We start from the raw sequence: 72089 nt of genomic DNA, 5'->3' as shown, positions 1-72089 counted from the left end.
CTTGCTGTCCGTTGGCAAGATCTGTGATCTCGGGTATCGTGTTGTTTTCGAGAAAGATGCTTGTCGAGTCCTACGTAAACAGGAAGCTGTACTGGTGGGCGAGAGAAGCGGAGGTTTATATAGCTTGAAGCAATTTTCCGAGCAGGCAATGGTGAGCACCGTGGAGCATCCTGAGTTGTGCGAGCATTTGTAGGTTCGGACACCGTGATCCGGAGGCGATTTCGAAGATTGTGCGAAACGATTTGGGATTCGGCCTGAAATTACAGAGGTGTGATGTAGAAACGTTTTGTGGTATTTGTTTGGAAGGCAAGATGAGTCGAATAACGTTTCCCAAGCGTTCCGAGAGTAAATCGTTTGCGGTTGGTGATCTGGTCCATTCGGACGTTGGTGGCCCGATGGAAGTTTCGACACCCAGTGGAAACCGGTTCTACCTGAACTACCTGCAAAATCGCCTACCTTCGTCTGTTCTTGAGAAGACGCCCTACGAGTTGTGACACGGTAAGAAACCTTCGTACGTTCATCTGCGCATTTTCGGCTCTGAGGCGTATGTGCACGTTCCAAAGGAGAAACGGAGAAAGCTAGACGCCAAAGCAATCAAGCTCGTGTTCGTGGGATATGCTGAGGGAAGGAAAGCATATCGTTTTCTGGATATTAAGGATGATACCATCGTAATAAGTCGAGACGCGAAATTCGTCGAGTCGACTGGATCGAGGAAGTCTGTCTGTGGAAGTGGCAGTTTCACCCCAAATAAAAAATTCTGGTGAGGTCATAATATCTCTAGGAGATACGAACGTCGAAGAGACTAAGGAAAACCCCGATATAGCACCAGAAGAGGCAGCGCAATCGGATTTGGATGAATCTCTGTACGAGAATGCGACTGAAGCAAACTCGTCGTTTTCCGATTCTCTCATAGCAGCAAGAAAATCTTTGAGGCCTACGAAGGGTATAGCTCCACGTCGCTTGATCGAAGAACTTTTCGTGGCAAGCACTCTTCTCCCAGAGGAGGAGATGGAACCGAGAACGTTTCAAGAAGCTTTGGACTGCGAAAAGAGTGCTGAGTGGAGAACCGCTTTGGTAGAAGAGCTGAAAACGCACATGGACAACGGTACCTGGGAGCTGGTAGACCTTCCTGCTGGAAGACAGTGGGATGTAAGTGGGTCTACAAAATCAAACACAATGCTGTTGGAGAAGCCGTGAAATACAAAGCTCGTTTAGTGGCACAAGGATTTTGTCAAAAGTATGGAGAAGACTACGATGAAGTTTTCGCGCCTGTAACCAAGCTGGCTACGTTGAGAGTTTTGTTAGCGATCGCAGCTAAACGGAAGCTGAAACTGAAGCACTTCGACGTAAAGACGGCATATCTATACGGAGTGCTAGAAGAGGAGATCTACATGCGTCAACCGACTGGCTTCGTGATCAAAGGAAAAGAAAATAGTGTTTGTAGATTGAAGAAGAGCATCTACGGACTTAAACAGTCTGCTCGTTGCTGGAACAATCGTCTGCACTCCGTGTTCATGGGCCTGAAGTTTGAACAGAGTCGAGCTGATCCGTGTCTTTACACGAAGGTGGTCAACGGGAAGCGTATTTATTTATTGGTCTACGTCGACGACATTTTGATTGGCTGTGAAAGCGAGGAGGAGATCGAAAAGATCTACACAGCGCTGAGTCAGGAGTTTGAAATGACCAACCTGGGAGATGCGAATTATTTCCTGGGCATGGAAATCAAAAACAGGTGCAGCGACTGGCAACTCGCTTGATAGAGCTGTGCTGTCAAAGTGAAAATTTTCTCGCGTGCTGACAACACCGCCTACCTTGTTCGTTTTTTCGGCGCGCTTACTTCGCGTCCATTTTTTTATCCATTCGAGCTACGTTTTTCATACGGTTAACATCGTTTTAATAAAAGTTATTTTATTTATTACTGTAATCCTCAAATACTGATTCCACTGTAGTTTGATGACGGTCCAATAAAAACATCATATTAACAAGATACCCAGCTCTCACATTTCCAGAATAAATCATTGACAACATCCTTTTTTGCGAGCATGGTGCCCTCGGGTGAGTCCGCATCGAATCTCGTACATAGAAGTAGGGAAGAGAAATGTCAAATTCTTGCGCGCCAAAATAGCATTACTGCGCACCCACACAATTGACATGATATGTTGAATGTGATGCCGTGCGATGGCGTTCCTATACTGAAGATTGATTTCGCTCCAAGCTGACAGGGTCTGGCATTGGTGAACCATTACCTGGAGGCGCAACTCGAATGATGGTATCTGGGCCCGTAGATTTTTCAAAGAATATAACACAGTAGCGCAAATCATCGAGTTAAATGGAAATATTCTTGAACGGTTTTTTATAATCTTAACGTTGATAAACAACAATGTGAAGATTTCGGTACCTGCTTTCCAGGAGTTTGCTGAACAAACAAGAATTCGTTTTGTGGAACTGTATGGATGGTATGCCCTGTCGCCAACCGTGCATAAACTTCTAGTGCATGGGACTGCAATTATAAAACATGCTTTGCTTCCTATTGGTATGTACAGTAAGGTATAGGCAGTTCCATCCGCAGAAATTCAATCGTTTAGTGAATCTAGAGGATGTATTCAAACGATTTCTTTTAACGTCTGATCCCGTAATAGCATTATCGAATAGAGTAATAACCAAAGTGAGTGTACTCCATCTTCCCGATTATGCAGCTGAATTAGTTTAAACACGCTAGAAGACAGCAATACATTATTTTAATATATATAGCTAATAAATGTCTTACATGAAAGAGCATTTTTCAATTAAAAACCCAATGTTTGAACACAATTTAGAAAATTTAAAAAAATATCTCCTCCGCCATTTTTTTTTTGTAAACATGCTCGAAAGTATTTTCTATCAAATGAAAGAAACCGATTTCTTTTTCATTTGCTCCAATGTTAGATATAGCAGTTTGAAAATGATCTGTTTTTGAACTAGTTTTGCTCATAACTTCGGTTCAGAAAACGCTACCTGAATTCGCTAGTCATGAAAGAATTGGTTTCAACAAAGTCTAAAAGATATTCAAAGACACCAAAATCGAGAAGTGAAAATTAAGAAAGCTAGAGCAAAAAATCTGATTATTTTAGGAACAACCTAAGTTGCTCCATTAAAATAGCTGTAACACTAAAACCGTTAGAGATACTACAATAATGTTTTTGGCAAAATTGCTTGATATAAGTTTTCCTACAATTTTGCTGAAGCATGCAGTTCTCTATCTCAACACATACGGAAAATAATTTTTTAATCACCCTAATAATTAAAACCACCCTAATACCATATGCTTCAAAATATGGCTTATCTTTCACTGATCATTTGTTCCGAAGACATCCTAGCTCTAAAGTATAAGGCTAAGCCACAAATGTTTTTGTCCCCCTAAATTGTGGATCCGGACCACTGTGCACTATATTCAGGGAGTGAATTCTTGATATTAGAATTGGAATAGAACTCTAAACCTGAACCAAATGAATTGAAATGGTTAGGATGTACTTGCATCACTCCCTGCCCAGTCAACTGCACATGCAAGAATGAACGGAATATATCAAGGGTTAACTTTTCATAACTACCTAACGCAGAAATAAAATGTCGCTTACTACATCAAAGCCATCGTCAGGGAGTTTTCCTCTTTGATGTTTCATGATACCAATTAATTTTCATTCAACTGATATGCCATGCAACTCTGAGCCGTAGTGAGCATTTCTGGCGCCCGAGGCAACCTCAAAATTAGTCGCCCGCAACTCCACAAAAGCCTTCTGATAACCATAATAAGATCATATTGCAGCCAAGTGAACAGTCGTCATAAGGTTTATTAATCGAAATGAAGTACCAGCATATCATGAAAGTTTTAAAACCGTCTTTACGATCAACATTTGAATTACTTGGGTGAATTCCATAGTAAGAATGACAAAAATAAGAATTAGTAAGTAAGTAAGTAAGTAAGAATCCTCCTTTTTTTGGATTCTGAAATTTATTTGATGTCAATAAATGCACCGGTAGAACATCAAAATGGCGAGCATGAAATTTTCTATAATGCAAATTACACTTAACCTAAAAAGTAATAAATCCTATAGCTAACAACAAATGAGTCATAGATAACATATACTTTAAATCAGGGGTGGAAATAAACAAATTTTTTGATTCACAGTAAATAAAAATAGTCAATGTTATCTTTTCATAACACATATGTGTTGTAGATATTATGAATTTTGAAACATAGTTCAAATGGCTGTCACTCCGGTGATATAATGGTATAAGTGACGTAAACGTCAAAGTTGATTATCACTCAATTTTATTGGATATGGATTATCCGATATCAACAGTTTTGGGCTCGTTGCGTGAGTTCATTTCGTCGGTCGCATCGTTCCATTCGCCGCACAGTGGTTCGAATCAATAAAAACGTGGACATAAATCAGTAGCTGCCAAACCGTTCTTTTAATGCATATAGTTGCTTTGAAGAAATTATTTACAAATATATACCGCGTAATTTGATCCTATCATTAATTGTTCATGGCCCACTTTGACAAAAAATGTAACCATAATTTTTTTTCTGAAGAGATAGAAATTTTTTTCTTCTACAAAGTTTTGGAACTATTAAAAATAATTTACTTTGTCAAATATACCAAAAGTCTAGGTCGCACCGTTTCGGATATACAAAGCGTTTTTATGAAAACCCCCTTTAAAATCAGTTTTTTATTCATAAAATGTTTCGAGTTTTTTTGTTTTGAATACTTCGTTTGGAATAATTGTAGAATTTATAAAACCGCATATTTTTGTTGAAGATAGTGCATAGGTTTGTTCTTTCCTGGCAAAGTTATGCAACATTTTACCTTTTTTTTACTTAGGATAAAACCTTGCACCAAAGCGAAATATGTAACTTTATGCAGCTGATTTTTACCAAATTTGTAGGGAAATATGTTCCCAATATCATAAAAAAAAAATCTAAGTGGAACTCGGTGGAACTTTTTTTAGGTATCTTCAAAGTTAGTTTTAATTACTGAATTATGGCAACCCCCTTAAAACTAGTTTTCTAGTCATAACTTGTTTCGTGTTATTTTTTCATGGATACTTCGTTTGGAATAATTGTAGAAAATATATAATTTCATAATTTTGTAGAAGCTAATGCATAAGTTTATTCTTTTCTGGAAAATTTATGCATATTTTACCTTTTTTTACCTAGGAAACCTTGTGCCGAAGCGAAATATGCAACTTAATGCAGCAAACTTTAATAATACTTAAAAGGAGAACATGTACCTTATCCAATTTATTTTCCAATGAGAATATCTTGAGTACTCTTCGTGTGACTCATTTTCACTATGGCCATGCTGGAACCATGAATGGTTAAGAAACAGAGGGCGTCACGCGTCTGCTATTTCTGTAACTCACTTTTGCAGTGAGCGTCGCCCGATCAACATCTCGTCTTAAAAATCGTGTTGTTTCGCGATAACTCAATTTATTTACACGTTTAAACGTGAAATCTCTTCGTAAAGGTTTGTACTTTAACAATACTTTATCATATTTTGTCTAGAAAACATTTTTCCATTTTTTAAATATACGTTGAAGTTTTGATAATTTTTCGGATTTTCAATAATTAAAACTAAATTTGAAAAGGCCTAAAATTGCATCTAGTTCCACTTAGATTTATTCTAATATTGTCAATTGTAAAAAGTAACAAAATAAAAATTAAAATTAGATTTGTTCTAATATTGTCAATTGTAAAAAGTAACAAAATAAAAATCGCAACAATTTGCTTAAGTTGCGCGTGCAAGCATAAACTTGTTTATGCGTGTTTACGGGCGTCCAGACCGGTAGTCGGAAATAGGATAGAAATATTTTTCATATATTTGCATACGTGCACAGCATGTATAGTAATAATCCATGGGGTATTTCACACAAAGCCTTTTTTCAACAGTCTGTAAAATATAACAAAGATACGAAAATTCGTCCAAGGCATGAATGTACGGTTTTTTCTTAGGTTTCAAATAAACGATTCCATAAAACAACCTTTATAGTTTATTGAATGAAAAAAGTTAAAAATTAATAAACATATAAAAAAAATCCAAACTTGGGCACGAGGAAAAACAGCCGTGAAAAAACGATGACAGATGTTTTTTTAGACTCCTAGTTGCGTCTGACCCACTGATTTCGAATATTTATTACAATCCTATCAAAACTGGAAAGAAATTGTCACTGGAAGCAATTGATATGCTAGAACTTACAACAGAACAAGAAATTAGCGATACGGAAAACTCGGACGATAGCGTGACTGATACTGATTGATCGAATGCAATGCGACTAAGTGACATATTGTAATGATTTATTAGGTAACATTAACTACCTAGTTGATTGATTAGGTTGTGAAAAGTATTGGGAAAAGTTACTCATTTAAATGCTAACTTTGTAGTAGATACTTAGGTAATAGAGATAAATTCTACGTAGGTAAATCCAAAAAACTGTTTTTAAAATAAAGCGAATATCTCAAAAAATATTTTTTTTTACATTATTCATATCTGCAGAAAAAATACTTGAAATGTTTTTTTCTTTGAAATGAGATAGAAAAAAAAAATTTCATCGAAAACAAAATTATTTTTTTTCGAAATCGGTACTACCCCCTTAACAAAAATTAAGGTGCCACTTTAAAAAAAAGCGTTATATAATTTTGTAAAACTTCTTCGAAGACACGTTAGCTCTTAAAAATCAGTGAAAGTCTGTACAGACTTGTGACCGTCTTTTTCCAGTATTGGACCATTGTGCGCCCTCTGTTTCTTAACCATTCATGGTTTCATCATGGCCATAGTGAAAATGAGTCACACGAATATTACTCAAGATATTCTCATTGGAAAATAAATTTGATAAGGTACATGTTCTCCTATAAGTATTATAAAATTTTGCTGCATTAAGTTGCATATTTCGCTTCGGCACAAGGTTTTCTAGGTAAGAAGTAAAATTATGTATAAATTTTCCAGAAAAGAGTAAATTTATGCATTAGCTTCTACAAAATTATGAAATTATATATTTTCTACAATTATTCCAAACGAAGTATGCATAAAAAAATAACTCGAAACAAGTTATGACTAGAAAACTAGTTTTAAGGGGGTTGCCATAATTCAGTAATTAAAACTAACTTTGAAGATACCTAGAAAAAAAGTTCCACCGAGTTCCACTTAGATTTTTTTTTATGATATTGGGTACATCTTTTCCTACAAATTTTGTAAAAATCAGCTGTATAAAGTTGCATATTTCGCTTCGGTGCAAGGTTTTATCCTAAAAAAAAGGTAAAATGTTGCATAACTTTGCCAGGAAAGAACAAACCTATGCACTATCTTCAACAAAAATATGCGATTTTATAAATTCTACAATTATTCCAAAAAAAGTATGCATAACAAAATAACTCGAAACAATTTATGAATAAAAAACTGATTTTAAGGGAGTTGCCATAAAAACGCTTTGTATATCCGAAACGGTGCGACCTAGACTTTTGGTATATTTGACAAAGTAAATTATTTTTAATAGTTCTAAAACTTTGTAGAAGAAAAAAAAATTCTATCTCTTCAGAAAAAAGTTATGGTTACATTTTTTGTCAAAGTAGGCCATGAACAATTAATGATAGGATCAAATTACGCGGTATATATTTGTAAATAATTTCTTCAAAGCAACTATATGCATTAAAAGAACGGTTTGGCAGCTACTGATTTATGTCCACGTTTTTATTGATTCGAACCGCTGTGCGCCGTGATGTATTTGAAATTTATTTACCAATACAGTCGAGGTGGAGTAATATCATCAATAGAAACAGCTAATACATGCTGCGATGAATAATAATTTTAATAATAAGAAAACCTGTTTTAATCCACCTAGCACTGTAATGATGCCTTTCTCATATTACTCATCACATCATAAATATAATCGTGAAATTCGCAAAAACAATTGTTTTTTTTAAATAGAAATAGGATAATTTGTTCGGATCTAATCTCACAAACTCTATAAAACCTGTTTACCCTGTAGTTCCGGAACCAAAAGTAGTATCCACAACAAATTAAAGAATTCCGTATGAAACTGTAAGACTTTTCTTTTGAACCTATAAGTTTGTGAAAATCGATTTGGCCATCTCCAAGACAAGTAAGTGAGATCCTTTTTGCAGTTTTTGATCACTATTTCCAATTCTTCCGAAACCGGACTCAGATAAACGGAATAGCCGAAGTTGGTTCGTTTACTACCAACAAATATGACCTACAAATTGGAAAAGTTTTGAACGTAGTTAAGCCTATACTTACTATCTCATGCTCTTTTTCGATTAAACCAGTTAATCAAGCTAAACAGCATAAAACATGTAATAGGATTATTATTTTTATTATTATTATTATTATTATTATTGAGAGATAATTGAGTGTAAACTTTTTCTCATATTTTCACATATTACCATATAACTCCGGAACCGGAAGTCACATTCAAATGAATTTCAATAGCAAGCTATGGGACCATAATACCTTTTATTTGAATCTTAGTTTGTGGAAATCGGTTCAGCCATCTCTGGAATAAGTGAGTGCATATTTTTTCACTTTTTTGTTACATATCATCCTATATCTCTGGTACCGGAAGTCGGATCGGAATGAAATTCAATAGCAGGCTATGGGATTATGAGACCTTTCATTTGAATTTTTGTTTGTGAAAATCGGTTTAGCCATCTCTGAGAAAAGTGAGTGCATATTTTTGTTACATACATACACACACATACACACACACGGACACATACACACACACACACAGACATTTGCTCAGTTCGTCGAGCTGAGTCGAATGGTATATGACATTCGGCCCTCCGGGCCTCGGTTAAAAAGTCGATTTTCACAGTGATTGCATAGCCTTTCTATATGAGAAAGGCAAAAACATGTTCAATCTTTGTGCGTGCTATGCCGCTGAATCATATTACCCTATTTAGCTTGAACATCATACACAGAAATAGCAGGAGTATAGGATTTTGCTACACCAATTCAAACGCACCATTCAAACTTTGAATCCAAGCTCGTGAAAATCGACTGGTACCAGTTTCATTTTGGAGGTATAGACCAATATGATTTTACAATTTTTACATCGTGATTCAAATGAGCGACAGCAACAAAAAAGTTTTCTGTGGCCTAATACACATATTCAAATTAACATGAATAGACATGAATGAAACATTCATTAAAGCTTTTTATCTAAAAATCCATGTGTGTGATAATGTTTGAAACATAGCAAATTTCAAAAAGTGATTGAGCGTTAATCGAAATATTCTTCTATGGCAAATGTTTTAGAACGGCCTTGAACTTCAAGATCTATTGACATATAAATGGAACTCAGAAATCGAATATTTAATAAAATTTCAAATGTCTTAAAATTGCATAAAATGTCGAGATCTGGGGTTTATTTAAGGCAATTTTAAGATATTTGACTTTAAAAATAAATTTACGACGTAGGAAATCTCAAAATAAAAATATTTGCTCCCTAATTTACATAGTACGAATGACTACAATCCGGTAAGGATTCTTAGTCAAGCAATGATTCTGAATCCTAGGAAGCGGCGGCGAAGCCTGTTGAATCAAGAAGACCAAATTCCACAAAAGAAATATGATTCCATGACTTTGTCTTGCTTCTACTTGAATCCATAATGCAATCATCCAGCACTCGATGATTAGGGTCGTTCAGCATCTCGAATGGGAAAAAGCATCGTCTCTCATGCAACGCGAACGGCGTGTAAAAATGCACAGAAAGCTAATGAACATAGAATCGTTTTCCACGGCACAAACGAACCGCACAGAATTCAAGTCTATTCAGTACTAATTTCGATTGTGTGATTAGGCTTAGTTTAAAAGGTCGCGTCCATTCTATGCAAAATGCAACGAAATTTAATTTAAACGAAATTGTCGTCTCTGTTAGGGAAGGCTATCAGTACGGCTTGTTAAACATGGAAAATTATGCATTGTTCGTAATTTATTAAAGTTTCGACCACCAACTATCTCAAATATATAGTTTTATCTATTCAATGCGACCTGACCACTGTTTGCACGTTTTCTTTTCGTATTTTTAATTCGCATTCCTATATAGAATTCAAAGAGTAGTCCTACGTCAAAACTTGCAATATCAGTGCAGTGAATAGTAGAAAAGATATTTACGCACTTTTGCTGAATTTGGATCTGCCAATAGCCAATTTTCAGGAATGGAAATCCCTTTCAGGGAGGAAGGAAACCTTCCAAATGGCTTTTATAAAATCCAATTTTTGCTCTTTGAAAGGATTGCAGGTTTGCTCTCTGAGAATTAGATCTTTGGTAGGTCCAAGTGTACATCCACAATCGAGAAGAGAACGTTCGTTACTTATGAAAAATAATTGTTGCGGTTGCGCTGAATGGCGGTTCTGTATTCTAAATAACTGTCGAATTGAATTTTCTTGTATATCAATGATAATGATTACGGCGGTATCTCATCGTATTTTGAAAGCAGAATAATATTAATCTGAAACTTTATCAAATTTAAATAGTTTTCCCGAAAAGAAACACCAGAAAATAATCTTTTCATAAACTATTTGTACAACAAATTTTTACCAGGTCCATCATGTTTTGGCGCCCGAGGTGGTCGCCTCACTCACCTCACCCTCACTACGACACTGATGCAACTGAAAATTTGATCATAACTTTATGGCCATATTTCCGATAACATGTGGCCAAACTGTAACGTTTATAAAGCACTCGCGTGTCACTTTTGATTCTTTTATTTAGGTTAGATTAGGCTTCACTTTCTTACCTTTTGTCGTAAATACGACTTACTTTACTATGGGGTGCCTTTTCAAAATTAGCCATATGGTAGAATGGGCAGAACTTAATCGTGAATATCTCGACTTGTATTAATGGTAGCAACATAATTCTTTCACCATATCATCAAAAATATGATCAGGAATTTAGGATAATATTTTGAACAGTGTGAGATAACCACAAACAACTCAAAAATTAGGTTTTCTCAAAATTTCAAAATAATGCGGAAAACTCTTTACTTTCGCTTGGGTTTTTCGCGCAAGGACGACGAATTGAATTTATAAAGTTTTTATTTTGACCCGGTTTAACACAAGGACGACGATTTTGAGGTAGTCAGGCATATATCTTCAACTGAATGCGTATAAAAGGGGAACCGTGGTGAAAATCGATCATTTCTTTTCGTGCGTTCGATGGAAGCAGACGTCGTGGGAGTTAAACCTTCAACCAGCAGTGACGGAAAGTGCACCTTCTGCGTGGTTAAAACACCAAACGCTCAGGTCGCAACTCTCATTCGCTTGCTGGCCATCAAGGCGAGCAGACTGTCATCGCGGGAGTTAAACCATCAACCAGCAGCGACGGAGAGAGCACCTTCTGCGTGGTTAAAACCTCAAACGCTCAGGTAGCAACTTTCATTCGCTTGCTGGCCATCAAGATGAGAAGACTGCCATCACGGGAGTTAAACCAGCAGCGACGGAGAGAGCGCCTTCTGCGTGGTTAAAACCTCAAACGCTCAGGTCGCAACTTTCATTTGCTTGCTGGCCTTCAAGGCGAGAAGACTGCCATCGCGAGAGTTAAACCAGCAGCGACGGAGAGAGCGCCTTCTGCGTGGTTAAAACCTCAAACGCTCAGGTAGCAACTTTCATTCGCTTGCTGGCCTTCAAGGCGAGAAGACTGCCATCACGGGAGTTAAACCATCAACCAGCAGCGACGGAGGTCCAAGTGAACATCCACAATGGTAGGTCCAAGTGTACATCCACAATCGAGAAGAGAACGTTCGTTACTTATGAAAAATAATTGTTGCGGTTACGCTGAATGGCGGTTATGTATTCTAAATAACTGTCGAATTGAATTTTCTTGTATATCAATGATAATGATTAAGGCGGTATCTCATCGTATTTTGAAAGCAGAATAATATTAATCTGAAACTTTATCAAATTTAAGGCCATCGTCCAAGTACCATGCGCGCGGGTGGTTTTAGGAAATTTTTAATGGAAATTTCGAAAAATTCGACAAAACCAAAAACATACAGACCTTCGAAATACTTTTATCTATCTACAGGGTGAAAATGACTGGAAAATTCGGAGGATTTTACGAGTCTTATCAAAAATAGCGCTGAAAAAATGAGCTTTTTTTGTAATTTTTCACAATTATTTGAAAAAATAATTCGATGGAATGAATTTTTTTTTTTCAAAAAAACCTCATGCTGGCAACAAGGATCACATTCGAAAACATTTTTGGAAAACCTTTTCACGCTTTTCATGGAAAATCAACGAATTTCATATAACCGATTTCGTGGCAATTTTTGAAATTCGTGGATTTTCTATGAAAAGCGTGAAAAGGTTTTCCAAAAATGTGTCCGAATGTAATCTGTGTATCCATAATAAAGTTTATTTGATAAAAAAAGTTTATGTCATCGCTTTATTTTTCCAGATAATTGTGAAAAATCACAAAAAAACTCATTTTTCAGAGCTATTTTTTATAAGACTCGGAAAATCCTCCGAATTTTCCAGCCATTTTCACCCCGTGAGATAGATAAATGTATTTCAAAGGTCTGTATGTTTTTGGTTTTGGCAAATTTTTCAAAATTTCCATCGAAAATTTCCTAAAACCACCCGCGCGCATGGTACTTGGACGATGGCCTTAAATAGTTTTCCCGAAAAGAAACACCAGAAAATAATCTTTTCATAAACTATTTGTACAACAAATTTTTACCAGGTCCATCATGTTTTGGCGCCCGAGGTGGTCGCCTCACTCACCTCACCCTCACTACGACACTGATGCAACTGAAAATTTGATCATAACTTTATGGCCATATTTCCGATAACATGTGGCCAAACTGTAACGTTTATAAAGCACGCGCGTGTCTTTTTTGATTCTTTTATTTAGGTTAGATTAGGCTTCACTTTCTTACCTTTTGTCGTGAATACGACTTTCTTTACTATGGGGTGCCTTTTCAAAATTAGCCATATGGTAGAATGGGCAGAACTTAATCGTGAATATCTCGACTTGTATTAATGGTAGCAACATAATTCTTTCACCATTTCATCAAAAATATGATCAGGAATTTAGGATAATATTTTGAACAGTGTGAGATAACCACAAACAACTCAAAAATTAGGTTTTCTCAAAATTTCAAAATAATGCGGAAAACTCTTTACTTTCGCTTGGGTTTTTCGCGCAAGGACGACGAATTGAATTTATAAAGTTTTTATTTTGACCCGGTTTAACACAAGGACGACGATTTTGAGGTAGTCAGGCATATATCTTCAACTGAATGCGTATAAAAGGGGAACCGTGGTGAAAATCGATCATTTCTTTTCGTGCGTTCGATGGAAGCAGACGTCGTGGGAGTTAAACCTTCAACCAGCAGTGACGGAAAGTGCACCTTCTGCGTGGTTAAAACACCAAACGCTCAGGTCGCAACTCTCATTCGCTTGCTGGCCATCAAGGCGAGCAGACTGTCATCGCGGGAGTTAAACCATCAACCAGCAGCGACGGAGAGAGCACCTTCTGCGTGGTTAAAACCTCAAACGCTCAGGTAGCAACTTTCATTCGCTTGCTGGCCATCAAGATGAGAAGACTGCCATCACGGGAGTTAAACCAGCAGCGACGGAGAGAGCGCCTTCTGCGTGGTTAGAACCTCAAACGCTCAGGTAGCAACTATCATTCGCTCGCTGGCCTTCAAGGCGAGAAGACTGCCATCGCGAGAGTTAAGCCATCAACCAGCAGCGACGGAGAGAGCACCTCCTGCGTGGTTAAAACCTCAAACGCTCAGGTCGCAACTCTCATTCGCTTGCTGGCCTTCAAGGCGAGAAGACTGCCATCGCGAGAGTTAAACCATCAACCAGCAGCGACGGAGAGAGCACCTTCTGCGTGGTTAAAACCTCAAACGCTCAGGTCGCAACTCTCATTCGCTTGCTGGCCTTCAAGGCGAGAAGACTGCCATCGCGAGAGTTAAACCATCAACCAGCAGCGACGGAGAGAGCACCTTCTGCGTGGTTAAAACCTCAAACGCTCAGGTCGCAACTCTCATTAGCTTGCTGGCCTTCAAGGCGAGAAGATTGCCAACGCGAGAGTTAAACCAGCAGCGACGGAGAGAGCGCCTTCTGCGTGGTTAAAACCTCAAACGCTCAGGTCGCAACTCTCATTCGCTTGCTGGCCTTCAAGGCGAGAAGACTGCCATCGCGAGAGTTAAACCATCAACCAGCAGCGACGGAAAGAGCGCCTTCTTCGTGGTAAAAACCTCGAACGCTCAGGTAGCAACTTTCGTTCGCTTGCTGGCCTTCAAGGCGAGAAGACTGCCATCACGAGAGTTAAACCATCAACCAGCAGCGACGGAAAGAGCGCTTTCTGCGTGGTTAAAACCTCAAACGCTCAGGTCGCAACTCTCATTCGCTTGCTGGCCTTCAAGGCGAGAAGACTGCCATCGCGGGAGCTGCGACGGAGAGAGCAGCTGCCATCATTTGGTTTTCGGTAGTCGTAACGTGAAGTTCAATTTTCAGATTTTAGTTCCGCAATACAGGTTTAGATTTCAGAGCCTGCGTTTTAAAGTGGCTTCTGGAACTGTATTCCGGAACTAATTTGAGTTTCGAAATTGCAATTCTAGAATTGAAACTGGATTCTGAGTCTGTTATTGGTTCTAAATTTAGTTTTTGAACTCAGTATCCAGTTCTTTATTCCAGACTTCTTCTATTCGGTTCTTTTTAGAACCATAATAATACTCTTAAAGAATTATGCGGAAATTTACTTTACTGTACTCTATAAAACCCATTCTGGTAGTCATGGCGAAGAATCGTCTTCAAGTTTTAGAGCTTAGTTCTGGAATATGGGTTTAGAATTCAGAGTCTGCGTGCTGAACTAACTCAAATCGTCACTCTTCATCACGAACGCTTTCATAAAAATTTATTTTCAGAGCCATTTTTATTATATAGAACTATACTGCTTATTTCATAATATTTCATTGCGTTTCAGAATGATTAATGTAACTAATCTGTAATTTAGTCTAGGCGCATCGTTTAAATTTCTAGTAATGAAAGAGGGGAAAGTTGCACAATTCAAACAATCGATGAACTACCAATTCGAATTCAGAAGCATAAATAAAGCGTGTTATATTCGTTTTCACGACATCCAGTTATGTCTCTGACATTACACACCCATACTTTTTTTCTAACCTGCTCGGCTCGGGTCTATTACCCGAGAGAAATGCGAACTTACTTCCCTTGCATTTAATTAAAAAAATATAAAAGAATATCGAAAAGGGAACAATATTTTAACACTGGAAAAAACCTAATTTCTATGCACAATGAGAACGAACGGTTTATTTAAGTCTTTCATTTTTTAAAGTTTTAGTACTGGGAATATAAAGAAAAAGGATAACGTGGCATCCGCTTACGGTTTTTGATGCGTTGTCTTCTAGCGACGATCTCCAGCGGCCGACTCTCCGATGCTTTGCTTATTAATAACACCACTTTCTATTGCTAGACTTTTGTTACCAGATAAGAGAGCGAATGATCATTCGCTGGTGTTTATATACCCGGCGGCGTCCTGACAGAGAAGTCGAACGGGAATGACATTTCATGTTTGGTTGGTAGCGGGTAATGCCAGATGATAGGAATTTTATGGTGTCAGGGGGCTCGGGAAGTTTGTATAGCAAATTTTAAATTCAAATTTTGGAGAATATAACAGGGTGTTTGTTTCACATTAAATTATGTATAGAATTGCAATTCATTTGTGTTTATTGGTTTAGAGGAAATCTGACACCGTATATGGACAAGGATGTAAAATTGAATATTAAATAATAATTTATAGTAAATATTTAACAAAATAATTTAAAATTAATGCAAATGTGATCTAAATTTATAATGAGGAATTCAATTTAAGAAAATGGTAGTAATAATAAATTAACAATAATAATAAGAAATATAAAAGAAAACATAATTATAAAAAATATATGATTACATGAATAATATATTTGTTAAATTCAGGTGCTATTATTTATAAAGTATCACATTGTGCATATTTTATCAAGTGTTACCGAACTTGGAGGTAACAATCCTCCCGGAGTCGGGATAAAAAAATTATGTTATATTTTTTTTTCCTTATTGGCAGTGTTTAGTGTAAATTGTTGAGTGTCGAATATCGTGGGCCTGCTCCCTTTGGAACGTCAAGTTAATTCAAAACAATGATTTTTCCCATAGGGGAGCTCTTTTATTTCGAATTATATGACATTGCAAGGGTGAGACTCGCCACGTTATTCTTTGTGTGGGCCTACTTCCTTTACAGTAGCAGTTTATTTTAGAACAATGATTTTTCCCTTACGGGAGCTCTTTTCTTCGAAAATACGTGATTCTGTAAAGGTGAGACTCGCCACGCTTTCTTCTGATATGGGCCTACTTCCCTTGAAGTACCAAGGTAATTTGGAACAATGATTTTTCCGCAACGGAGCACTTTTCTTCCAAATTATAAAATTCTTCAACGGTGAGACTCGCCACATCTATTAGGGACATGGGCCTACTTCCCGTGGTAGTTTCGGTCAACACAAGACAATGATTTTTCCTAAGGAGCTCTTTTCTCTCGTGTAGTACGAAACGCCACCGGTGAGACTCTCCATGCTGTCATGAATTTATGTATCCTTAAATTTGGACTTAAGCATGGGCCTACTTCCTCCTAAATTCTGAATATAAATGGAAGGATGATTTTTCCTCAAGGGGAGCTCTTTCCTTCGATTTGTTGCAAAATTTAAACGGTGAGACTCACCATGTTGTAAAATTGTTATGTTTGTTTTGTAATTCGTGGTGATTTTTCTGGTATTGTAGTGCTTTTTTTTCTCAGAATCCGTCAGATAAATAGGTGTTTTATTTCCTTTCTGTTCCGACCAGAATACCCAAACTCAATCCAATCACTGTCGAGATATATTGACTACTTCGATCAATCGCGAAGGAGTTATCAAAATAAATTTTTTTTGTCGGTCAATAGTGATAATCCTCTGACCAAAATTCTTTCCATTTTCCTTTTTTTTAATAATCGCACATTCATTCATTCATTCATCTTTTTCAATCAGTCTATCTCATGCATAATCCATTCATTCTTTTCATTCACCTCAAATACACAATTCATTTCACTCATACTTCATCATACAGTCCTTAACTTATACATATTTATCTTTAAAATTAGCTTTATCCTAAGGCGCCCTATAGAAAAAAAACTAGATCTATGTGATTCGTTTTTGATCTTGCTAGTTCGTCGACGAAACCGATCATATTAAGGAATCGAACGTAATCTGATGTGTTGTAATAGGACATCACTCAGAACAAAACATAAGAGATACCAAGGAAAACTGGTTTAACTATCCCGGCTTTAAATGATTTGCCGGCCAAACACCCAAATCTTTTCCCGATAAATCTGCTAACCTGTATGAATTGGTGCCGACTTTCGCAGTCACCTTACAGGGTAAATATTGCCTGCCGTATTTCGCGTTGTAGCACTCCACAGCGCTAAATTGTTTGGTATTCCGCCGAAAAACTAACTGACCCGGACTAAAAGCTTTTGAGAAACGTTTATGACGGAGATTATAATGATTTAGTGATGATTCGTATGATTTAAGTAGGTTTCTACTAACCAAATCGTATATTTTATTGAACATTTGCTTGGTTTTCCCCGTCCTGGTTTTCTTCGACTTCTGTCACTTCTGGGTAAAACTCTAAATTAATTTTACTAATTATTTCTATAAAAAGTTTTTTAAAGTTATTTCTAATTGAGGTGGACAATCTGGTTGATTAAATAGTTGATAAATATGATGGGCGTAGTGAGACAACAGTGTTTTCCTTTTGCTCAATAAGTTATGATCTTTAGATTCTAATTTGTTACTAATTTCAGAAAATTTTTGCTGACATAAATGAATTTTTTCCTCAATACCAACTGTAAGCTGAGTGTCGTATAATTTATTATCAGCTTTTTCAATTTTATGGTGTTCTCGCAAATTTCGTTTTCTTCGAGAAAATGTGGGATCCTCACGAATCACATAGATCTTACTGCGGTTTCAAATAATATCTCATGTTGATCTAGGTGGTCTATTCTCATTTCAAGTACCACGTTTTCATCAGTTCTACTGCCTGATCAATAGTTAATTCCATATTCGCCATTGTTGAAATATTTAAAAAAGGAACAATTGGATGTGCAGAAAAAATTGAAGGAAATATAAGACGTTTACAATTAGAATAAATTTGAAATATATTGGCAAACAATTAAAAAGAATAATCATTACGCGATAATGAAAAAAAATATATTACTAAGGAAATTTTCCCGACGGTCTCAATGGCTGAATTCGGGTATATAGTCGAGCACGTGGAATGTAGAAATTTTTACTGTTAGACATTATCATCACTCGGAATGAGATTTTGATTTTGCACTTTTTACAAATCATCACCTGAATCACAAATATGTAGTATGTAATATATAATATGTAGTATGTAATATCTATTGTGTAATATATAATATATACCAATAATTCAAACAATTTTAATTGGTTGTAATTCCTCCCGGAGCACGATAAGAAAAAGGGTTACAATTTAATTGGAAATTGGAAACCTTTTTATTGTTTTATTTTACGTCGGGCGCCATTTTGTAACGTTTATAAAGAACGCGCGTGTCACTTTTGATTCTTCTATTTAGGTTAGATTAGGCTTCACTTTCTTACCTTTTTTTTCTAACCTGCTCGGCTCGGGTCGATTACCCGGGAGTAATGCGAACTTACTTCCCTTGCATTTAATTAAAAAAATATAAAAGAATATCGAAAAGGGAACAATATTTTAACACTGAAAAAAAAACTAATTTCTATGCACAATGAGAACGAACGGTTTATTTAAGTCTTTCATTTTATAAAGTTTTAGTACTGGGAATATAAAGAAAAAGGATAACGTGGTATCCGCTTACGGTTTTTGATGCGGGTAATGCCAGATGATAGGAATTTTATGGTCTCAAGGGGCTCGGGAAGTTTTTATAGTAAATTTTAAATTCAAATTTTGGAGAATATAACAGGGTGTTGGTTTCACATTAAATTATGTATAGAATTGCAATTCATTTGCGTTTATTTGTTTAGGGGAAATCTGACACCGTATATGGACAAGGATGTAAAATTGAATATTAAATATTAATGTATAGTAAATATTTAACAAAATAATTTAAAATTAATTCAAATGTGATCTAAATTTATACTGAGGAATTCAATTTAAGAAAATGGTAGTAATAATAAATTAACAATAATAATAAGAATTATAAAAGAAAACATAATCATAAAAAATATATGATTATATGAATACAATATTTGTTAAATTCAGGAGCTATTATTTATAAAGTATTTATTTACAAATATTAATCACATTGTGCATATTTTATCAAGTGTTACCGAACTTGGAGGTAACAAAACTCATGTTGATATATTGGACATATAGATTGGAGGGCAAATTTCAAGAAGGCGCCCCATAGTGAAATAAGACGTATTCTCTTCCGATTTCCCCAAAAAATGTAGTAGTAGTTTCTTTTTGTCTTTCTCATAAAAAAGCAAAGACATCATATTAACAAGATATCCAGCTCTCACATTTCCCGAACAAATCGTTGGAAACGTCCTTTAATGCGAGCATGGCACCCTCAGGTGTGTCCGCATCGAGTCTCGTACATAGTATGTTAGTAGCGAAGAGAAATGTTGAATTCGTGTGCACCAAAATAGCAGAACTGCGCACCCATACAATTGGCATGATATGTTGAATGTGATGTCGTGCGATGGCGTTACTGAACTGAAGATTGATTTCGCTTCAAGCTGACAGGGTCTGTATAAAAGGCATTAAAATACTGTGAAAACCAACTTTTGAATGGAGGCTTTCGCAAATCATGATTTAAAATAAAGCTCTCATTATTTTAACAGGTACTGTGCAATTTCATCCAGATTCAACTTCCGGTTCCAAATTTATAGGGCGTGGAGTGTCAAAACTTTCAAACTGTCATTCAAAATTATGCAAAACCGGTACGCATCGGTACGTGCTGGTACAGAAGAAAAAACACCACCATCTGGCACACAGCGTGCTTTGTTCAACTTCTTTTATAGCGTGAGAGTTTGCCGCATTTAAAACTATATTAACATGACATAACTAAAAATTAAGAGGTTTTGTTGGTTTGTGCAAAAAGCACATTTTTGTTTCTATTTCTTCACTTTTCGCCTTCATCTCATCAGTGCTTAAAGCAGTTCAAATTGAACTGCAATCTCGTGACTAGCAGTTCAATTTAAAAAGCTAAGCAGTCGCAAAGTTTGCACTACTTATGTAACCCTTAAGGTCTGAGGACAGAGGGTCGCGTCCACGTAGCTCGCTCAATTCGCTTTGCGCATCGCATTTCTCTCTGTACTCTCTCGTATATGAGAAAACTGTACCGGGTTGCCAAAATAGATTTTAATATATTGATGAGAAGTTTTGCCACAGAAATTGGTCGTATGGGTTGGATTGTTTATTTCGGGTGAATATATGTTTTACAAATTTGTTTGTTTGTGTACTTGTGTATATGTATATGCGTGTGAATATTTGTGTGTATTCGCATGTATGAAAGTAAATATGTTTTGCATTCTTTATAGCAAGGCTCTGAAATTAGTTTGTGCGGACTGTTAAACGTCTGTAACTGTATATGGAAAAAACCTGTTTTAATATACCTAGGAGTGTAATTATGCCTTTCTCATGTATAATATTGTGGTATTCTATTCAAAAATTTTCTCTTCGATTTTTGAAAGAAAATAAGGAATTTCTTGTTCATGAACTAATATAACATACACAATGAAACAATACTTTGCTCGCCTAGCTTATTGTTAAGAAAACGAAGTGGGTTTACTATTATATGCACTTCCGGCACCGGAACCCGAGAACCGGTATAATCGAAGTCGGTTCGTACGGCCACAACTAACATGACGTACAAACTACACCCGAACCTCCATTTACGTAATAATCGGGACTACGTAAATCGAATTATGACGTAAAAAAAGTTTAAGTTATTTGGAATTTTCGACGCAAAAAAAGTTTACGTTATTTAGAATTTTCGACGTAAAAAAAGTTTTTCTTATGTATACGTATTATTAGATATGTATAACATATTGGATAGTTATGGAACGAAAATTACGAGTATTTACAGGAAAAGGATGTTCTAAACAGCATAAGTTTCCAAGATGGCGACTTCCGGTTTTTTGATATTCCTTGAAAACTCTTACAATATGGGTATTTTCAGAACGGGTTTGATGAGTAGTTGTCGGAAAATGATGATTGAGGTGGTTCTGAATTCCAAGATGGCGACTTCCGGTTTATTGATATTCATTGAAAACCCTTACATTTTCGGTACGGGTTTGATGATAAGTTGTCGGAAAATGATGATTGAGGTGGTTCTGAATTCCAATATGGCGACTTCCGGTTTATTGATATTCCTTGAAAACTCTTACAATATGGGTATTTTCGGAAGGGATTTGATGAATAGATGTCGGAATATGATATTTGAGATGGTTCTAAATTCCAAGATGGCGGCTTCCGGTTTATTGATATTCATTGAAAACCCTTACAATATGGGTATTTTCGGAACGGGTTTGATGAGTAGTTGTCAGAAAATGATGGTTGAGGTGGTTCTGAATTCCAAGATGGCGACTTCCCGTTTATTGATATTCCTTGAAAACTCTTACAATATGGGTATTTTCGGAACGGATTTGATGAATAGATGTCGGAAAATGATATTTGAGATGGTTCTGAATTCCAAGATGGTGGCTTCCGGTTTATTGATATTCATTGAAAACTCTTACATTTTCGGTACGGGTTTGATGATAAGTTGTCGGAAAATGATGATTGAGGTGGTTCTGAATTCCAATATGGCGACTTCCGGTTTATTGATATTCCTTGAAAACTCTTACAATATGGGTATTTTCGGAACGGATTTGATGAATAGATGTCGGAAAATGATATTTGAGATGGTTCTGAATTCCAAGATGGCGGCTTCCGGCTTATTGATATTCATTGAAACCCTTACAATATGGGTATTTTCGGAACGGGTTTGATGAGTAGTTGTCGGAAAATGATGATTGAGGTGGTTCTGAATTCCAAAATGGCGACTTCCTGTTTATTGATATTCCTTGAAAACCCTTGCAATATGGGTATTTTCGAAACGGGTTTGATGAGTACATGTCGAAAACCGATATTTGAGGTGGTTCTGAATTCCAAGATGGCGACTTCCGGTTCATTGATATTTATTGAAAACCCTTACAATATGGGTATTTTCGAAACGGGTTTGATGAGTACATGTCGAAAACCGATTATTGAGGTGGTTCTGAATTCCAAGATGGCGACTTCCGGTTTATTGATATTTCTTGAAAACCCTTACAATATGGGTATTTTCGAAACGGGTTTGATGAGTACATGTCGAAAACCGATATTTGAGGTGGTTCTGAATTCCAAGATGGCGACTTCCGGTTTATTGATATTGCTTGAAAACCCTCATAATATGGGTATTTTTGGAACGGGTATGGTGAGTAGATGTCGGAAAATATTTAAAGTCATTTCAAAATCCAAGATGGTGTTTCTCGAAACCCGTAGCAAAACTAATGTTTTCGGAACGAGTTTAAAGAACAGTTCTTATTAAACGTTGTTTGAGTAATTATGACCTACTGTCGAATATTTTATATTATTGTTACTTTTGGAATGGATTTTACGAGTCAATGTTAGGAAGAAAGTTGTTTAAACTAAATTTCAGGAATTTTATTCCAAATTCAATATAATATTAGCTTGATACTTACAATCGAATTGTCAAACAAATACATAAATTGATCAAAATGCTTCGATGTAAATATTTTAGGGTTCATTCTTTGGTGAAAGAAATGTTAATATTTTTTTTCAGTGTTGTAGTAAATATGATTTATTTGAATAGATTCAAGTTTCGTACTGCTGTTAAAACTGTTGTTTTCGTTTTCGTTGATTGATTTCAATACCTGAACTGTTATTCATTCTTATGCACAATTCGGTTCATATCAGCATGGCCACGGCTAAGATTCAAATATAATGACACTCGCTAATGGCATATGGCGACGCACTTTCATACGCGAAACATTTGAAACAAAAATGGTGTGCACATTTTTTTTTGACACACTTTACCCTATTATTTTGGAACTGGAAGTCGGATCGAGATGAAGTTGAGAAGGTTTGTAATGGACTATTAGACCATTTGAATCAGTTTGTTTACACGGTCGCGCCATCTCAGAGAAAATTTAGCACGCAAATTTTATTTATTTTTTTGCACATTTAACTCATAACTCCGGAACCAGTAGTAAGATCCAAACAAAGTTCAGGAATTTGCATCAGACCTGAAGAGTTTTTTTTTAACTGATCCAAGTGTGTTAAAATCGGTTTATTCAACTCCGGAAAAAGTTCCGGAAATAAGGTGTACTTATTTTCATATTTTGACCTCAAGACCTTTCATTTGAATCTAAGAGTGTGAAAATCGGAGCAGCCATCTCCTATAAAATTTAGTGTAATAAAACGTTACATATACATGCGCATACACACACACACACACAGACATTTTGCGTACTCGACGAACTCAGTCGAATGGCATATGACACTCGGCCCTCCGGGCCTCTGATAGAAAGTCGGCTTGCACAACCTTTTTATACGAGAAAGGCAAAACACATTTAACAAAACTGTTTTCAATTCTAAAGTTTTCTAATTTTTAGCTGCATATATTACTCAACCGGCAGATTTTTTGCAAATGTTTCAATATTCTTTACAATATTGGCAAAAACTCATTGAGGATGATTTTCGGACCCACCTTCCTGTACAATTTTTGGCTATATAAAAGGTTTACTATCACCTCCTTTCGGGTGTAACACCTATTACCAGTCACCATGTGTTACATATATAGATAGTGGAAGGTATCAATGGAGAACTATGACTTAAACAATGAAAACCTTAGTTATGCAATAAATTGGAATTAAATTAAATAATATTTGCAAAATATAGCCAATATAATTTTACATTACATTGGACGGATTACAATAAATTTTTATTCATCAAGTGTGAAAGTACTGGAGTACAGAGTGAAACACTTGGATTTTTAGAGGCACAACATAGTGTGTTTTAAGCTACTCTTCCCATTTCGAAAATATTAATACAATATAGGAAACGATCAGCAATCCACTAATATTCAACCATTATGTTCTACGTAATATGCACTAAACCAGCTCCAAAAATACCCATATTGTAAGGGGTTTCAAGAAATATCAATAAACTGGAATTCGCCATCTTTGAATTCAGAACCACCTCAAACATCGTTTTCCGACATCTACTCATCAAACCTGTTCGGAAAATACCCATATTGTAAGGGTTTTCAAAGAATATCAATAAACCGGAAGTCGCCATTTTGGTATCCAGAACCACCTCAAACATCGTTTTCCGATATCTACTCATCAAACCCGTTCCGAAAATACCCATATTGTAAGGGTTTTCAAAGAATATCAATAAACCGGAAGTCGCCATCTTGGTTTTCAGAACCACCATAAACATCATTTTCCGACATCTACTCATCAAATCCGTACCGAAAATACCTATACTGTAAGGGTTTTCAATGAATGTCAATAAACCGGAAGTCGCCATCTTATTTTTCAGAACCACCTTAAACATCATTTTCCGACATCTACTCATCAAACCCGTACCGAAAATACCCATATTGTGAGGGTTTTCAAGGAATATCAATAAACCGGAAGTCGCCATCTTGGTATCCAAAACCACCTCAAACATCGTTTTCCGACATCTACTCATCAAACCCGTTCCGAAAATACCCATATTGCAAGGGTTTTCAAAGAATATCAATAAACCGGAAGTCGCCATCTTGGTTTTCAGAACCACCATAAACATCATTTTCCGACATCTACTCATCAAACCCGTACCGAAAATACCCATATTGTAAGGGTTTTCAAGGAATATCAATAAACCGGAAGTCGCCATCTTGGTATCCAGAACCACCTCAAACATCGTTTTCCGACATCTACCCATCAAACCCGTTCCGAAAATACCTATATTGTACTAATTTCCATGGAATATAAATGAGCCGGAAACGATTTTCATTGTATGCAAAAACCTCTTTTTACGAAGTATTTTCAACGTAAAAAAAGATTACGTTATTTGGGATTTATGTCGTGAAAAGAGTTACGTAAAAAGAGGTAACGTGAAAAAAGTTTAGGTAAACGGAGGTTTGGGTGTACACTAGTTTTTATTTAAATTTTGAACATTTTATGAAATATTACCATCGCACTGTAAATAACGATTTAAATGTTTGCTGTATCCGAAAATATGCAGTAATTTTTGGTAGGATCACAAGATCTTTAATTTCAGCCTAAGATTGGGAATAAAGGTTTTGAGCCCAGTTTCCAACATTTTTACGGTTTTTGTTCCGCCAGTTTAAGTGACGGAGTACAATATTCAACACACTTAACACTATAACACTATAACAATATTGAAAACACTTTGCCCTATAACTCCGAAACCGGAAGTCCGATCTTGATGAAATTCAGGAATTCCGTATGAGATCGAGAAACCTTTCGTTTGAATCTAAGTTTGTGGAAATCGGTCAAACCATCGCTGAGAAAAGTGAGTGAGATCCATTTTGGTATATATGACCACTATGTCCGGTGCTTCCGAAACCGGATGCCGGGAACCAGGATAGCCGGACTCGGTTTGTTTAGTTGCGTACTGATAATGACTATCGATTTGTGTAGTTTTGAGACCAGTGTAGAATTTTTTTTACGTTCGCCGGTTTAAGTGACGGTGTACAATATTGAACACACTTTACCCTATAATTCCGGAACCGGAAGTCGGAAGTCAGATTATTTGACACATGCACACACATACATACACACACACACTGACATTGCTCAGCTCGATGGACTGAGTCGAATAGTATATGACACTTGGCCCTCCGGGTAAATTTTTACTCTTCGGTTTTCAAGTGATTGCATAACCTTTCTATAGGAGAAAGGCAAAACATTATATTTTCTTCGAGATGACTGCACCGATAAACTCAGAATCAAATGAAAAGTATTGTGGCGATTCTGATGGTACAGAGTGATGTACAATAGTAAAGAGAGAATTGTTCATTGCTATCCCCTCGATAATTGGTATTTTAGTGGTACAAAATTTATAATCTGATAATCGTTTGATATTTTGCGTGCCATTTTGCACTTCCTGGGAACTTCCATACATAAAAGTACGTCATGATTTTATAAAGTTAATTGATGTTTAATGACTGCCTTTCAATGTTCGATGTTTGCGAATCACCCATTAATTAAGTGTAAAATGTGCGAAAATATTTTCAATTAAAGTTACACTGCCAATCAATAAAATATTATCACCATAAACAAACTGAATCATTCAGTGAAAACCTTTCAAGCGAAGAGGTTGTGTTTCGATTATACTGCTGGTGAGCAGCGATGCTAACCCTACGGATTTATCCGTAGATCTACGGATTTCTGTCTTTTCTACGGATCTACGGACGAATCATATGAGATTTACGGATTAAGCATTATTTTACTAGAAATCTTCTGATGTAGCATTATATCTCTTGATTTCAAAGGAAAATTATTAAATACTGTTACATCGTCTGCATATTTTTTTCGCTTGTTCAATTAAAATTGTAATCATGCATCTATTAGCCATCGATCTGTCATTATTGGAAGCCTGCTTTTGTGGACTAGAGCTTAAAAAGCTTTTGGATTTATGTAAATGTACTAGTATAAGTACACTTGGAACCAAATCTACGGATTCGACTTCAACGCAAAGTGGCATCACTGCTGGTGAGTTAACGGTTGCAGGTAGTTAAAACTGCTGGTGCTAATAGCCAAGGCAAAATTCGGGGTGTTTCCCGACTGGAAAGCTAGTAATGAAGGCCATCCCGTTCATACGCACAGAAGTGTAGAGACTCAGAGGTGCGAGCGCATAGAAGTGACGAGTCACAGAAGTGCCATCGCATAACGGTTTCTAAGACGAAGGGGTGCAAAGACACAGAGATGCTAAAGCAACCCAGTGCTGATCTAACAGGTACCAGAATTTGTACGCTGCGTAGGATCGAAAGAGACGACATATATCGCGAGGTGCTACACTGCAAGCATCACATTTAGTCGCCACCAAGAGCAATAGCACTGTACCTGGGGTCAGGTACAGGCAGCACACCAAGTTCAGTGGTGACCACAACGACTGCAGAGCAACTGAGATCGCAGAAGACGATACCAAAAGATTGCCAATTGGAAATCGTCGGGTGAGCTGCAGGTCGTTCTCTACGATAGAGGAACAGAGACAACAGCAACAAGGTAGATATAATTTAATTTAATTTTTTGATTTATCTTATAACTGAAATTTTACTATACCTTATGACCAAAAAAGAACCGTTTCATTCATCGAAAGCATCATAACTGGTGATGAGGTGTGGATATATGAATATGACGTCGAAACCGCACAACAATCGACGGAATGGCGCTTCGAAGGCGAGCCGTCGTTCTAAATTTTCATCCATTATAAAAATCGCCACACGAAAATTTTTCAACTTCTTTATATAGACGCCAAACTAAAACTAATCGTACGATATACGTCAAAATTGGACAAAATGTGTATAAAAGTGTTGTCAACGTTAAGAGAATGAAAGTTTACCGATTGGACAAGCGCGGGAATTTTAAAATGAAAATTCCGGTTCTTTTTTTATCATAAGGTACATCAGTTTTCATTTTGATATTATTAATTTACAAAAAAAAACAGTTAATGGAATGTATGATCTCATGGAAGATCATCCGAATCTGATTCCGGATACTAGTAAGATCTTAAATACTCCAAGGGCTAAATATTATCCAGCGGCTACCGCTGGACCATGGATAGTCTATTTTCGAAAAAAAAAAGAAAATGTGTTAAATTTGATGCAAATTACAAAGCAATCATCACATTTTTCAAAAGTTGAAGCAATCTCTAAAGTTAATCGATTTGTTGTTAAAGACTTGAAACAGGCAAACGATATTGTAATCTGTGTTAAGACTGAATGAAAGCGTTGCACTAATTTCGACAGTCGTGTATTTATCGCTTCAAAGCTGTAATTAAATAAGCATATTTTATCATACATTTTCCGCACGTTCAAGAAGTCTTACTTTTCAGTGTGCTTTCTGTTTCAAGTATCCTAACAATACTTTTAACCTTTTGCCAGTTCAATCTATTTCAAATAAACACAAATATTAAATTCAAATATAAATAGGTCAATTACAACTACTTGTTCTATTTAAGAAAATCACTGAACCCAGTCCGTTGCTCACTCGTGGCACTTTCTTTCCTCGCGTTCTCTCGATGGCGGCAAAGTCGTTTCTTTTGGAAGTGTTGCCATGCTTCCAGAAGTGGTAACATCCTCCCCCGGGTGCTTCTTGCTGTTCGCCAAGACTGCACTCAGTGTCTCCACTTCCAATTTTGCTAGCTTTGATACCGGCCTTCGAAATGTTCCGTTCGTAGTATGTACAATGGCTCACCGGCGATCAAGACCAGATCACTTTTTTCGATAGGTGTAGTCTCGCTAAACCACTTCGGCTGTCTGTGGATAACTGGCAAGTATTCCAGTATCCAACGCTGCCAAAACACATTCAGGATTCCTTGAATTCGTTCCCACGATTCTCGAATATACTACTTTCGGTGATAGTGTATATCTACTGACGGTTTTTTCACTCCATTCGAGCTACCCAGCAGAAAGTGATTCGGCGTAAGAGCCTCCGATTCTTCCGAGTCTATTGGTAGGTATGTCAAAGGTCTAGTATTCACTAGGCCTTCAGCTTCTGTAATCAACGTATGCAGGCCTTCGTCATCCAGCTTGCAATCCGCGTACGCTTCTCCAATAGCTATTTTGACTGATCGAACCAATCGCTCCCACGCGCCACCCATGTGGGGAGCCCCGGGTGGGATGAACGTCCATTTAGTCGTGGTGTTAGTGAAAGTAGCTGACAATCCTTGGTTTATCTGTTCTCTCAGGATTCGTTCCGCCCCACGAAAGTTGGAGCCGTTGTCGGTAAAGAACTCGATCGGTGATCCACGACGAGAGACAAATCTTCGGACGCAAGAAATGCACGATGTGGTCGACAGACAATAAGCTATCTCTAAATGTACTGCCCGAATGGTGAGACAGGTAAATAAACATGTCCATCGTTTTACGTTTGACCTTCCCCTTTTCACCCAGAGCGGACCGAAATAATCTATTCCTACGTAACTGAAGGAACGTATGTGGTCAGCTACCCGTGCGGAGGGTAACGGTGCTATCGAGGCTATTTTGGCTGAGCTCGTCTGATTTTACAATTCTGACATGCTCGTGCTGCTTGTCGTATTGATGGTCGCAGTCCTGGTATCATGGTACCAATCAATAAGAAGTTTCGTCACTCTGTGATCATTCGGCAGAATAACTGGAAAACGTGCATCAAACGGTAGGTTTCGTCACCTTCCTGGCTCGACTACTCTGCCTTAGCAAACCTTTTTCATCGATAGTTGGTACAAATTGGTACAGCTTACTTTCCTTCTCTACAGATTTCTCTTGGCCGAAGGGTCTTTCGCAGTTTGTAGAAATATATTCTTCTTTCGCAGTTTGTAGAAATATATAAGCCATCGCTCGCAGCATTCGCTCCCATCGAGAAAATCGGTGGTATGATATCAGAGGTTCTATTATAGTATGAAAATATATCGAAGGCCGTAACTCTTCGGTTGTCGCAACAGTCAGTTTTGTCGAGCGCGGTCACTCTTCTTCTTGAAGGCGCAAAAAACTCGGTCCTTTAAACCATTTGCTATTATCGTTCAAGTATGGGCCTCGCCCCCACTTAGTGGCTTCGTCGGCTGGGTTCGATTTAGTTGGGACCCACCTCCATTCGGTAACGTTTGACGATTCCAGAATTTCGCTTACCCGATGAGATACAAAGGGCTGATAATGTCTTGGGTCTGCTTGTATCCACGACAGAGCGGTAGTGGAGTCCGTCCACAATACTCGTGTGCCAAGTGGGACCGCGAGGGAATCTTGCATGAATTTCATCAACTTAACACCTAAAACGCATCCTTGTAATTCCAGCCCAGGCTTGCCTGCAACGATAACACATTGCTGTATACCGTTCGGGTCTATCGTTCGAAGATAAACAGCGCAAGCGAAAGCAGTTTGCTGGCGTCCGTGAATACGTGTAATTGAGCATTTGTATATGTTTCAATTACCCCTTTTCGAAAATAGCATCGAGGAATGCGTACATGACAAATAAACTCGATCAGTTTAATCCACCTTTCCCAAAAATCAAACGCTGTTCATCCCAATTGGCACCTGTACGCCACAGATTCTGTATCAGCACTTTGCCGTGAATCAGAAACGGAGCCAGTAGACCTAGCGGGTCGAACATTGACATCACACAACGCAGTATTTGCCGCTTCGTCGGCCGGTCGTTACTGCTTATCAATCTTTTCTCTTCACTTAAGTTTGAAGAAAAGCATAGTTCGTCTGCTAATGGAGTCCACAGCATACATAAAACTCGCTCAGTGTGTTCGTTATTTTCCAAATTGAGGCTTTTATAATCGTCATTCTCTATCTCGCCGAGATACTTCAGAACTCGATGGCTATTAGAGCGCCAACGACAAAGCGTGAGTCCACCGTTTTTGTGAACAAGCCGAATTTCTGATGCCACCCTTTCCGCCTCGTCCTCGCTCTCGAAGCTCGTCGACGTAGTGATTGTCGATAATTTTTGCGTTGCCTTTCGATATTGTTTAGAGTGAACCTTCGCGTTAAAGTTTTTGACGAACTGGGCTGATGTAGGGGAGCAGGTAGCACCAAACGTAGCTACATCCATGAGATAAATATCTGGTTTTGCTAAGGGGTGTGAACGCCAAAGAAATCGCTGAGAATGTTTGTCGGCCTTCCGGATGCGTATTTGGTGGAACATCTCTTTGATGTCCGTGCTAACCGCTATTTTGTACCGTCTAAAACGGAGAAGTATACCTGGGAGTGACGCTAACTGGTCTGGTCCCTTAAGTAGAACACTGTTAAGTGATACTTTGGCAGCAGCGTCCCAGATGACGCGTATTTTTCCTGGTTTTTTAGCATTTATCACTGCTCCTAACGGAAGATACCATACTCTTCTCGGATCAGCTTGCGCCAATTCTTCCGTTGTCACGAGGTGAGCATAACCTTTGTTCTGATATTCCTGAATTTGACGATGTAAGTTCTCTTTGAGATCGGGATTCCGGTACATGCGACGCTCAAGGCATTCCAATCGAGGCCGGTTTCGTACCGATCACCTATCCGTTTGGTCGTATTTTCTAACATATGTTGCGCACGTTGTTCTTCGGCTGATAGAGTATTGATGGTAGAAGTTACGTTGGCTTGCTCTATCGCGAAAAAGTGTTCGATCATCTCGTATAATTCATTATGAGATGTACATTCGCAGATGTGCAGGTTGTATTTTTCAGTTTCACCCGGTCTCTGGCGCCCGAACACACACCAACCCAGCCTGGTTTTCACTGCTGTTGGTCCAGATCCATCACCTTCTCGCACCTTCAATGATAAAGCTAATCGTAAATTGTCAATCCTAATTAGTAGCTTAGGGTCAGCGTCCACGTAACTTTGTAAAAGAATCCGCTTTAGGTATTGAAATCGTGATGAAGCCCATTCTTTGTGGAAACTTTGATGCGGCAGATTGAGGCTTTCGACAGTTCGTGCCTCTGCCACGGTATACCGTTTACCATTATTCGTACCAGATATTTCGAATGAAACGTTTTGCGAATTCCGTTCTTGTCGTGATGTATTTCCTGTCCAGTGAAGACAGAGAGATTGCGTACTGCCACGAACTCCAAGCTCTGCAGCCTTCTTTTCATCTAAGAGGGTAAGAGATGACCCTTCATCGAAAAATGCGAATATATTAATTTCGCCGGACGCCCCGTAGATGGTCACGGGAATAATTCTGAAGAGAACACTTGAGTCTAGATAACGATGAGTATGATTCTCCGCTATTTCAGCCGAAGGCACATAGTGTAAGATAGGATGATGTCGGTATTGACACCCGTTTGTATCGCACCAGTTGGTACTACGTCAAGAGCGTCTCCCATGCCAAAATAGACACTTTTGGCAGAGTCCTAATTCTCTAATTTTACTCCAGCGTTCGTTTACTTTGAGGTTTTTAAAATCATTACATTTACGCAATCGGTGGCCCGATTTTCCACACATCAAACAATCTGGCGATTTGCGTTCTCCCATATCAGACGATCTCTCGTTGGTAGTGGGCAGATGCGAATTCATCCATTCTTTAGAGTTAGCACGTTTCTTACTATATGCTTTCCTTAATTCTGGTTCGAAGGACACATCGCTCGAAGCATCTTAAACTAAGCCGTTCATGTAATTGCAAAAGGTCCTCAGGTTTACTATTGGCATGGTACGTTTGTATCCAGCCCACATTAATTTTTGTTCAGTAGGCAGTTTGCTAACCAATTCTTGGAGAAGAGTAGGATTAGACAGGTGCGCATGTTCGTCAGCCGCTTCAATGTGGTCGCATAGGGCCTGTACCACCATACCAGACACGATTAGGCTTTCCAATCGGTCCGTTCTAGGAGCTGAAAGAGATCGCACTTTAATTAACAATGCACTTATCAGCAGTTCATGTCGCCCAAAACGCATCGTAGGGTTTCGATAATCTGCGGTACCGCTGCTGGTAGTATTAGTCGACTTCGGACAGTTTCAAGGGCTTGCCCCTTCCGGCAGCGCTGTAGACGAATCATATTTTCGCCATTCGTGTAGCTACAAGCTGCCGTCGTGTAGTTAAAATTTGATATAAATATCGGCCATTCGGACGGGTCGCCGGAAAAGCTCGGTAAATCGCGAGCCAGAGATTGTCGAGCGAATAGCTGTTGCTGATTTGGAGTATGTGTAGTTATGAATCTGCGTGGTACATTCGATGCACCGAAAGTAGCAGCTGGTCGGTTCGAATGAGCGGTCCCGTGTGCCTGTGCGCTGCTGCGTGAAATCGTTGTTTATGTTCGCGTTCTGACGTGCCCGGGTAGTAACTCCGGATGATTTCATTTGTGTATTTTCATTTAGATTATTTGTCATTTACATACGACCTTTTGTTGCTGCTGTAGCATCTGCTAACTGCATATCAAAAAGAAATTTCATACATTCATTCAACCGTTGTGCAAATTCATTTAATTCCATTTGAGTGGGGGCAGGTTGCTCGCGATTTTCCTTAGAGTCGCGTTGTGTCTCAGTTTCCTCTTAATATTCTTCCTCTCCATTCGTTTTTGACTCCGGTTGATTGGAAGCAAGGCTTGAAATTTGCAGTCCACTGCATCCTGGGGATTCATGATGTCGCGAGTCGGTATTCTTTTCATCTTCTTCTTGCGATTCAGATCCCGTTCGATTGGAAGCAGGGTTTACATTATGTTGCTCCTTTTTCGAAATCGTGTCTTTCTCTACTAAATCCTTAACTCGCCCTTTGCAGTAACTTCCGTGGCTCCGATGGCTTCGGGTCTCCTCGGTCCCGATAGAATGAATCAGTTTTTGTTTTTCATCGAGGAACTTCTGTTGAAAATCTAGCTCTTAACGTTTTTTTTCTAGCTCTTGATGTTGTTCAAGTCGGTTGATCGCATCGGTAAGTTGGGATGCGCGTGATGATGCGGGACTTTTTGAGGACTTGTCACGCGGAGGGGCGCATTTTGAACAAGTCCACGCACGGTCGCTTATAGAACTCGTAACACCGGCACAGGAAAAATGCCACCAAGAGTCACAAGCGTCGCATTGCACGAAATCATCCGCTGAATCGGGTCTGTTGCATGCGTCACAACTAGTCGGTTCCGTATTGAGGTTAGGGTTGGGAGGAGTTCGAGTCACTCGCATCGACGTTGAAAATTTTGAAGACTTGTTAGGAATAAATGAAAGCGTTGCACTAATTTCGACAGTCGTGTATTGATCGTTTCAAAACTGAAATTGAATAAGCATATTTTATCATACATTTTCCGCACGTTCAAGAAGTCTTACTTTTCAGTGTGCTTTCTGTTTCAAGTATCCTAACAATACTTTAACCTTTTGCCAGTTCAATCGATTTCAAACAAACACAAATATTATTATTTATAGGTCAATTACAACTACTTGTTCTATTTAAGAAAATCACTGAACCCAGTCCGTTGCTCACTCGTGGCACTTTCTTTCCTCGCGTTCTCTCGGTGGCGGCAAAGTCGTTTCTTTTGGAAGTGTTGCCATGCTTCCAGATGTGGTAACAACCTGTAAATTATTTGCTGTTGAATATCAAGTTTACATTCCATCGAAGGAGGTGGAAATTAACGGTGTTGTGACTGAAGCAAGTCTGACAGCCGATGATTTACTTAAAAATGGAGTTGGTCGTTTTAAAAACTCCATTCTTGAGGAAGTTGAGATATTCGAGTGCAAGCAATTGTACTCAGCATCTAATGTCGATGGAATTAAGTCTTATCGTCCCTCAGATTCGTTTCGAGTAACATTTGCTGGATCTGCGTTGCCTAGCCATGTCTATATCGATAAAATCCTTCTTTCTGTTCGGATTTTCGTACCGCATGTTATGAATTGCACGAACTGTAAAAATTTCGGACATACAGCTACTTATTGTAGTAATAAATCTAAATGTATAAAATGTCAAGGGCCTCATAAGAATAATTTTTGCGATAAAAATATTTAAAGATGTGTTTATTGTGGGGAGAGTCCTCATGATTTTTCAGTATGCGCTGCATCTAAGTTATGTAAAGACAAAATGAAGTTTTCTTTTAAAGCAAGGTTTAAGCGCACACATGCAGCAATACTTAAAACGATCATTGATGTCCCACCTTTGGAAACCGAAACCGTTTTTCAAATCTTACGGAGCCAAAGGAATCTGACTCTGACGGAAATGGTGAAGATACCTCGTTTGTCACTCCTCAAGGGTCTGTTAAAAGGAGATCAGCAAACCACAAAATACCAAAAAAAGACACCTAAAATTACATTTTCAGAAAAAGATCCCCGTGTTGAATCTAAAAAGGGAAATTCAAAACCAAAAACTATGCCTGCTGGTTTGTCAAATTCACAAACCAATCCAGGAACTAGCACAAGAAAAGACAATAATCCAGTGAACTCCGCTTCACAGCCACCATCAGGATTACTGAAGTTTACGGAAATTGTAGAATGAATTTTCGCATCATTCAATATTTCTAAATCTCTAAAGTCCATCATAACGGTATTCTTTCCAATAGCTAGAACTGTTTTTGAAACAGATATCAGCGCAATGGCCAGTTCTCTCAGGTTTTGTATCATTTGATGGATAATTTATCATCCGCCGCAAACGATTCAATCACTGTATTGCAGTGGCATTGTCGAAGCATTATGCCAAAACATGATTCATTTAAAGTTTTGTTAAATAGTCAGAAATGTGATGTATTTGCTTTGTGCGAAACATGGCTTACATCAAAAATACCCTTAAATTTGAATGACTTTAACATTATACGTGTCGATAGAGACTCTCCGTACGGTGGAGTGCTCTGAGGAATTAGGAAATGTTATTCCTTTTATATATTAAACATTCCTTTGACTTCTAGTATAAAAGTTGTTGTTTCCAAAAAAAAAACATTAAAGGAAAGGACATTTGCATTACTTCGGTATAGATTCCTCCAAGAGCTCAAGTTGGACGGCGACAGCTTATGAAATTGTCGAAGCGCTTCCTGCTCCACGATTGATTTTAGGAGATTTAAATTCACAGAATGATGTGGGGTTCCGTTTCGCGCAATAATGTGGGTTAGGCAACATTCAGAATTAGCTACATGGGTCTCCCGCAAGGCTCATGTCTCAGTCCGCTCCTCTATAATTTTTACGTGAATGACATTGACAGCTGTCTAGTAACCTTATGTACTCTAAGAAAATTGGCAAATGATGGCGTGGTTTCAGTTACTGGACCCAAATCTATTGCTTTGCAAAAACCATTGCAAGGTACCTTAGATAACTTGTCCGTTTGGGCTGTTCATCTGGGTATTACGTATCGAATTCTCTGCGGAGAAAACAGAGCTGGTCGTTTATTCAAGAAAACATGATACTGTGCAGCTTCAACTTCATATGATGGAAAGAATGATCCAACAGGTTTTGACTTTCAAATACCTCGGGGTGTGGTTTGATTCCAAATGCACGTGGGGAGGACACATTAGGTATCTGATAACATAATGCCAACAAAGAGTAAACTTTCTTCGAACAATAGAGGATCTTGGTGGGGTGCTCATCCGGAAGAACTAAAAAAATTGTATCAGACAACGATACTTTCAGTGATGGAATATGGATGCGTTTGCTTCGTTCCGCTGCAAACTCTCATATTTTCAAACTTGATAGAATTCAGTATCGTTGTTTGCGATTTGCTTCGAGCTGCATGCACTCGACACATACAATGAGTCTTGAAGTTCTGGCGGGACTTCTTCCATTGAAAGATCGTTTTTGGGAGCTTTCCTCGCGACTGTTAATAAGATGTGAGGTACTGAATCCCCTAATTATTAATAACATCAAAAGGCTAGTTGAGCTTCAATCTCAAACAATATTCATGACAGTATATTTTAACCATATGTCACAGGAAATCAACTCTTCAAGATATATGCCTATCCGTGACAGTCTCCCAAATGTTCCTGACTCAACTTTATTTTTAGATACATCCATGCAGCGCAAAGTGCGTGGAATCCTGGAACACCTACGCTCGATGGAAATCCCAAGAATATTTACAAGTAAGTTCAGGCATACAGACCCTGAGAAAATATTTTACACGGACGGATCACGAATTGAAGAGGCTACTGGGTTTGGTATATTCAACAATAATGTTTCGGCTACATTTAGGCATCTGTTTATGTAGCAGAGTTAGCAGCAGTTCATTATAGTTTGAGTTTAATCGTCACATTATCTCCAAACCATTATTAACCAACTCCAAACCATACTTTCCGAGACTAATCATTGTGCTTGTGGCGAAGGTTATCGCGATATTGATCATGTCGTTTGGACATGCGTAGAGTATCGTGATGTCAGATCTCAATTAATGAACTCCTTGCGTACCCAAGATAGAGTATCCAATGTCCAAGTTCGCGACATTCTTGCTTGTCGTGACCTTCCTTTCATGAAACTTCTTTACCATTTCATTAATTCCATTGGAGTTCCAATTTAAATTTTTTTTTATGTCAGACTGTTTTTTCTTCCATGAGTTCAACCAACAGCCAGCTATCTTATATTAAATAAAAGTGATGAACTGATACTGTTCAGTCGTCGAAGAACCTGGCAACACGTCTGTCAAAAAATTATTTTTATTGAATATTACTAATACACATTTCCGTTTCGTTTCTTATACAGAAAAAGTTAGTTGAATAAAAAACGTTGAATACAGTCCACGCGTTTTTGTTAAGTCGCTTCATTTTTTGGTCCGCCAAAGCCGGATTATTCGAAGTATCGCGATCGAAACGTGTATTTTGGAAAGTTTTTTCAAAATGACATTGTAAATCAGTTCTACTCCAAAGAGTACCCAGGAGAACGAGCTGGCTGATGAATTTAGTACTCCGGTTGGAATTGGCGATCAGAAGCGGTCGTATGCTGAAAAACAAAAGAGAAAAAAGATTTCGGAAGAGTTTCAAGTGATTGTACAACAACGCGGAGCCCTGAGAGGAAAAAGGCGGGTGGGTAATGTCAGAGACATAACTGGATGTCGTGAATACGAAAACAACTGATATGTTCCTAAACACTTCCGAATATCATTAGTTGATCAATTGTATGAAATTGTATGTAGGATTTGAAACGATGCATCTAAACTAAAGTACAGATTAGTTACATTTAACATTCTGGAACACAAATATTATGAAATAACCAGTATAGTTCTTTATAATAAAATAATGGTGGCTCTGGAAAGAACCTTTTATGAAAGCGTTTGTGATGGAGAGTGATGAGTTGAATTCGAATTCCGATGGATGCCGCTGACTTCCGTCATCTAATTCCAGGCTGAACTGTTGTACGTGGGTGCGATACTGATATGGTTGGTGTAGGTGTAGCGTTTACGACCGATTATAATCTTCCAACAAAGAAAACATTAATTCGCTGGGTTGATCAATGATACAATAGGGCTAATTTATTGAACGAAACAATCAATGTGCTATAGGGATTTGTTTCTAGCATTCAGAAGGGTCAAATTGCGTGATTCTCTACGACATTGAACTCTGGAACATTTTTCGCAAAAACAAAGAAGGCTTCACTTGATCTCGATTACTGTGCGAAAAGTGCACAAATCTAACCAAGCTGTTCTAGATTTTCACTAAACTGGGGATATTTACCTTTGATTTGCGAACAACAAATCCTAATAGTTCTTTAGAAAACTTTTGAGCCATTAGAACGGCTGATTTTGTGTAATGCTCTCCACCGTTGTTTTTTCATCAATGCAAATGACTGACAGCTGTGAAGTAAACGCTCTTGTCGGAGACGAAACTAGCTTTGCAAACGACACAAAATACATCTGCTCGCTGTGACGATAGAATCCAAACTGATTCCATTTTTGTAAGGAGCTTTCTATTTACCTGATTTCGTTTGTAGCTTTTTCACTAATGGGCGGTCCTAACGGCTATGAAAATAGCCGCATACAGAATTTTAATGTCGATTATATCATTTCGGATTTGCATAATTTATTGAAAGAAACTATCAATATGCTGTAGGGATACGTTTGTAGCATTCAGAAGGACCAAATTGAGGAAGTCACTACGATATTCACCACTTTTCAGAATGCTTTCTGATTGGCTTGTGTTGACATGGGTCAAATGAGACAGGTTTTTCAATAGTGTACGATTGAAATACTTCAATGCTTTTGCTTTACACGTTTAAGTTGAAAAATTTCGATTCTATTGGTAGTTAGATTATATAAATCCTTTCACAGATCACTGAGCTATGAGCTTTAAAAATACGAGCAAGGCAAACGCGCCTTATGGATTATTCCCTTGGATACTCGTTTATACCAAACATTTCAGAAAAGTTTAATTTTGAAATATTTGAGATTATGTCACACAACTGATAATTTTATCATAAAATAGTGATCATATTTCAGATGGCATGTAGCAAAAATTATGTTGATTCGTTAGATACAACAAGAGATATTCACGATCAAAAACTTATCACTTACGACGAGTTTAATGTTTTTCATAACAAAATGTACGCTATCATACCAGGAGGTCAAGCGAGAGGAATTACCGCTGGGTGCCAGTAAAAATACATTCGGTCTGCCAAATCCCGCAACACAGCCTATTCGAGCACCGTCATTTTCGTTTTTACATACACCTCTTCCAGTGTTTGATGGGAAACCAGAGAACTGGTTTAAGTTCAAAGCAATATTTATGGATATTATTGCCAAGTATCCAGGAGAATCGGATGCAACGAAACTATACCATCTAGACAAATGTCTGGTGGACGAAGCCGCGGGAGTAATAAATCAGCAAACAATCAACGACAACAATTTTGTGGCAGCATGGGACTTTTTGATACATCGCTATGAAGACAAAAGGAGAATTGTTGACATCCACATAAACGGTTTGCTGAAGCTATAATCAATGACAAGCGAAAATGGAAAACAACTGCGTGATCGTGTCGACGAATGTAATCGCCATTTTGAGTTTCACAATTACGAACTAGTGGGAATGTCTGACATTCTAGTTGTAAACATTCTAGCATCCCGATTGGATTTAGAGTCGTGTAAACTGTGGGAGAGTAGCATAAAACATGGAGATATCCCTACATACGCAGAAACTATCCAGTTTTTGATAACTCGTAGTCAAGTTTTGGAACTAGTAGATCCGTCGTTAATTTCGTCGAAACAAAAAAAAGTGTCAAGTGTTATTTGTAAAATTCCTCCATTGAAAACTTCATCGTTGGTGGTATCGACTCAGGTTCGATGTAATTTCTGCGAGCCAAACCACCAGTGTGCAGAATTTCTTAAACTGACACCGAAGGAACGTTATGAAAAAGCCAAAGAAACTGGTGTTTGTTATAACTGTTTGAGGAAGGGGCATATCACGTCGAAATGATGCTCTACAATGTCATGTAAAACGTGCAAGCGACGGCATCGTACTACGCTTCACTTGAACCCTATTCAGACTCCAGTGAAAACTGATGTTACATCAACGGTTACACCACAGACATCACCATTACAGAATGTTTCCAATACTAACACTACTATATCAAAGCCAGCAATCAGTGCTTCCTGTTCAACCGCACAACAGTAGTCTTTACTTAGCACCGTGCTTGTAAATGTTATCAAATATTTTGGAAATCCGCAGCTGTGTCGTGCTTTGCTGGACTGCGGTTCACAAGTGAATCTTCTCACTGAAAAAGTACGGGTATGTAATGTCTACGACATAACTGGATGTCGTGAATACGAATAAAATTGACACTTTTTCTTTATACTTTCGAATATCAATTAGTTGATCAATTGTGTTAATTGTGCAAGCTTTCCCCTTTTTCACTTCTAGAATTTGAAACAATACACCGAAACTAAAGTTCAGATTAGTTACATTGAACATTCTGACATACAATTAAATGTTACGAAACAGCCAGTATAGTTCTTTATGATAAAATGGTGGTTCTAAAAACTACAAGGATCAGCCCCATGGGGTTGTTTGAGCCATTGCACAGTGGTTCAAAAGCGCATTTTCACGCTCTTAATTGAGAACTCATAGGAACGTGGTTTTTGAGGTACACTATGTTCAGCAAAGTTGCTCAGAATGATAGACGCCATTTTTTGGCAAATTTTATTTATGTGGTCAATCCCCCAAAAAGTGTGATAAAAATATTATTTTAGTCCAGAGCAAACATAGGGGCTAAGTTACTTCGACAAAGTTGTTCAGAAAGCTATTTCAAACAATTTTGCTGAAGGTACTATTCCCGTAACTTGAGTGTAATGCATGATATAATGTATTTTCTGAAAAAAGTGTTCTAAAACCAGTTTTTGTAAGGAAACACATATATTTTCAATTTTTATGAGTTTTTCATGTCATACAAAGTTTTTCATCATTAAAAACTACACAACTTTCTCAAACATACTATGCTGCTATCATTTCAGGTTTAATGAAATCATTTCAGGTTTAATGAAATAGAACCATTTTCACTGAACAACTGTGCACTGTGCAATCAAACTATCGTTACACTTTTGAATCCCCAATTGCACGAGAGTCTGCTTAGATTGATCTTGATTAGGAACCAACACCGAACATTGTTTGTTTTGATTTGTACCTACCTTCTCTACCATTCTGCGATTTCGGTTGAAGCGATAAACCGTTTTTCATTATCAATCGAGTTCATCTTATATAAATTAGAAATTAATCTTAAGCACCCTGGGGTAGTTGCAAATTTTTCAGGCGAAAACGACATAACATGGAATTTCATCCGAACTCGCACGACACAAGATCAGAGCATACCAATTGAAGCTTTAAATCGATCTATGGCACTTTTCGTCCTGCTGTCTAGCGACAACTTACCTCTAGCATGCTACGCGTAGGACTGAAACATTAGCTATAATTTCGCTTCTATTTATAGATTCGCGTGCTTACAACAGCTTCGCTTTTGCCTCGATTGGGCAATCAGAGCGATGTTCTCCCTTTGATATATCGCTTACTCCTTCAAAACCGTCGTCTATGGCAGGTAAATCCAGTATGCTGGAGATTTTTAGCAGTAAAATAGGACACTAATCGCTACTAATCAAAATTTCAATCATATATAATAGAAAATACGTGACTTGATACATTCAAATCGAAACTTAGACATTTTTTTTTATTCAAGAATATAATGTTTAAGGCACACTGCTTAAGCTCTAAGATGCCAAGGGCTTTTACTAATTTTAATTTACGACTAACTTAAAACTAGGGTTGTATCATTGAGTAATGTCATATTTGGGTCGCAATGGTTGACTTTGGCAGATCCAGCCTTTAGCTGGTGATCGGCAGTGGCCGGTGAATTGAATATTTCATGAGAGACTTCCATATGGCGATGGTGAATGTTCATGTTGGCCACATTCTTCGGTCCTTGTGGGTCCGCGGGAAACACCCCCAGGTTACGAATACCCGGCGGGTGGCCCGCATGCTGTTGGTAAGTTTCCGTGGGCGATGATGGTGTTGTTACAGAAGAAAATGAAAAAAAAAATAGCGAAGTAAATATTGCGGAAAACGGAGTAAAAAGGGGATATGGGAATGAAATGACTAAAACGACAGAGATCTAATTAGTTGACATCGAGATGGAGAAGAGACGGGGAGGGGGGAAGCAAAAAGGTTAGTGACAGCACAAAGATCTTGTTAGTTCCGATGAAGATGGTGGACAGATGAGGAATCGGGATAATCGGCGGAAGTTAGTGTCGAACCTGCAGGTGAAGATTATTCTTAGCCACAGTTGAAACAACGTCGATAAATAGGAGGAACTTTCTAAGCCAGATGTAACAGATTACACTTGTATATTAATGTGTTTGAGAAACTCGTATATCAGAAGCATATATGAGCTATCCCGACTCGCCAACACATCCCGAACCGGAACTTCAGGCGGTCTACCTCGGGCCCTGAGGGATTCCAGTAGCTTCGACCTGGCGTCGCGATACTCTACGCACGACCACACGACATGCTCGATGTCCTGATAACCGTCGCCACAGGTGCAGAGCCCGTTCTCCACGATCCCGATACGCCGGAGATGTGCGTTGAATGTATAGTGATTTGACATGAGCCGTGACATAACGCGAATGAAATCACGACTCACGTTCATCCCCTTGAACCACGGTTTCGTTGATACCTTAGGAATAATGGAGTGTAGCCATCGTCCCAGTTCGTCATTCGTCCATGAAGTTTGCCAACTTTCGAGAGTTTTCTGACGAGAAATACTGAAAAATTCATTGAAGCAGATTGGTCTTTCATAAATATCACCTTCTAATGCGCCCACCTTAGCCAATGAGTCTGCCTTTTCATTTCCCGGAATGGAACAATGCGAAGGGACCCAGACTAACGATATTGAATAAGACCGTTCAGATAAAGTTCTCAAGTGTTCCCGTATTTTCCCCAGAAAATAAGGGGGGTACTTTCCTGGCTTCATTGCCCGGAGAGCTTCTATTGAGCTTAGACTGTCCGTGACAATGAAGTAATGGTCTTTGGGCGAGGTTTCAATGATCTCGAGGGTGTACTGAATAGCAGCTAATTCTGCGACGTAAACTGAAGCCGGATCACTGAGTTTGTACGAAGCGGTGATGTTTTGATTGAAGATACCGAAGCCTGTGGACTCGTTGATGTTTGATCCGTCAGTGTAAAACACCTTTTCACAGTTGACTGTTCTAAATTTATTATAAAAAATATTTGGGGCCACTTGAGGGCGCACGTGATCCGGAATTCCACGAATCTCTTCTCTCATGGATGTGTCGAAAAACACAGTAGAATCAGAAGTATCCAAGAAATGAGCACGGTTGGAAACAAACGAAAAAGGATTAATATTCTGAGCCATGTAATCAAAATACAAGGACATAAAACGGGTTTGAGAATTGAGCTCAACTAACCTTTCGAAATTTTCAATCACCAGAGGATTCAAAATGTCGCATCGAATGAGTAAACGATATGAGAGATCCCAGATCCGGTTTTTCAATGGGCCCGCCAGCACTTCGAGGCTCATCGTATGAGTCGATTGCATGCAACCCAAGGCAATACGCAAACAACGATACTGAATTCTTTCCAGCTTGATGAAATGAGTGTTCGCCGCGGATCGGAAGCAAAAGCATCCGTATTCCATCACGGACAATATCGTTGTTTGGTACAGCCTGATCAGGTCTCCTGGATGGGCACCCCACCACGATCCGGTTATTGTACGAAGAAAGTTGATTCTTTGTTGGCATTTTCATTTCATATACCTAATGTGACATCCCCATGTGCCTTTGGAGTCGAACCAGACCCCGAGATATTTAAATGTGAAGACCTGAGCTATGTTTTCACCCCCTAGTTGAAGCTGTAGTTGTGCTGGTTCTCGCTTCCTTGAAAATACAACCAGCTCAGTTTTCTCCGTAGAGAACTCGATACCCATTTGAAGAGCCCATGTGGATAAGTTGGCAAGAGTATCTTGTAACGGCCCTTGCAGATCGCCAGCTTTGGGTCCTATAATAGACACAACGCTGTCATCGGCAAGTTGTCTTAGCGTGCAAGATGTGTTGATACATTTATCGATGTCGTTTACGTAAAAATTGTATAAAAGGGGGCTTAAGCATGAGCCCTGAGGAAGACCCATGTAACTGAATCGTATTGTCGGCAAATCACCATGCGCGAAATACATGTGTTTCTCAGACAATAGATTATGTAAAAAGTTGTTCAAAACTGGCGAAAGACCATGCTGATGCAGCTTCTCAGATAGGATGTTTATGGAAACTGAGTCAAAAGCCCCCTTGATGTCTAGAAAAACTGACGCCATTTGTTCCTTACGAGCAAATGCCATTTGAATTTCGGTTGAGAGCAACGCCAAACAATCGTTCGTCCCTTTGCCTCTGCGGAAACCAAATTGTGTATCTGAAAGTAAGCCATTAGTTTCGACCCAATTGTCTAGACGGAAGAGAATCATTTTTTCGAACAATTTCCGGATACAGGAAAGCATAGCAATCGGCCGATACGAATTGTGATCGGTGGCTGATTTTCCTGGTTTTTGAATGGCGATCACTTTCACTTGTCTCCAGTCATGTGGAACAATGTTGCCCTCAAGGAACTTATTGAATAAACTCAACAAGCGCCTTTCGGCGGGGTCAGGCAGATTTTTCAACAAGTTGAATTTTATTCTGTCTAATCCCGGGGCTTTATTGTTACATGACAAGAGTGCAAGTGAGAGCTCTACCATCGAAAACGGTGTTTCGTGTGTGTTTGGTGTCGCGGCGCGGGTGATCTTCTGTTCCGGTACAGAGTCTGGGCATACTTTTTTAGCGAAATCGAATATCCAGCGGTTGGAATATTCCTCGCTTTCATTCGTGGTGTAATGATTGCGCATTCGTCGGGCTGTGTTCCAAAGAGTGCTCATAGATGTTTCTTTCGTTAAGCCGTCTATAAACCGACGCCAGTAACCGCGTTTCCTGGCTCTAACCAAGTTCTTAGTTTTAACGTCTAACGCCGCGTAATTTCGGTAATTATCAGGTGTTCCATTTTTTCTGAATATTTTATACGCGGAGGCTCTCTCCGCGTTTAAATTTGTGCACTCTTTGTCCCACCACGGGTTGGGAGGACGGATGTTAGATTTCGCGCCGGGTACACGTTTCGTCTGAGCTTGAGTCGCGGTGTCGAGAATCAAGCCAGCCAAAAACGTGTACTCTTCCTCCGGAGGAAGTTGTTGAGTTCTTTCAAGTTTCTCAGATATCGAGGTCGCATAGCTATTCCAATCAATATTTCGTGTGAGGTCGTACGAAACATTGATTGTCTTCGATGGTTTTGAGCCGCTGGTGATTGATATTACGATCGGTAGGTGATCGCTACCGTGGGGATCAGGAATTACCTCCCACGTGCAATCCAACCGTAGCGATGTCGAGCAAAGGGATAAATCCAGCGCACTTGGTCTTGCTGGTGGTGCAGGAATCCGTGTCATTTCTCCCGTATTCAATATTGTCATATTGAAGTTATCGCAGATATCATGGATCATAGCTGATCTGTTATCATCGTGAAGACAGCCCCATCCCGTACCGTGTGAGTTAAAGTCTCCCAAAACCAACGTCGGTGCGGGAAGGAGCTCAATGATATCACTGAGTCGCCGATGCCCAACCGAGGCTCTTGGGGGAATGTAGATGGAAGCAATACAAAGGTCCTTACCTTTGATTGTAACATGACATGCGACAACTTCAATACCTGGTATCGAGGGGAGGTTAATTCGATAAAAAGAATAGCACTTTTTGATCCCTAAAAGTACTCCTCCGTAGGGATCATCTCGATCCAGGCGAATAATGTTAAAATTGTGGGAGTTTAAGGGTATTTCAGAAGTGAACCAAGTTTCGCACAATGCAAATGCGTCACATTTCAGATTATTTACTAGAAATTTAAATGAATCTATTTTCGGGATAATACTTCTACAATTCCACTGTAAAACAGTGATTAGATCCGTGACCTCGGTGGATGATTTAGCCATCGAAAGATACAATCGCTGAAAGAAGGGGCCAATTTGCAGTCAACTGCTTCAAATATGTTTTTACTGTAGGCATGAAAGCAATTAAAATGCTTCTAAGAGGGTCTGAAATATTGAAAGTTGTAAAAATCCAGTCCACAACATCAGAAAACTTGATAAGTCCAGCACCTAGTTGGTTCTCTGGTGGATTTTTAGGGACGCTTGGGGATTTTGTAGTCCCTGGGAGTGATGGGAATTCCATCTCGGAATTGAGTTTTCCGAGACCAGGAGCTTTTTGCTTCGGTGATTTTTCCCGATTCCCGTTAGCTGTAACTTTTCGAAGCCCTTCGGAAGACACCTTCGAACCCTTACTAGGTAGCTTATGAGAAGATTTATTCATTCTTTTCCTACAGCTATGAGGGACCGCTGAAGATGGACCTTCCAAAGGGTCGTCAGAATCGCTCTCGTCAGTCGACAAGCAGGCATATGGATTCGTTGTCTGTTTAGGAGGGGTGGCACTTTTAAGCATCTCTGCGAAGGAACGCTTGGAGTGCTCCTTTAGGGAACGCTTCATTCGATCACCTCGCAGTTTGTAAGCGGGACAATCAGAGAGGTCATGTGGACCCTCCTTACAGTAGAGACACTTTTCAGCATCCCTACCGCAAGAGCCGTCCGCATGAGCTTCCCCACAGTTAGCACAACGTGGCTTATTGCTGCAATGGGTAGCTGTATGCCCCAGTTGTTTGCAATTAGTACAGTTCATTACTCGGGGTACGAATAGGCGAACAGGCAAACGAACCCGGTCCAAGAGGATGTAGTTGGGCAAAGCAGTGCCGGCGAAGGTCACACGATACTGAATGCAATCGCTTGCAATCCAGTATCTTGACATTCTTAAGTGAGGGGTCTTTAAAACAACCCGCCCCGTACTTAAGAATATCCTCGCAAGTCAAACTCAAATCGGTGACCACACCGTCGATTTCTACTTCGCGAGCGGGCACGTAGACGCGGTACTCCTGCGTAACTCCTCATTAGCCTGTTTAGAGCTGGTAAACAGGACCCTGAGCTTGTCTGGCCGTATTCTATCAATACTTTTTATAGTATTATATCGCGAAAACAGGTCTTGCGATATTTTTAAAATATTTAAATTTTTTTCTCTTGATTTGGTCCGGAAATAGACCGCGTAAGGCCCGGCCGGTAATGCGAGCCCATCAGGATAGCTCTTTATGCGGGATATTTTACAGACAAGGGAAGTCTCCATTTGAACATCGGGAGCGGGGGGGCCAGGACTTAAATTAGACATGTCGCGGAACTACTTCCGCGCAGAAACAAGTAATTCGGGGGGAAATATAATGGTCAAAAAACGAATAATCGAAGTAACGGTACTTAACTTAAGATCCAACGGGGGACACCAAGCTGGTCTTCGTCGGTCGGCGTATCGCCGCTTTGATGATGTGCAAAAAACCTCCGAGAGGAAAAAGCACACTTATTTATAATCCTCACACAATGGCCGCTTGTTTATAATCCGCACACTTGGCCTTGATCGGCGAAACAATAACCGGCTAACGGTACCGTTTCGATCCACCGCTCACAATAAGGCACTGTTCTATTATATAATGCGAAAAAAACCTCTCAGAGGAAAAAGCACTATTGTCTATCACACAATATCGTTTCGATCGTCCGACCACTTTATCACACACACAACTGGTTTTCAATGCTTTCGCAGTAAATCCAAATCACGTCCGTTCGCTCGGAAGGTTGAAACGGCAATGAAACTTAGACATATTTCCAATCAAATGATGAAATAATATTAACAATTGATACAAAATAGACTGATCTGTAAGTGTTTAAAACCTGACCACATTTCTACGACCACTGTTCAACACCGACTGACGTGTATTTTTCCTCAAGTTTCTGATTTGCACCCTTATATAGAAAATAAAGATGTGTTTCACATCAAAAACCTTTTATGAAGGCGTTCGTGATAGAGAGTGACGAGTTGAGTTCAGATCTATTCCGAGTCGGTGCTATGCATTTTATATAGCAAATCAACAGAAAATTCTACTTCAAACTACAACTGGCTGCAAAATGGCCCGTATACAGTATAGTGAAAGAAAAATTTCGCATAATTCTTTGGGTACACAATTATAGTTATAATAACAACATACAGAATTTCGATGTCGATAATTTTCTTTTGGATTTTTATATTACAGTGAAAGACACTATCAAAGGGGTGCGGTGAATTGTTTTATTCCGCTTTCAAGGTCATTCCATATTCTATTGTCTCCATCAGTGAGGTCGAGTGATAGTTCGAATTAATCCGTCCTCAAGGTCGATTGTGAGCTGTGTAAAGAAGCACTGTGTGGTACCGTTAGCCAGCGCCCGCTGGGCGCTGCTGCTATATTGTTAACAAATACATTGGACAGTGTATAGTGAAAAAACGTGTAAGGTTCCATTGTACAGTTCAGAAAGAGACTGCAAAAATGTGCTTTTTCCTCTAGGAGGTTTTTTACACTTTATTGATCAGGAATATTGACCGATTGTCTAGGACCGGGCCTTGTCGGCCGTTCACCCTGTGAGAGCTAAAGCTAAGCATTTTTTCTTTTTCTTTTTTTCCCCCTGTCCTTCAATGCCACTACATTTGTCCTCCAATATTTACCCGCACGGACACATTTCCGTGCCATGACAGAAGGCACAGAATTGCCTGACCTCCCTCCAGATGACAAAATGGAATGGAAAAATATCTCGTGTTAAAAATTATCCCGATGGGCTTGCACTTCCCGCCGGACCGTATGCGGTCTACATCCGGACCAAAGCAAACGGAAAAAAATTGAACATCCTTAGATTATCTAAAGACCTTACCTCGCGATATTCTACAATACAAAAGAATGAGAAAGTACGCCCAGACAAGCTTAGGGTCTTGTTAGCCAGTGCAAAACAGGCTAACGAGATCGTTCAAAGTGAGCATTTCACGCGGGAGTATCGCGTATACGTACCAGCTCGTGAAGTCGAGATAGACGGCGTGATCACCGATCCGAGTTTGACTTGCGAGGACGTTCTTAAGCATGGGGCAGGCGGTTTTAAAAACCCTTTACTCAATAACGTTAAGATACTGGACTGCAAGCAATTGCGTTCAGTATCGACTGCTGAGGATGGGACTAAGTCCTATATCCCATCAGACTCGTATCGGGTGACTTTCGTTGGCTCGGCTTTGCCTAACTACGTCCTCCTGGACCGAGTTCGTTTACCTGTTCGCCTTTTTGTGCCGCGGGTCATGAACTGCACCAATTGCAAACATTTGGGACATACAGCATACCATTGTTGCAATAAATCCCGGTGTATAAAGTGTAGATAAAGTCATGCGAATAACTCCTGCAGTGGAGACAACGAAAAGTGTCTCTACTGTAAGGAGAGGCTGCATGACCTCTCTGATTGTCCCGCGTACAAATTGCGCTAGTATAAGATGAGGCGTTCACTTAAGCAACATTCAAAGCGTTCTTTTGCTGAAATGTTGAAGAGTGCTACGCCTCCAGTAAACCTGTACGCTTGTTTGACAACTGACGAGAGCGAATATGATGACCCCCTCGAAGGTACATCTTATGGATGTCCCTCATAGCTCATCAATTAGAAAGAGAAGAAATAAATCTTCTCAAAAGCTCCCAAGTAAGGGTTCGAAGATGTCTCGAAAAATTACAACAAATGGTAGTGATGGCAAAAAACCATAGAAAAAAGCTCCAGGTCTTGGAAATCATGGATCAATATGACAATATTGAATACGGGAAAAATGACACGAATTCCTGCACCACCAGCAAGATCAAGTGCGCTGGACTTATCCCTTTGCTCGACATCGCTACGATTGGACTGCACGTGAAAGGTGATCCCTGATTCCCACTGTAGCGATCATCTACCTATCGTGATTTCAATCGCCTACGGATTAAGACCATCGGAGACAATCAATGTTTCGTATGACCTCACCCGAAATGTTGATTGGAAATGCTACGCAAATTCGATATCTGAGAAAATAGAAACAACACAAGAACTTCATCCAGAGGAAGAGTACACGTTTTTGGCTGGCTTGATTCTCGACTCCGCGATTCAAGCTCAGACGAAACGTGTATCCGGCGTGAAAACAAGCATCCGTGCTCCGAACCCCTGGTGGGACAAAGAGTGCTCAGAATTAAACGCGAAGAGGGCTTCATCATTTATCGAGTTTAGGAAAAATGGAACACCTGATAATTATAGAAACTATGCGGCATAAGACGCTAAATTGAAAAGCTTAATTAAAGCGAAGAAAAGCGGTTATTGGCGTCGATTCATGGACGGATTATCGAGAGAAACATCAATGAGCACTCTTTGGAACACGGCCCGACGAATGCGTAACCATAACACCAGGAACGAAAATGAAGAATATTCTAATCGCTATATATTCGATTTCGCTAAAAAAGTATGTCCTGACTCTGTTCCGGAACAGACGATCATGCGCGTCGCCTCATCAAACAGAAACGAAACACCGAGTTTTCGATGGTAGAATTCTCACTTGCGCTCTTGTCGTGTAACAATAAAGCTCCGGGGTTAGACAAAATCAAATTCAACTTGTTGAAAAATTTGCCTGACTCTGCCAAAAGGCGCGTATTGAATTTATTCGATAAGCTTATTGAGGTTAATATTGTCCCACATGACATGGAGACAAGTAAGAGTTATCGCCATTCAAAAACCAGGGAAATCAGCCTCCGATCACAATTCGTATCGGCCGATTGCTATACTTTCCTGTATTCAGAAATTGTTCGAAAAAATGATTCTGTTTCGTCTAGATAATTGGTTCAAGACTAATGGCTTACTTTCAGATACCCAATTTGGCTTCCGCAGAGGCAAAGGAACGAACGATTGTCTTGCGTTACTCTCAACAGAAATTCAAATGGCATTTGTCCGAAAAGAACAAATGGGATCAGTTTTCTTAGACATCGAGGGGGCTTTTGACTCAGTTTCCATAAGCATCCTAACTGAGAAGTTGCATCAGCATGGTCTTTCACCAACTCTGAATAACATTTTGTATAATCTGTTGTTCGAGGAATATATGTATTTCGCGCATGGTGATTTGTCGACAATACGATTCAGTTACATGGGTTTTCCTCAGGGTTCATGCTTAAGCCCCCTTTTATGCAATTTTTACGTTAACAACATTGATGAATGTATCAACACATCTTGCACGCTAAGACAACTTGCCGACGACAGCGTTGTGTTTATTAAAGGACCCAAAGCTGTCGATCTCCAAGGACCATTACAAGATACCCTCGACAATTTGTCGACATGGGCTCTTCAAATGGGTATTGAATTCAATACGGAGAAAACTGAGCTGGTTGTATTTTCAAGGTATCGAGAACCAGCACAATTAGAGCCTGAACTAGGGGGTGGAACCATAGGTCAGGTCTTCACACTTAAATATCTCGGAGTCTGGTTCGACTACAAAGGCACATGGGGATGTCACATTAGGTATCTGAAACAAAAATGCCAGCAAGGAATCAACTTTCTTCGTACAACAACCGGAACTTCGTGGGGTGCCCACCAAGGAGACCTGATCAGACTGTATCAAACAATGATATTGTCCGTAATAAAAATATGGATGCTTCTGCTTCCGATCCGCCGCGAACACCTATTTCATTAAACTGAAAAGATTTCAGTAGCGTTGTTTGCGTATTGCCTTAAGTTGCATGCAGTCGACTCATACGATGAGTCTCGAAGTTCTCTCGGGCGTCTTACCATTGAAAAATCGATTCTGGGATCTTCGATTGCTAATCCGATGCGATATCTGGAATCCGATGGTGACTGAAAACTTCGAAAGGCTTGTCGAGCTCAATTCTCAGACCCGTTTTATGTCCTTGTATTTTGATTACATGGCTCAGAATATTAATCCTTCTTCGTTTGTTTCCAACCGTGCTCATTTCTCGGATACTTCTAATTCTACTGTGTTTTTCGACACATCCATGAGAGAAGAGATTCGTGGAATTCCGGATCACGTACGCCCTCGAGTGGCCCCTAATATCTTTCATAATAAATTTCGAACAGTCAACGGTGAAAAGGTATTTTACACTGACGGATTAAATATCAGCAGGTCCACAGGCTTCGGCATCTTCAATCAAAACATCACCGCTTCTTACAAACTCAGTGATCCGGCTTCAGTTTACGTCGCAGAATTAGCTGCTATTCAGTACACCCTCGAGATCATTGAAACCTTGCCCAAAGACCATTACTTCATTGTCACCGGCAGTCTAAGCACAATAGAAGCTCTCCGGGCAATGACGCCAGGAAAGTATCCCCCTTATTTCCTGGGGAAAATACGGGAACATTTGAGAACTTTATCTGAACGGTCTTATTCAATATCGTTAGTCTGGGTACCTTCGCATTGTTTTATTCCGGGAAATGAAAAGGCAGACTCATTGGCTATGGTGGGCGCATTAGAAGGTGATATTTATGAAAGACCAATCTGCTTCAATGAATTTTTCTGTATCTCTCGTCAGAAAACTCTCGAAAGTTGGCAAACTTCATGGAGCAATAGCGAACTGGATCGATGGCTACATTCCATTATCCCTAGGGTATCGACGAAACCTTGATTCAGGGGGATGAACGTGAGTCGCGATTTCATTCGTGTTATGTCGCGGCTCATGTCAAATCATTACACTTTCAATGCACATCTCCGGCGTGTTGGGCTTACGGAGAGCGGTCTCTGCACCTGTGACGACGGCTATCAGGACATCGAGCATGTCATGTGGTCGTGCGTAGAGTATCGCGCCGGCCCTTAGGGCCCGAGGTAGGCCGCCTGAGGTTCCGGTTCGGGATGTGTTGGCGAGTCGGGATAGTTCATACATGCTTCTCATATACCAGTACCTCAAACACATTGGTATACAAGTGTAATGTGTTATTCCTCGCTCAGAAAGTATAAACTCCACCTACAGGTTCGACACTAACATCCGCCCGATTCTCACGATCCCCGTCCCTGTCCACCACCTTCATTGGAACTAACAAGATCTTTTTTGTCACTAACCTTTTCGTTCCCCCTTCCTTCTTCACCACCTCGATGGCAACTAATTAGATCTCTGTCGTTTCAGACATTTTGTTCCCACATCCCCTTTTTACCACGTTGTCCACAATATTTACTTATTTTTCATTCTCTTCGGCAATATCATCATCATCGCCCACGGAAGACCGCTCCAGTCGATGACCACCATGCGGACCACCCGCCGGGCCTTCGCAGCCGTTTCCCGCGGACGCACACGGACCGAAGGATACGGCCAACATTGATATTCTCCAACGCCATATGGAAGACCCTCACGCAATATTCAATTCACCGCCCAAGTAACAATTTTTGTTACGCTAGCTTGTTTGTAACTAGTTTGCAACCAGATATTTGAGTGATTTTTACTAACATCTAACCAGTTGCATGACTCAAAAAGCGCAGTTTCTACTAGTTGTTAAGATGGCTAAAAATATGTTGTCGTTACGTTGTAATGCCATACTGAAATAACTTATCTTTTCATAACTTGAAAATAACTTGCTTCCAAGTAAACTAGTTGAAACTTAGTCACCATCGACATTATAAACATTGAATGAATCCAGAATACTTTTCTATCATCAATAAAAAAAAGCAGAAGAGTACTTTAAGTCACAAACTTGATACAAGGTACAAATTTCACAACGATAAAAAACTGTCGAGCGGAATTCAATTTTCTTCACTGTTTTTCATGAGCCTTCAATCAAAATCTGTTTATGAAGATAAAAAAAATAAACAACAAAATAACCATATGTTCAGAATGCTCAAAATTATTCCAAGTAGCGTGATTCCTCATCATTTTAAATTCATATATCATGAGAATTATAACATTATCACAATCGATGTTCAATCCCTATATTATTTTCTTCGTGCTTATGACAGTGCATAGAACAAAAATGACTATTCTGCCTTTCACTATTTTCGGCAAAAAGTAGTTTTGAAAAAAGCAATATCCTGGTTTTATTTACGTTTCCTACACTTCTTGAGACTCCATATTGTGTTCGCCATATTCAAGCCAGCAAAGGTTGTTTTGTTTGCATTTTCGTTATCATAACTTTGAGAAAACTTACCGAAAACTATCTGAATTAATGAAAAAATTATATGTTATAATCTTATAATATCTAAGTTATTTCTATACCAATTCACAGTAACGATTCACATATACGTTAACTATTTATAATGGTTTTGCAACGGAAAATAAACCTTTTTTCATCTAGTAGCTAAAAACATAGCTGTGATTAAAGATATGTTATAATCAAGTAACGATAACTTACAAATGATTGTTAGTATAATGTTTACGTTATAAAGAAACACTGATGTCGCCTTGTAACATAAAAAAACATGTTCGTGCTCTTGTTGCAACACAGTTGTGTTAAATGGTATCAAAACTAGTTATGGGTTGCTACTATTGAAGTCAAAAAACTTATTTTCAACTAGCGGCTAGAAGTATTCTTGTGATTGAAGATATGTTGTAATTAAGTAACGATAGCTTATAAATTATATTTATTTCAATATGACACAAAGATGTTATGATTGGAAACCTAAATAACTATTTCGTAACAAGTTATGTTATGATGCAACATTGCTGGCACCGTGTTTAAACCAGCATAACATAAACAAATTCGTGCTCTTGTTGCAACATAGTTTGGACTTTGTCGTATCAGAACTAGTTGCGGATTGCTACTTGGGCGGCCACTGCCGATCGCCAGCTTAAAGCTGAAATCTCGAGAATCCGCTACCCCGATACTACATTACATAATGATACTATTCTAGTTTTAAGTTAGTCGCAATTAAGATTAGTAAATACCCTTGGCATCTTAGAGCTTAAGCAGTGTGCCTTAAAATTATATGATAATATTGAATAAAAAAAACATGCTGTACAAAGATTTTCATACTTGGAAAAGATATTTCAACGTCAACCTGATCTCAAAGCGGCTTATTTTGCTTTTATAGACGAGTATGTCAAGCTAGGTCACTGCCGAGTGATCGGTACGTCTGAGAAGGAGGAAGATGGATTCTATTTGCCACACCACGCCATTCTGAAGCCCACTTCGTCCACTACAAAACTACGAACCGTTTTTGATGCTTCAGCAAAATACACATCGGGATTGTCGTTGAATGATACACTCATTGTCGGAGCAACTATAGAACCCGCACTATTTGACATCGTTTTGAGATTTCGCATACATCTCTTTGTGCTCACAGCATACATCTCAAAAATGTATAGAATGGTAAACTTCCATCCCGAACATACAAGGTTTCAGCGTATTCTGTGGAGGACAGACCCGAAGGATTCATTACAAACACTGGAGCTCACAACGGTTACGTACGGAACGGCCGCGGCGCTTTTTTTGCGACTCGCTCATTAATACAATTTGCACTGGATGAAGGTCATGTTCATCCTCTGGCAGCAGGGATAGTGAAGAACGATTTTTACATCGATGATGTGTTTACGGGAGCAGAAACGTTGGAGGAACTAGTAGCGGTTCGTAAAGATCTTGATGTACTTCTCAGTAAAGGTGGTTTTACACTGCATAAGTGGTGTTCGAACTCTGCTCAATTTCTAGACGACATTCCAGAGCATCAACAAGAGAAGCATGTGTTATTTGAATAAAATGGTATGAATCGTGTTATTGGAACGCTCGGTTTATTGTTGAACCCTACTAGTGACATATTTTTGTTCCATATCACTCTAACTGATTCTAACCAACTAATAACAAAGCGCTACGTTCTGTCGGAAATTGCTAAGATCTTTGACCCTTTGGGTTTACTTGCATCAGTTCTTATTATTGCAAAATTAATTATGCGTCAATTGTGGGCTATGAAAATGTCATGGGATGAGGAGTTGTTACCAGAACAAAAAAGCATCTGGAATAGGTTTCGTGAAACTTACACGTTGTGGATCAGGTTTGAATTAGCCGGTATGTTCTCTCGGCAAGCAGAATTGCAATTGAGTTGCATGCATTTTCGGATGCATCCCTGGAAGCCTATGGCACGTGTATCTATTTACGCAGCATCAAAGACGATAATAGAATCGAAGTACATCTGCTACCTAGCAAGACTCGTTTGGCATCCAAAGTGACAATACCAAATTTAGAATTGTGTGCATTTCTCTTGATAGCAAAACTGGTGAGGTAAGTTCAGACTGCGCTTAAGCTAAATTTTCAACGCAAAGTAATGTGGACAGATTCTCAAAATGTTTTATGGTGGATGAGAAAGGATACTAATCTTCTCACTCACCTCAGGGTACGATTACAAATATGTGCGCTCAAATCATAATCCAGCCGACCTCGTAACTCGCGGCATTCTGCCAAACGTGCTGGTAGGAAACCAGTTTTGGTGGCATGGTCCACAATATTCGAAGCAGAATCCATACTAAAGGTTACCATATTGTGGAACTTCATAAATTCGATCCGTCTACTCTTGTTATCACTACAACAGAAGAATTGCCATTGCTGTTCAAATTTAGTTCGTTTCGAAAAATACAACATGTGATCGCATACGTTATACGTTTCATTAATAAAGCTAAGAAAAGAGTTCTCCCCGGCAACGAGTAAAAATATCTTTCTGTTAATGAGATGCGATTGTCATTGGATGTAATCATACGACTACTTCAACAATCTCACCTTAAAGATGAAATTCTGAAGATTCAAAGTGCGTCAATTGAAAATCGGTATACTGGTAAATTGCGGTCCCTCAATCCATGGATAGATAGTAGTGGAATTCTACGAGTAAATGGGCGAATAAAATTTGCTAACGTTTCTTACGAACAGTGCTGTCCAGCGATACTCTCATCGAAGCATCCAATTACAAAACATTTGGTACAAACCATTCATCAAGAGAATCTCGACGTCGCACAGAGGTTCGAATCAATAAAAACGTGGTCAGTCGGTGTTGAACAGTCGTTCGCACCGCACGCGTATAGCTCTTGGCTCCTGGGATTTTTTTCTGGCTACCTAGAGTTTCATTGATTCAAGGCTTCAGTCTTTTTCAAGGCTACCTGAATCACTAACCAAGTGACTAAGTGATATTAGAGTGACTAAGTGATACAAAGAGTGATATTAGAGTGACTAAGAAATTAATCAGCCTTTTTTAAGGCTAGCTAGGAGTCTAATCGAAGACTAATTTAGCCTAGTTAATTTAATTTAAAATTTCATTAATTTCAAAAATGCCTGCGTCCAACCGGAAAGGCAACAAGCCTAAGGCTAAAAATAATTCAATACGGAATAAATCACAATCCGTTATTCAACATTTTCTAATAACATTCACGATCTTATAGAATCTGAATGTAAAAATAAAAGACAACGGACGGATTTCCCTTCCATTGATCCTATGCCGTCTAACAATATTTACGAGATTCTTCCTGAATCCGATTGTAGCGACATAGAAGAAAATTCTTCAAAAATTCCCAAAATGGACGCTTGTCGTTCTGGGAAGAAACATCAATCTATGCCACCAGTGACGGTGATGATTTCCGACTTCAAAGCATTCCGTACTGAGCTCTCTACTTTTCTCCCGGAAGTAAAAGTCTCATTTCAAATCGGACGAAGAGGAGAATGTCGAGTCTTGGTGGATGGATTGGAAGATTACGAACGTCTTATTCGATATCTGTACGAGAAACTTCATAAATTTTATTCATATGATATAAAATCAGACAGACCCTTCAAGGCTGTCTTGAAAGGATTATCAAATGATCAAAGTATTGATGAAATTAAAAATGAACTAAAAGAATTGCTTGGTTTTGCCCCTTCCCAAGTAATACTTATGAAAAAAAGAGCGAATGGTACTTCTAAACCACGCTCTGGAATTTCCCATGAACTTTACCTAATACACTTCAATCGAAGTGATGTAAACAATTTGAAAACTTTAGAAAAAGTACGTTTCATTTCCCACATTAAAATTCATTGGGAACATTATAAACGGCATAATCGTATTGCAAACTTAACGCAATGTCGTCGTTGCCAAGGCTTCGGTCATGGAACCAAAAATTGTCATATGGATATACGGTGTTTGAATTGTGGTAAATCGCATTCGAAAGACGTTTGTCCAATGAATGAAACCACTGATAAATTTTCATGTTCAAATTGCAATGGAAATCATAAATCCAATTATTTGAAATGTCCTGTCAGGGAAAAAATTTTAAACGCTCGTTCGCTTAGACAACAAGTCAAATCAACGACCTTAAATTTACAGAACATACCTGAAAATTCTTCTAAGGCACCTGCCAATTCGTCTTCTAACGAAAACAATTTATTGACAGGTAGATCGACCTCGTCATCATCTTCTTCTAATGTCAGTTATGCTGGTATATTAGGTAGAAATCTATCACCTATTTCTTCAAATGTAAATAATCAAAACACAGGACCGCCTTGCAGTTCTTCTTCTTCTAACGAAAACAATTTATTAATAGGTAGACCGGCCAAATCACCTTCTTCTAATGGCAGTCTACCTACAAATATTCCTTCAATGCCATTCGCTTCTTTAAATGAAGTCGATTTAGGCGATATAACTGAAAATAAAATGATCTACCTACAAGATCAACTTTTTCAAATGATCATCCAAATGAATTCGACTTCATCACTTTTTGAAGCATTTCAAATCGGATGGAAATTTGCAAATAATATTATAATGAATTTAAAATTTAACAGTGATGTTAAATAATTATTTGAATATTTTAAATTGGAATGCTCGATCTTTGAAATCGAGTGAAGATGAATTTTATAATTTTCTCAAAGTTCACAAAATTCATATTGCCATTGTGACAGAAACTTTTCTTAAACCAAATGTCAAATTGAAAAGTAATCCACATTATGTGGTTTATCGATTTGACAGGTTTACTGGAATGGGTGGTGGAGTTGCCATTTTTGTCCAACGGCAAATTAAACATCGAATTTTACCTTCTTTCAATACTAAAGTTATTGAAAGCTTGGGAATCGAAGTTGAAACCATTCATGGAATTTATTTCATCGCTGGAGCATATTTGCCATTCCAATGCACCGGCGAACAATTGAATTTCTTTAAAGGCGATTTGCAAAAACTTACAAGATATCGACCGAAATTTTTCGTAATAGGGGACTTAAATGCTAAGCATGTCCAGTGGAATTGTAGGCAAAATAACAGTAATGGTAAAATACTTCATAATCAACTCTCAGCTGGTTACTTCACAGTTCTTCATCCCAGTAATCCTACTTGTTTCTCTTCCGTGAAAAACCCGTCTACAATTGATCTGGTTCTAACAGATCATAGTCACATTTGTAGTGAACCGATTACTCATGCTGACTTTGACTCAGATCATCTTCCAGTAACATTCAGACTTTCCAACGAAGCTATAATTAATCCAATTAGTTCTATTTTCAACTATCATAGAGCTAATTGGTTGGATTACAGATCTTACATTGAAAATCATGTGGATCATGAAACTATTTTAGAAAATTCTGCGGACATTGACACAGCAATTGATAATTTGAATCATTATATTATCGAAGCTAGAAATCTTTCAGTTCCCAAAGCTCAAACTAAATTAAATTCTCCTATCATCGATGACAATCTTCAACTGCTCATTCGGTTGAAGAATGTTCGTCGACGACAATATCAACGTTCTCGTGATCCTGCTATGAAAAACATAGTTAAGGATTTACAAAAAGAAATTAAACATAGATTTACTCTTTTGCGAAATGAAAATTTCGCTAAACAAGTTGAACAAATTAAACCATATTCTAAACCTTTCTGGAAACTTTCTAAGGTTCTTAAGAAACCTCAGAAACCAATTCCTGCTCTCAAGGAAGGAAATCAAATACTTCTTACAAATGGTGAAAAAGCTCAAAAACTTGCTCAGCAGTTCGAGAGTGTCCACAATTTTAATTTAAACGTTGTGAGTCCTATTGAAAATGAAGTCTCACTGAAATATGATCATATTTCAACCCAAGTGTTATCACACGAAGGCTCCTGGTAATGATGGAATTTTTAATATTCTTATTAAAAATCTTCCCGATGTTGCCTTGAGACTCCTGGTTAAAATTTTCAACAAGTGTTTTTCATTAGCTTACTTCCCAAAAAGATGGAAAAACGCTAAAGTAATTCCTATCCTAAAACCTGATAAAAACCCAGCAGAAACATCAAGTTATCGCCCAATTAGCTTACTTTCTTCTATCAGTAAACTTTTTGAAAAAAATATCTTGTTGAGAATGATGACTCATATAAATGAGAATTCAATTTGTTTACCAGAGCAGTTTGGATTTCGTCATGAACATTCAACTACTCATCAACTTGTCAGAGTAACGAACATGATAAAATCAAATAAATCTTCTGGGTTATCCACTGGAGTTGCTCTTCTAGACATAGAAAAAGCATTCGACAGTGTTTGGCACAAAGGTTTAATAGCAAAAATGTCTGATTTCCAGTTTCCTATTTATTTGATCAAAATGATTCAAAATTATTTAACTGATCGTACTCTTCAGGTTAGCTATCAGAATTGTAAATCTGAATTGCTACCCGTACGAGCCGGTGTTCCGCAGGGTTCGAGTGTAGCTCCAATCTTGTATAATATTTTCACTTCTGATCTTCCAAATCTACCCGTTGGTTGTCAGAAATCGCTATTCTGTGACGACACAAGTCTGTTAGCCACAGGTAGAAATCTAAGAGTGATCTGCAGTCGCCTACAAAGAAGTTTAAATATTTTCAGTGATTATCTGTCAAAATGGAAAATTAAACCAAATGCAGCAAAAACGCAATTAATTATCTTTCCTCACAAGCCAAGAGCTTCTTTTCTTAAACCAAACAATAGTCACATTCTCAAATTGAATGGCTTGGAATTGACATGGTCTGATCAAGCTAAATACTTAGGTTTAACGTATGACAAAAATCTCACTTTCAAGGATCACATTGAAGGAATCCAGGCAAAGTGTAATAAATATATTAAATGTTTATATCCTCTTATAAACAGAAATTCTAAGCTCTGTCTAAAAAACAAATTGTTAATTTATAAACAAATTTTCAGACCAGCCATGCTTTATGCGGTACCAATTTGGTCAAGCTGTTGTTCCACCAGGAAGAAAACGCTTCAAAGGATTCAGAATAAAATTCTGAAAATGATTCTGAAGCGTCCTCCCTGGTTTAGTACAAATGAGTTACACAGACTCACAAATATAGAACCATTAGATGTAATGTCACATAATATTATAAGCAAATTCCGACAAAAATCGATGCAATCTTCAATTGAATCGATTCGCTCTCTGTATTAGTTAGTAAGTTAGTATATAAGTTCCTTTTCCCCATTACACAATACAAGTAGGTTCAGAATTTTCCCTACACAAAAATCTCAGAATTGCGGAAGCAAATAATGTCCTCATGGTAATAACCAAATCATATATATAATAGGGCTGAAAAGTCACCACTTGTGGCTGAACACCCAATTTAAATCTTAATAATTTAATTTTAACTCATATTCCAATAAATAGTTATTTAAAAAAAAAAATAAAAAAAATAAAAACGTGGACATAAATCAGTAGCTGCCAAAACGTTCTTTTAATGCATATAGTTGCTTTTAAGAAATTATTCACAAATATATACCGCGTAATTTGATTCTATCCCTAATTGTTCTTGGCCTACTTTGACAGAAAATATAACCATAACTTTTTTTTCTGAAGAGATAGAAATTTTTTTTCTTCTACAAAGTTTTAGAGCTATTGAAAATAATTTACTTTGTCAAATATACCAAAAGTGTAGGTCGCACCGTTTCGGATATACAAAGCGTTTTTATGGCAACCCCCTTAAAATCAGTTTTTTATTTATAACTTGTTTCGAGTTATTTTTTTATGCATACTTTGTTTGGAATAATTGAAGATAATAAAAAATCCCATATTTTTGTTGAAGTTAGTGTATAGGTTTGTTGTTTCCTGGCAAAGTTATACAACATTTTACCTTTTTTTACCTATGATAAAACCTCACACCAAAGCGAAATATGCAATTTTATGCAGCTGATTTTTACAAAATGATGGAAAAGATATGCCCAATACTATAAAAAAAAATCTAAGTGGAACTCGATGGAACTTTTTTTTATGCCATTCCAAAGTTAGTTTTAGTTATTGAATTATGACAACCCCCTTAAAACTAGTTTTCTAATCATAACTAGTTTCAAGTTATTTTTTTATACATACTTTGTTTGGAATAATTGTAGAAAATATAAAATAATTGTAGAAAATATATAATAATTTTGTAGAAGGTAATGCATAGGTTTATTCTAATCTGGAAATATACATCATTTTACCTATTTTTACGTAGGAAACCTTGTACCGAAGCGAAATATGCAACTTAATGCAGCAAACTTTTACAATACTTATAGGAAAATATATTCCTAATCCAATATATTTTCCAATGAGAATATCCTGAGTACTATTCGTGTGATTCATTTTCACTATGGCCATGCTGAAACCATGAATGGGTTAAGAAACGGAGGGAGTTACGCGTCTGCTATTTCTGTAACTCACTTTTGCAGTGAGCGTAGAGATGGGCAATTCGCTACTGAGCTATTCCAGTGAATCGAATCTTTATAGTGAGCTGATATTAATCTTCTGTGTTTTACAGATTTTCTGTGTTTTACAGATTTTCAACCTTTTGCACAGATTTTCACAGATTTCTGAAATCGATCACAGATTTTTGAAATTGATCACAGTTTAGCATAAAAAATTACAGAGCGGTAGGAAATAGTGAGACCTTTTTTTGCTTACTAAAATGATTCAAATCAGCTATTATGGAAACGAGGAAACGTGCACAGATTTTGCACAGACAGGTTTTTGGCTTGATCACAGATTTTTGAAAAAATGGCCTGGCATCCCTGCTGGTAAGGTGGAAACAAGCTACAAGCTGAACGGATTTTCGGCTCTTGAAGAGCAAATATACAAAAAATAGAACGGCATCGTAGACCAGTTTTAAATTTGACAGTAGAACTGGTGGAATAAATAAAATTAGAACGGCTTGCTGGGGATACGTTTGTTCCAGTTTCTGCTCTATTATATATCTTCCATATAGAACTTCTAGCTGCTGAATTTGCTCTAAAGGTTGTACTTTTACAATACTTTTTCATATTTTGTTTGGAAAACATATGTGTTGAACTTTTGATAATTTTTCGGATTTTCAATTTTTAAAACTAACTTTGAAAAAGCCTAAAAAATTGCATCGAGTTCCACTTAGATTATTTCTAATATTGTTAATTGTCAAAAAGTAAACAAAACAAAAATTACAACAATTTGCTTAAGTTGCGTGTGCAAGCACGAGCTTGCTTGTTTTTGTGTGTTTACGCGCACTTTGTAGTAGATCCTTAGGTAATAGAGTAATGATAAATAAAAAAAAAGTTTTTAAAATAAAGTGAATATATCTCAAAAAATAATTTTTTTACATTATTTATATCTTCAGCAAAAATATTTCAAATGTTTTTTTCTTCAAAATGAGATAGAAAACAAAAATTTTGTTGTGAAAAAAAAAAATATTTTTATTCGAAATTGGTACTACCCCCTTAACCAAAATTAAGGTGCCACTTTCAAAAGAAGCGTAATATAATCTTGTGAAACTTCTTCGAAGACACGTTAGCTCTTGAAAATCAGGGAAAGTCAGTACAGACTTTTGACCGTCTTTTTCCAGTTTTGGACCACTGTGCGTCGGGCCAAGTGGAACTCTATCGATTTTGCGACAAAGGTTCTGGATACTCAACGGACGAAATGTAATTCGTTCTCAGCTAAGAAGGTGTATAAGATGCTTTAGAGTAAATCCCACAGATACACAGAACTACATGGGAGATTTGCCCATTTATAGAGTTACACAAGCACATTTGTTTGAACGTACGGGTGTTGATTTCGCCGGCCCGGTATACGTAAGAAAAGGGTATCCTTGTAAACCGCTTTACACAAAGGGATATATAGCCTTATTCGTTTGTATGGTTTCCAAATGTATTCACAGTGAACTGATCTCAAGCTTGACCACAAATGCATTCATTGGAGCTTTGCATAGATTTGTTGGACGACGGGGAATTCCATCTGATATCTATAGTGACAACGCTACAAATTTTACTGGCGCTTGTTCAGAGCTTCATGAGCTGTTTGTTCTCTTCAAGCAACAATACACAACCGATGCTGTTGAAAAGTTTTGCATGTTAAAGGAAATTCGGTGGCATCACATACCTCCTCGTTCGTCACACGTGTGTGGTCTTTGCGAGGTTGGCGTTAAATCAGCAAAGCACTACACTACTACACTTCAATGGAAAATAAGACGGGTAATAGCTGTTCATCCGGGTAAGGATGGTTACACTCGCACAGTATCATTGAAGACAAAACGGCATAATCGTATTGCAAACTTAACGCAATGTCGTCGTTGCCAAGGCTTCCGCCATGGAACCAAAAATTGTCATATGGATATACGGCGTTTGAATTGTGGAAAATCGCATTCGAAAGACGTTTGTCCAAAGAATGGAACCACTGATAAATTTTCATATTCAAATTGCGATGGAAATCATATATCCAATTATTTAAAATGTCCTGTCAGGGAAAAATTTTAAACGCTTGTTAATTTAGACAGCAAGTCAGATTAATGAGCTTAATTTTACAGAGCATACCTGAATATCACAAAACCGTTACAAATGCCACGCCTAATTCCTTTAAGCCACTTATTTCTCGAATTTAAAACGAAAAAAAGGTACTTTCAATTCGTCTTCTAACGAAAACAATTTATTGACAGGTAGATCGACCTCGTCATAATCTTCTTCTAATGACAGTTACGCTTTGGTAATAGGTAGACAAATACCTCTTAATTCTTCTAATGTAAATAATCAAAACACTGGAACGCCATACAGTTAATCTTCTAACGAACACTATTTAGTAATAGGTAGATCGGCCATATTATCTTCTTCTAATGGCAGTTACACTAGCGTAACAGGTAGAAACCTACCTACCAATATTCCTTCAATATCATTCGCTTCTTTAAACGAAGTCGATTTAGGGGATATAACTGGTGGAGTTGCCATTTTTGTCCAACGGCAAATTAAACATCAAATTTTACCTTCTTTCAATACTAAAGATATTGAAAGCTTGGGAATCGAAATTGAAACCGTTCATGGAATTTATTCCATCGCTGGAGCATATTTGTCATTTCAATGTACCGGCGAACAATTAAATTTCTTTAAAGGCGATTTGCAAAAACTCTCAAGATATCGACCGAAGTTTTTCGTAATAATGGAATAAAATGCTATGCATGTCCAGTAGCATTGTAGGCAAAATAACAGTAATGGTAAATCAACTTCACAGTTCTTCATCCCAGTAATCCGACTTGTTTCTCTTCCGTGAAACGTCTACAATTGATCTGGTTCTAACAGATCAAAGTCACATTTGTAGTGAACCGATTACTCATGCTGACTTTGACTCAGATCATCTTCCTGTAACATTCAGACTTTCCAACTAATTAATCCTATTAGTTCTATATTCAACTAGCATAGAGCTAATTGGTTGGATTACAGATCTCACATTGAAAATCATGTGGATCATGAAACTATTTTAAAAAATTCTGCGGACATCGACACAGCAATAGATAATATGAATCATTAAATTATCGAAGCTAGAAATCTTTCAGTTCCCAAAGCTCAAACTAAATTAAATCCTCCTATCATCGATGACAATCTTCAACTGCTCATTCGCTTGAAGAATGTTCGTCGACGACAATATCAACGTTCTTGTGATCCTGCTATGAAAAACATAGTTAAGAATTTACAAAAAAATTAAACATAGATATATTCCTTTGCGAAATGAAAATTTCGCTAAAGAAGTTGAACAAATTAAACCATATTCTAAACCTTTCTGGAAACTTTCTAAGGTTCTTAAGAAACCTCAGAAACCAATTCCTGCTTTCAAGGTAGGAAATCGAATACTTCTTACAAATGGTGAAAAAGCTCAAAACCTTGCTCAGCAGTTCGAGAGTGTCCACAATTTTAATTTGAACGTTGTGAGTCCTATTGAAAATGAAGTCTCACAGAAATATGATCATATTTCAACTCTAGTGTTATTTCCATATGACATTATTGAGACGAGTCTTGATAAAATTATGTCAATCATTAGGAAACTTAAAAACATTACCAGATGAAAGATGGAACTTTTAATATTCTTATTAAAAATCTTCCCGATATTGCCTTGAGACTCTTGGTTAAAATTTATTATTTAGCTTACTTTCCAAAATGATGGAAAAATGCTAAAGTAATTCCCATCCTTAAACCTGATAAAAACCCAGCAGAAACGTCAAGTTATCGACCAATTAGTGTACTTTCTTTTAACAGTAAACTGTTTGAAAAAAATATCTTGTTGAGAATGATGTCTCATATACGAGGTCTGTTCAAAAAGCTCCCGGAATTTTTTAATTGCGCGCGTCTGGAGAGTCCGATGGTCAAAAATTTTTTTTATTGTGTTGGTACATATGTCCCTAATGTATGGTGAAATTTTCAGCTGTATTCATTGTTTACATTCTGTCTTGTATCGGCTGAGCTCGGCGATTTTTGTCTTGGAGACGTTGGGTGCTTCCACGTGGACGATTGTGCTTTTGTTTCGACATCATAACCGTACACCCATGTTTCATCACCAGTTATGAACCTTTCAAGTAAATTTGGATCGTCGTTGACGTCGTTTAACAGCTTCTGAGCGATGGTAATGCGTTTGTTTTTTTGATCAAAATTCAGCAGTTTTGGAACAAATTTTGCTGCCACTCGTTTCATGCCCAAAACATTTGAAAAAATATGATGGCATGAGCCAACTGATATGCCAACTTCATCAGCAACTTCTCTAATAGTGATTCGGCGATCATCCATAATCATTTTTTCCACTTTTACCACATTTTCATCGATTATTGACGTGCTGGGTCGACCGGAACGTTCGTCGTCTTCGACGTCTTCGCGGCCATCTTGGAAACGCTTATACCAATCGTAAACACTTGTTTTTTTCATAGCAGACTTACCGTAGGCTCTCTGTAACATTTCGCACACTTGGTTACACTTTATTTCATTTTTCAAGCAAAATTTAATACAAATTCTTCAATACTTCCATTGTTTAAACTAACAAAAATCGCCGAGCTCAAAAAAACACGTCTACACCAGCCGCTACAAGACAAAATGTAAACAATGAATACAGCTGAAAATTTCACCATACATTAGGGACATATGTACCAACACAATAAAAAAAAAATTTGATCAGCTGACTCTCCAGACACGCGCAATTAAAAAATTCCGGCAACTTTTTGAACAGACCTCGTAAATGAGAATTCAATTTTTTTACCAAAGCAGTTTGGATTTCGTTATGAACATTCAACTACTCATCAACTTGTAAAAGTAACAAACATGATAAAAGCAAATTCATCTTATGAGATCACTGGAGTTGCTCTTTTAGACATAGAAAAAGCATTCGACAGTGTTTGGCACAAAGGTTTAATAGCAAAAATGTCTGATTTCCAGTTTCCTATTTACTTGATCAAAATGATTCAAAATTATTTAACTGATCATTCTCTTCACGTTAGTTATCAGAATTGTAAATCTGAATTGCTACCCGTTCGAGCAGTAGTTCCGCAGGATCCGAGCGTAGCTCCAATCTTGTATATTTTCACTTCTGATCTTCTAAATCTACTCGTTGGTTGTCAGAAATCGCTATTCTGTGACGACACAAGTCTGTTAGTCACAGGTAGAAAGAGTGATCTGCATTCGCCTACAAAGAAGCTTATATATTTTTAGTGATTATCTGTCAAAATGGAAAATTAAACCAAATGCAGCAAAAATTCAAATATTTATCTCTCCTCATAAGCCAAAAGCTTCTTTTCTTAAACCAAACAATAATCACATTCTCAAATTTAATGGCTTGGAATTGACATGCATCTGATCAAGCAAAATACTTAGGTTTAACGTATGACAAAAATTTTACTTTCAAGGATCACATTGAAGGAATCCAGGCAAAGTGTAATAAATATATTAAATGTTTATATACTCTTATAAACAGAAATTATAAGCTCTGTCTAAAAACAAATTATTAATTTATAAATAAATTTTTAGACCAGTCATGCTATATGCAGTACCAATTTGGTCAAGTTGTTGTTCCACCAGGAAGAAAACGCTTCAAAGGATTCAGAATAAAATTCTGAAAATGATTTTGAAGCGCCCTTCCTGGTTTAGTACAAATGAGTTACACAGACTCACAAATATAGAACCATTAGATGTAATTCCAATTCCTGCTTTCAAGGTAGGAAATCGAATACTTCTTACAAATGGTGAAAAAGCTCAAAACCTTGCTCAGCAGTTCGAGAGTGTCCACAATTTTAATTTGAACGTTGTGAGTCCTATTGAAAATGAAGTCTCACAGAAATATGATCATATTTCAACTCTAGTGTTATTTCCATATGACATTATTGAGACGAGTTTTGATAAAATTATGTCAATCATTAGGAAACTTAAAAACATTACCAGATGAAAGATGGAATTTTTAATATTCTTATTAAAAATCTTCCCGATATTGCCTTGAGACTCTTAATTAAAATTTATTATTTAGCTTACTTTCCAAAATGATGGAAAAATGCTAAAGTAATTCCCATCCTTAAACCTGATAAAAACCCAGCAGAAACGTCAAGTTATCGACCAATTAGTGTACTTTCTTTTAACAGTAAACTGTTTGAAAAAAATATCTTGTTGAGAATGATGTCTCATATACGAGGTCTGTTCAAAAAGCTCCCGGAATTTTTTAATTGCGCGCGTCTGGAGAGTCCGATGGTCAAAAATTTTTTTTATTGTGTTGGTACATATGTCCCTAATGTATGGTGAAATTTTCAGCTGTATTCATTGTTTACATTCTGTCTTGTATCGGCTGAGCTCGGCGATTTTTGTCTTGGAGACGTTGGGTGCTTCCACGTGGACGATTGTGCTTTTGTTTCGACATCATAACCGTACACCCATGTTTCATCACCAGTTATGAACCTTTCAAGTAAATTTGGATCGTCGTTGACGTCGTTTAACAGCTTCTGAGCGATGGTAATGCGTTTGTTTTTTTGATCAAAATTCAGCAGTTTTGGAACAAATTTTGCTGCCACTCGTTTCATGCCCAAAACATTTGAAAAAATATGATGGCATGAGCCAACTGATATGCCAACTTCATCAGCAACTTCTCTAATAGTGATTCGGCGATCATCCATAATCATTTTTTCCACTTTTACCACATTTTCATCGATTATTGACGTGCTGGGTCGACCGGAACGTTCGTCGTCTTCGACGTCTTCGCGGCCATCTTGGAAACGCTTATACCAATCGTAAACACTTGTTTTTTTCATAGCAGACTTACCGTAGGCTCTCTGTAACATTTCGCACACTTGGTTACACTTTATTTCATTTTTCAAGCAAAATTTAATACAAATTCTTCAATACTTCCATTGTTTAAACTAACAAAAATCGCCGAGCTCAAAAAAACACGTCTACACCAGCCGCTACAAGACAAAATGTAAACAATGAATACAGCTGAAAATTTCACCATACATTAGGGACATATGTACCAACACAATAAAAAAAAAATTTGATCAGCTGACTCTCCAGACACGCGCAATTAAAAAATTCCGGCAACTTTTTGAACAGACCTCGTAAATGAGAATTCAATTTTTTTACCAAAGCAGTTTGGATTTCGTTATGAACATTCAACTACTCATCAACTTGTAAAAGTAACAAACATGATAAAATGATTCAAAATTATTTAACTGATCATTCTCTTCACGTTAGTTATCAGAATTGTAAATCTGAATTGCTACCCGTTCGAGCAGTAGTTCCGCAGGATCCGAGCGTAGCTCCAATCTTGTATATTTTCACTTCTGATCTTCTAAATCTACTCGTTGGTTGTCAGAAATCGCTATTCTGTGACGACACAAGTCTGTTAGTCACAGGTAGAAAGAGTGATCTGCATTCGCCTACAAAGAAGCTTATATATTTTTAGTGATTATCTGTCAAAATGGAAAATTAAACCAAATGCAGCAAAAATTCAAATATTTATCTCTCCTCATAAGCCAAAAGCTTCTTTTCTTAAACCAAACAATAATCACATTCTCAAATTTAATGGCTTGGAATTGACATGCATCTGATCAAGCAAAATACTTAGGTTTAACGTATGACAAAAATTTTACTTTCAAGGATCACATTGAAGGAATCCAGGCAAAGTGTAATAAATATATTAAATGTTTATATACTCTTATAAACAGAAATTATAAGCTCTGTCTAAAAACAAATTATTAATTTATAAATAAATTTTTAGACCAGTCATGCTATATGCAGTACCAATTTGGTCAAGTTGTTGTTCCACCAGGAAGAAAACGCTTCAAAGGATTCAGAATAAAATTCTGAAAATGATTTTGAAGCGCCCTTCCTGGTTTAGTACAAATGAGTTACACAGACTCACAAATATAGAACCATTAGATGTAATGTCACATAATATTATAAGAAAATTCCGACAAAAATCGATGCAATCTTCAATTGAATCGATTCGCTCTCTGTATTAGTTAGTAAGTTACTATATCAGTTCTTTTTCCCCATTACACAATGCAAGAAGGTTCACTACACAAAAATCTCAGGATTGCGGAAGCAAATGATGTCTTCATGGTAATAACCAAATCATGTATATAATAGGGCTGAAAAGTCACCACTTGTGGCTGAACACGTAATTTAAATCTTAATATTTTTTTTAACTCATATTATAATAAATAGTTATTTTAAAAAAAAATCTGTATAGATGCATATGACCAACTATGGATCATTCCTGTAGCGCTCAGGTTTATAGGTAGAGTATGGAATATTATGAAATGGATTTCGGGTGCATCGAACAACTGAGGTTTAGTTCAATTTATTTCGGATAACTCAATAGTTTCATTTCCATACGGTCTTACTTCTAGTTGTAGTGACTTATCTGCATATGCGTTCACTATGATAATAATACACGAAGTATGAGATCAGGTGCAATACAGCTGCAAGCTTAAAACGAAATTTAAATTGCATGTTGGGGAACCACACGGAGAACCCTTCGATCATAAAATTGCAATATCGCAGTTTTTGATTTTTGCGATAGTTGATTTAACTAAATTCTTTTTGATTCAACCGAAATGGTTTTTGATTTGCATATATTCAAGTAGTTGAAGAATATGTTGTTTTGAATGCTGTCAAATGCCGGAGACAGTTGAAATGTCGCAATGCAAAATCAACAACTTTTTTAGTTGAAATCTGTTCGCGTCGCTTCAAAATGTCAATGAAAACAACACCAATGATTAAAGCGTTTGGTGAAATTGTGTCCATTCTATTTTAGAAATTTATGATTCCATAACAAGTGTTTATCTAACAACGATATTGTGAAAAAGTTAACCTTGTTTAAGATGAAACAGATTTGGTGACAAATTAGAAAATGTTAATGATCATTTATTAACATTTTCTAATCTCGTAATCTTTCAGGTATGCGCAAAAATTTTATGCTTCAAATTCGATCCTTGATTTACTTCCAGCAGATTGTTTTACTTCCAGCTGTTTGATACCGATGATGATGTTCATGCATTATCAATAAAACGCTTTTGACATGAATTTAATTTATAAAAGTAACAGGAGCGAAGGGTGAAAGAAAGCGCTGCGATTGAATGGCGCGTTTGAATTGCCGCAAAATTCCAATTCCCAGCGGTTGATGCACCCAAGCTCATATAAATTGACTAAAATTTTCTCAAATCATTAACATTGTTCGTATTGATTCAACTATTTGCAATATCTAAAACAAATAAAACCGATTTATTTTTCAACTAACAGAATTTTGTTTCAATAACAACACCAATTATTTCAACTAAAATATTTGTTGAAA

This window comes from Malaya genurostris, chromosome 2, assembly GCF_030247185.1.
Source record: "Malaya genurostris strain Urasoe2022 chromosome 2, Malgen_1.1, whole genome shotgun sequence".
NCBI lineage: Eukaryota > Metazoa > Arthropoda > Insecta > Diptera > Culicidae > Malaya > Malaya genurostris.
This window is presented reverse-complemented; position numbering follows the sequence as displayed.